Raw genomic sequence first — 72,089 nt, forward strand, 5'->3', positions numbered from 1 at the left:
CAGACTCACTTCAAGTAACTCAGAGCATAGCTCGGTGGTGGGGTGGGGAGGTACCAGTGAACAGACTGCAAAAGGGATGTGAAGTGTGGACTTTTTTTTTTTTAAAGAAAACCTTATTGTCCACCTCCCACCCTGAATTTCAAAATTATGCACTCTACCTGTACCTGTGCCTGTATCAGTGTGGTGTGGTGGTTAAAGTGTTGGACTACAACCTGGGAGACCAGGGTTCAAATCCCCACACAACCATGAAGCTCACTGGGTGACCTTGGGCCAGTCACTGCCTCTCAGCCTCAGAGGAAGGCAATGGTAAACCCCCTCTGAATACCGCTTACCATGAAAACCATATTCATAGGGTGTCCATAAGTCGGAATTGACTTGAAGGCAGTCCATTTCATTTTCACCTGCACTCTCAGTGCTGATTTCATTCCAGCTGAATTTCTGTTGTTATACTAAATAATCCGTCCCCCTGACAAAAAAAGAGCAGAGTAGCAGAGCAGGGAATTTGACTCTTCACTGGAGATGAGGAAGATTTAAGTCAATCTCCTTTTAATACATAATAATAATGATATAGTTTGGCCTGGTCTAGCTCAGTGTAACTATGCCAGTTCCTGCTTGCTAATGATAGAATCTGAAACAGCACTTCATTCAATATCTTATACACAAAGCTAAGGGACAAATTATAATTGCCTGTGAAATGAATGAATCCTGCTGAGGACCTCAAATAATGAGAGGCTGTCAATTAAATAATACATTCACTATATTCCATCCTTTCATATGACTTGGTGAACAGTATGCCACAAATGCCCCCTTTGCTTTGAAAAATCTCACTGTGCCGTATTATATCTTTGTAAGTTCTAGAGGCAATGCAGAATAAACACTATCTCAAAAAAGATATTTTCAGAGGTATCTGACTGGGTTTGAATTTAATGTACTATTACAGCTAAAGGTGTTAATCATATTAAAAGGAATGAGAAAATCTGTTTACAATATGAAGCTCATTTTTGTTTCATTTTCATTGTAATAAACTTAACAGACTATCACAACATGCATTATTCAAGTTTAATGAAATCAAATATACTAAGAAATCCAAGCTAGTAAAGCATCCCAGGTCTTTAATAGCCATTCTGTTATTGCTGGAGCCTCTTCTCTCCTTCCAGTTTTGTCTATTTGCCATTCTACTTGCAGGGAGCAGGTGAATATCCATTTGTCTACTCATTTTTAATTTTTTTCTATCGCTGCATCAAGAAGCTGTGGGATGGGAGTAAATTCCTGTGCAGGCAATATCTTGGATTCTAGGTGTGGGTGAGTGGAGGGGGGGGGCAGGCTAGAGATCCATGGGCATAGCAGTAGATTGCTGTTTCTGGTTGGGGGTCTTATTTGGCTAAGTAGGGCATAGTCTGAAGGCACATGAAGTTTGCTTGCTGATGCTAAGCAAGGCTGGGTCTGATCAGTCCCTGGATGGGCTACTGCCTGGAACCTTATGTACATCGCCTTGGGTTCCATGACAGAAGAAAGGTGAGATATAAATTTAAGAAATGGAAGGATGGCTAAATAGATAGATAGTCCTGCTCTGATGGCACTACCGGGACCTTCTTACGATATGAAGAGAGCCTACTCCGCCAATGGGTCCAAAAGGGCAGGAGGGGTGAACAAGTAAGCATCAGTCAGAAACAGCTATTTCTTCTCAATTCAGAAGCTTACTGAACAAACTTCTGTAACTGTCCAGGAATCTTTTTCTGGGTTCCAGTCCCTGTCAATTCATCCTGGCCCTCAGAACCAATTGCAAACCCCACCACCACCACCACCTGCTCTCCAGGTATAGCATCTCCTTCTCACATATGTTATTGCTGCTTTCACAACATCATCCTTTTAACCTGAGAACCAAGCAAACCTGAGAACAGATTTCACATCCTTCCAACAAGGTGAAATTCCCAGGCTCTCCAGTGAAAATGAACTCAGGTGTCAGGCCTGGGAAAGACAACCACTGTCACCCCTGCCCTGCCCTGCCCTGCCTGAGCCTGAGAACATGTTGCTGCCAGTCACAGTAGACAATACTGGGCTAGACCAATGGTCTGACTTGGTATAAGGCAGCTTTGTATGCTTGTAGCCCACGAGTCATGCATTGCAGAGCTCCAGGTGTATGACAACCCCCTCCCAGCTTTTGCAGCCTTACCCAAGCAGCAAGAGGATTGGAGCACTACTGCTGGCTCATTATATACGCCAGTGGATTGTGCAACTGTTAAGTTTTTTTGATGTTTTATATGTTTTTGCTTTGTACGTCGCTCAGAGTAGCTGGTTAATCCAGCCAGATGGGCGACCAATAAATCAATTAAATAAATAAATAAACTTGTGATAAGTCACCAGTTGCTTAAGTAGCCATCCTGCTCTGTTGCTGTTTGATCCTCTCTCCCAACTAACTGCTGAGACACAATATGATGCCTGTCCCTCCACAAGCATCTGTTCCTCCCCTTTCTCAAGGATAATGCCTTCTGTTCACCATTCACGCCATCATTTCAGTCCATCTTCCTGAACTCCCTCCTTGCAAGGAACCTATGAAATACCTGCACATTATTGCGATTTATGAACTGTGCACATTTAAAATGGCTCTTGGGATTCGAATGCAAGTGGCTCTAAGCACTTTGTAATGCTAAATGCGCTTTCCTGTTTGCTCAGACACCCATCCGGTCTCTTCAAAAGTCATTTATATGCATGGGATACGCAGGAGACATCTGCAGGGTAATTTGCTAATACTTTAAGGTTGCTAACGGCAGCTCCTGGTCATTTTATAATTAATAGTTGCACATACATTTCCCCTGGCTAATCAGTATTGATTAGAAAAATCAAAGAACATCCCAAATAATGATCTGTATTTATTTTTAAATAAATTGCTCCTCCTCGGGAGTCTTCCAGCACATGGAGTCTGAAATGCAGACTTACAAGCAAACTATTTTAGGGTGGAAACATATTTCTATTTCAGAGCTAGAAGGAACTATTTCTCTGAGTCTTACACTGGCAGAGAAAATCTGTGCAAGAAAGACTTTGGATAGAGACACACTGTTGTGCCAGTTCCAGGGTGTCTCTACCTCTTTTCTGAAAACAGGGGCACATGACCTAGTCAAACCCCACCACTTTTTACTGTAAAATCTGGTGGGATCAGCTTGAGTCACTTCAAAGAGATTTTGCAACTCATCAGCAGATCAACCTGTTTCCCCTCCAGGTGTGGCCAATGGAAATGCTTGCTGTAGGTGACTAGTGTGCTCACAGCCTTTAATTGTGTAGCAAATGTCATTCTGATTGCTTGCCTCTAAAAGAAGGAAAACCTGACTTTGATTCTGGATAAAAGATGGGGTTCTATTATTTGGTAACATGAGATGGGCAGACATAACATTTTTGGAACACAGAACACAGGAAGTTGCCTTATATCAAGTTAGCCTCTCCTGGATCTCAGACAGGAGACTTTCCCATCCCTACCTGCAGAAGTCAAGGACTGAAACCTGGGATCTTTTATATGCAAAGCATGTGTTCTGCCACTCAGCTATGGCCCTTCCCCTTTAAGACTTTAAGAGTGGCAGAGGAGTTTTGATAGTGCCTTTGCTGCATTCAAAACAAAATCACAATCCTGCAGTGAGCTCTGGAAAACAAAAAACCCTGGAGAGAAAAAATATGAAATGATGGTTATGCTTTTATCTCATCCTTCCTCCAAGGAATTCAGAGTGGCAAACATGGTTCCTTCCTCTAAATTTAACCTCACAACAACCTTGTGACTGAAATTTCTTAGGCTGAGAATGATTCACCCAATGTTATCCAATGACCCTTCATGGCTAAGTGGAAATTTGAAATTGATTCTGAGTGCTGGAAGAGCTGGTTCCTCTTTTGACATTCATTATGTCAAATGCAATGGGTACCTATTGGCTTGCAGTGATGACATCACCAACATATACAAACCTAAGTCCTGGAATATGCTTTTTTTATGTTTTGCAAGTGAAATATGCACACATGTGTGCTTCCAGTGTAAGACATAGCAGGGTTAATGGATTAATTTAGTACCATAGAAATTGAACTGATATAAGAGGAACAATACCACTTGTGTGCAAGCCTACTAGAGTAACAGTGGCATGTTCCCTGCTGGAGGGCTTACCAGTGGTAAAAGTAGCTCTTGGTGGGTTGTAAGGAGAGAGAGGAGGAGGAGTTAGACAGTGAGAGTGTTTTAGAGAGTGACAGTGAGTTACAGAGAAAGTGTGAGAGTGAATGTGTCAGCGAATACGGAGGTGTGCCAGCAAGTGAGAGAGCATTAGAGTGAGAAAGTTAGAATTTTAGAGTTGATGAAGAGCACTATCTTTAGTGTTAGCATTGCTTAGGGAGAAAGACAGAATTGACCAATCTCTAACAATGTAAGTAGCACTGATTCTGGGTGGTGGATTGATTCTTATTATGACAGTATCCATAATAGAATTGGGGGTAAGGAGAGAGGGTCTTCTGTCCCTAGCCATGCTCATCCTCCTTCAAAAAAGTGTTGTTCTCAAGACTGGTTTAAACGATTTTACCTTTTCCTATGAGGGTGTCTTCAGAACCAAATCAGCTCCAGGTTTCAGAGGCCCTTTGGATAGGATGTCCTCAGTTGGCCCAGCCCTTGCTGCTTTTGCCATTGCCTCAGTCCCTTTCCTTCCCCCTGCAAACTCAGTTTTTCATCTTCTCCCCACTCTGTTCAAGTTTGGAAAAATTCTGGAAGCTCATTTTTAAAAAGTGGGCATTTCTGCTGCAAATGCAGGATTTGCCTTCTGGATGGAGGTGAGGAGTTGCCAAGGGGCAGGCTCAAGAGGGTTGTTGGGAGGGCACCAAGAACCTGGCTAACAGTGTAAGATGAAGGCATGCCTGGAGCTCCAACTCTTTGGCTCCCAAAGACTTCAATGGAAAGGAGCAGCACCCCTTTTGAAGCAGGAAGGAGATACGAACTTCTCATGATGCAAATGGCAGTTGAGTTGCAAATGCTCCTGGATGAAACGGATGGTCTTGAACCATTCCAGGCAGGGTTCTGGCCCAGCTTTGGGACAGAATCAACCTACTAGCTACTCAGCCATATTCAATGATTTGTTGCTGACATTTAAGCACCTAAACAACTTGGAATCAGTTCACATAGCAGACAATCTCCCCTGGTACAGATCAAGCCAATCTTTAAGATTTTCCAAGGAGACCCTGCTGGTCTTTCCATGACCAGTGGACTGTGACTTGGTGACAACATGGAAATGGGGCTTTTTGGTGATAGCACCCACTCTCTGGAGTGCCCTCCCTTGGGTGAAGAAAGTAAAGATCTCTAAGAAATACTTCTTAAACGTTTAGTTTTATACACTGCTCAGCTGTAGTTGTGATATAAAGTTACATGTTCTTTTTACCTTGTTTTTAGATAATTTTTATTGAAGGTTTACATATGTAAACCTCTACGAGATTTTTTATTATATGAAATTACGTTAAGAATGCATTAAACATGTACATCTTTCCCCACTTTTTCATCAACAGGCAAACTAGGCAAATTGCCAGTGCTGCAAGCAGAAGGAAACCTCTCCCTAGACAAAAAGGGTATCACTCAGTTTATGAAGCATGTTAAAGAGGGGGGAAAGGGTACATCCATCCCTTTCTCAGATATCTCCAGAGGCACATGCACAGGTGCTTTTCCTACTCAGCCCAGGACAATTTCCATTCCTCGTTTGCCCAGAGTGTCCCCTTATGACATCATCATTTCCTGAGTTCCAGAATTGTCCTGTACCCCAACACAGGTCACCATGGAGCTCCTGCTCCTGACATGTCCCCCAAATAGCTTATAATGAGTTTGTGGAGTGTAGGGGACCTGTCTCAGGATGGTGTAGCTGTCTGAGCCAGACTGAAGAGCAGAAGAAGAGCCCCACTGGATCAGACCAAAGACCCATCTGGTCCAGCATTCTGGTCCCCCACAGCTGCCAACCAGATGCCAATTGGGAAGTCCACAAGCAGGACATGAGCACAATCGTACTCTCTCGCTCTCATTTCCCAGCATCTGGTATTCAAAGAGACATACTTCCTCTAATACTGGAGGTAAGATACCGTCATCATGACTAGTAGACATTGAAAGGCTTATTCTCTATGAGTTTGTCTAATCATGCAAGTTGAACGGCCATCACTACATCTCGTGGCAGTACCCCAGTTGTACTGTTATTTGTTGTATAGAGAGGCCCTTCTTTTTGTTTGTCCTAAATCTCCCATCATGCAACTTTGTTGGATGACCCCAGGTTCTGATATTATATGAGGAGAAAAACCTCTCTCTGTCCACTTGCTCTGCATCACACATAATTTTATACACCTCTATCATGCCTCCTCGCTTTCTTCTAAACTAAAAAGCCCCAAATGTCGACACAGTGCCTCATAGGGGAGTTGCTCTGTCCCCTTGACAATTTGGGTTGACCAGGCTGGACACAGCATTCCAGGTGTGGTTGCACCATTGATTGACATAAAGGCATTAGGATATTAGCAGTTCCCCTCGCTGGATTGTCACCTTGTAGTGGTGAGTGGGCTTGCGTGTTCCAATGAACCCTGTGAGCGATGACGTCGGGAGTCATGTACTCCCAGCAGGGTCACCCATGGCGGTAAGGTCGAGGGAGAGGAACCAGACAAAGAGTGATCCAAGAATGTCCTCAATGGCAGAACAGGCGGAGGATAACACTGTGTATGTTACAACGGCTGTGAAGGCGGATGAAGGCTGCAGCAGATAAAAGACTTCCAATCGTCGTGGTACCCATGCCATTGGATCAAAGTTTTTTTCTGTCAGGATTGCGTGTTGATCATCGTGCGCCGATCTCCCCACATAAAACAAATTCACGCACAGGCGTCGTCCAACCAAATTATCTTGGAAGACAATCTTACTTGCCTACGAGTGATCACCAACCATTAGCAGTTATATTTTTGGCCTTTCCCAAATGATCCCTAACATGGCGTTTGCATTGATTGGGGTTGCCATCTCTCCACAAGGATTAAACTGTCACATTGAAGTTTTTTTTAAAAAAAAACAGCTACACATGCCTTTTTCCAAAAACTGAATTACAGTTCAAAGGAACAGCTGCAGCACTAGGGGGACTGAAGAAGATCTGCCCTGGGAGTGAGTATCTGAGCTGGGTGCTTGTTGCTTGTTCCTTTGGGTTGCTGTCTTTTGAGACAGCTGAAGTCCCTGGTAAGTACTGCAAGGACTGGGTCCCCCTGCCTGCCCTAGCTCCAGAGAGAAGCTGCAGTTAATCTTGCAGCCCCTTGCATCAGCTCCTGGCTGGGTCAGGAAGCATAAAAGCCCATCAAAGGGGCTTTCCCCTTGGGGAGCCCCTTATGGAGTCCCCAGTGCGAGGATGCTACCCTCTTCTCTTTCTTTCTTTCTTTCTTTCTTTCTTTCTTTCTTTCTTTCTTTCTTTCTTTCTTTCTTTCTTTCTTTCTTTCTTTCTTTCTTTCTTTCTTTCTTTCTTTCTTTCTTTTCTAACCAATCTGGAGGAGATTGGGTAGTGGAGAGGGCCTATGGCTCATGTGTAGTTTCTGCGCAGGGTGGGAGCCTGTGCAGTGAACTGAATGATAGGAGAAACTTGCCATATGCCTTCAGAGTGAGAGACTGTAACTGGCAGAAGGCTGGCCGTCCCTGGATGCGAGACAGAGGGGGAGTAGATGTGCTATGGGGAGGTGGTGAATTACCATACAAGATGAGGGCAAGGCTATTTACGCCTTGTTCCTCACTCCCACTCTTCCCATGGACAGGTTCCTTGTTGCTCATCTGCTGTGCCCACTGGCCTGTGTATGTTGTTGTTTAACGCCAGATCAGTACACAATAAGACCACTCTCATCCATGATTTGATCGTGGATGAAGGTGCCGATTTGGTGTGCATTACCGAGACCTGGGTGGGTGAGCTGGAAGGAGTTGATCTGACTCAGCTTTGCCCACCTGGATACTCAGTGCAACACCAGCACAGGCTGCAGGGATGGGGGGGAGGAGTTGCTGTGGTCTACAGAATTTCCACCTCTGTCACCAGGAAACCACTCTGTCTTGGAGCTGGCTGTGAGGGCCTGCACCTGGTGTCAGGCCAAGGAGACAGTAAACTAGGGTTGCTGCTGGTATATCATCCACCCTGCTGCCTGGCAGCTTCTCTGACTGAGCTGGAGGAGGTCATCTCTGTTGTGGTATTGGAGGAGCGCAGAACGATAGTCTTGGGTGATGTCAATGTCCACTCTGAGGCTGCCTGTAGTGTTCCGGCTCAGGACTTCATGGCCTCCATGACTACCATGGGGCTGTCTCAAGTTGTCCCTGGCCCGATGCATAGGGCATTGCACACCCTTGACTTGGTTTTTGCTCCAGATGGAGGAAGGGGTGGTCTGGAGATAGAGGGGGTGGATGTCACCCCATTGTCATGGTCAGATCACTTCCTGGTGAAGTTTAGACTTATGGCTCCGATCCTTCCCTGCAGGGGGAGGGTGGACAGATTAGGATGGTCTACCCCTGGAGACTAATGGAATCTACTGGATTCCTGAACGTCCTGGGGGAGTTCTCAGTAGATAGAGCAGGCGACCCTGTTGAAGCCATTGTTAGACTGTGGAACAGCGAGGCGTGTCGGACTCTTAACACAGTTGCCCCTGGGCATCCTCTCTGGCATTGTGGAGCCCAGTTTGCACCTTGGTACACCAGTGAGCTAACGGCAATGAAAGAGGCTGGATGATGGCTAGATGGAGTTGGCAGAGGCAATACTGGTGAGTGAGATGCAGCACTTGGAAAGTAGAAGAGAAAGGGTGGATGAGGAAACCTGGATTTCAACACTGAGGAGCAAACAAGAGGACAAAAATCAGGAATGTGGTGCTTGTGGTCGTAGCAGAGAGAGAAAAAATGTGCAGCTATGATTGCAACAGGATGTCCAGATCTACCTATCCATTTAAAGGCAAACTGTGGGGTATGCATATGGATGAAAAAAGGTCACACAAATTGTATGGTGAGGTTGGGAAGTAAGTTTGGAGAAGTCCTCTGCAATTCCCTCTCAGGGTGTACTGGGAGTTGATGTGGCATTGATTCTCATCAATTGTATTTTACCTGTTGATCTGTCCCAAATGGTGATGGAGACATTGCCAATTGAGTCCATAGTATCATCAGTCCTATCCAGAGAAATGATCACATCTGCACTGGTCTCCTAGGGCATGTGTGTGAGTGAGAGGGGTGGAGGCAGACACAGACATTGTTATTCAGCACTATTTGCCATCTCTCTAGGTACATGCCCAGAAATGGGACTCCCTTGCACTTTGTGTTGTGTGGAGTTCCATAATTGCTTGCCTGTTTTTATCAACTACAAATAGGCCCAGAAATTATAGCTTAGTGTCAATACTTTCTTCTCTTCTTCACATCCTCTTTCAGGTTAAACTACATGTTATCTGAGAGTTTCATGAACTCCCAATGAATTTTTATCTTACAATATGCAGCCGGTGAGGAAGGATGTGGCAATCAAAATATGGATCATGGCACCTGGAAGGGAGTTCTGATCCTTTGCCCCTTGCCTCTGAACCAAACCAAATCCACTACCCTCAGAACTAGTATAGAAGGAGACAGGAAAGCTTACAGACCTAAGACTGAAACCCTACAATCCTAAACACATTTTACTACTCAGCAAGCTCTGCTGAATGTATCAGGCCTTACTTTTGAGTCAATGATCCTGATGGGTAACATCTATGGAAAGCCTTCCCACCAGACTCTTGGTGGGAAATCAAAGACTCAAAATATATTTGCTCTTGTTTCAGCCTGAATAACACTCCCTCCCTCACTATAACTTTTTGCATTACCCTCTGTCATATCAGCAAAATAAAGCATCCTCTAGATCAAGGCCTTCAGTCACAGATATTGAGGCTGACTCTTCACAGCACATTCTCCATGCAAACAGACTGCTCTGGGGCTATGTGGTGCCTGACTGCTTCATCAAAATTAAATTAAATTCTGGAGACACATTACAACCTCAGCGCAACAGTGGACAGATGTATATATGCTCCAGAGAAGGCAGGAAGGGGTGAGTGGCTGTTAGTTACAGGACACGGTCCTTTCTTGTCCGGCATCCATGAAAGAGTTTCCATCAGGAGAGTCTCACCGGGACAGGCTGAGCAATGTGGCTTTCTGTAGCCTGTTGTAATTCAGCTGTGTTGGCACTTGGCAGGGAGATTCATTCAGCTTCCACACTCTGACCTGCAGCTCTCGTTCCTTTCAGGTTTGCTATCAATCCAAGCACAAGCCATCTCCTCTTCTTATGGAAGGTGAATGGGCTAAAGAGAGGGAAACAGGAACAGCTGTACAAGGAAGCCAAGGAGAGAAAATCTGTTTTCATTGCCACCACCTTAGGGACACTTGATCAGCAGAATTGACCACTATGCAGCAATCATAAGAAAAGTAGCCTGATGGATGCCCTCAGCAAGTTGGCAACAGTAGAGCCCATTCAGATTTTTTCAGGATCCAGAAGCAGGGTTTATCTCTGCAGCATAAGAAGAGTGGACACACTTTTGTGTCCACACAGTCCTCAATAGCAGGTCTTAGGTGTGGCATGAAAACCCTCTGCAAATGTTGCAAGGATTGATCTGAGGTGCTGCTTCCTTCCACAGCACATTCACTTCTGGATTCAGCCCCAGTACTACATAGAGAAAGTGAGAGCTATGGAAAGTTACTTGGGCACACTCTTGACACTGGCAGAGTTGGTTGTGAGTACCCCCGCATACTGGCAGTGCTTTCAGCCCTGGATTAGGGTGAAAGAGAACCAGGGGAACTGAACCCCAATTGCCACTGGCCCTTCTCCTTGCTCCAGTGAGCACCCCCTCCCCTACCAGAAGGAGCCAATTCGTTAAAAAGTCTTGGTGTACCGTTAAGTCTGCATTCCTCACAGTGGTGTCAAAGGAAGTGGCTTCACTCTGCTTCATAGCAGAGCCAGCCTTCATTCTGAGAAGTGCTTCCCACTCTGGCTCAGGCAGCTAACCTTGGACTCTTAGATGTGAGAGTGGGCGAAAAGCCCCTTCGTGAAGGGGACAGGTTTTGCCTTTGCCTACAAGAGATCAGTATCAGATCTTCTTATCTTCTTAGTAGTATCTTGTGGAACGCCTCTCCCGCTATGAACCGACCCGGTCACTTCGCTCAGCGTCTAAGGCCCTCCTCCGGGTACCAACCCATTGGGAAGCCCGGAGGACAGTTACTCGATCTAGGGCCTTTTCTGTAGTGGCCCCCGAATTGTGGAACAGCCTCCCTGAAGAAGTACACCTGGCGCCGACGCTTCTATCTTTTCGGTGCCAGGTTAAGACCTGGCTATGCTCCCAGGCATTTTAATGTGTTTCATGTTACAATTTTAAATCTCTTTGTTTCAGTTTATTTATTGTGATATTTTGTATTTCTGTATTTTTAATCTTTTGTACACCGCCCAGAGAGCTATTCGCTATGGGCGGTTTAAAAATGAAATAAAATAAATAAATAAAATAAATAAATTAGTCCAACTCTCTCTTTCCGACTGAGTGGCATCTTCAACTGAAAAGCAGCCCTGTTCTGTAAGGTGTCCCTCCTGGCAATGTGCTTCTAGGCCCTATATTGATCCTCTCTGTAGAGCATCTCCTTTGGATCTGGCTCATTTATCCTTGATATTGAGAAGCTCTTCCTGAGGCCATTTTCTACTCTTGGATTTGCAGGACAGAGATCACCTGAAACAAAGGGTGACCTGAGAGAGAAATCTAGCTAGTAGAGCCCCATTTTCCCACTAGAAAGCCAGTAAATTCCCGGCTGCCATCAGAAATCAGGTGGCAGAATTTGCTTCATACATAATGTGTCCAAGGGAAGACGTGAGCCACCGGACAAGGAAGGCCATTTGCTGTCTTCAAAAGCAGCTGCTCTACTACAGGGGTATGTAAACTGAGAAGGATGAAACCTGTAGGCCTTTCTTGAGAAGTTGGGTCCTCTCTCAAATAGCTGATATATAAACCTCCATTAAAACTAGTCCCATACCTTTCAAAAATGGTTGGTTTTCAGGCACACTTGTATGCTTCCAAGTTCCTCACCAAAGCATCAGACTAATCTTGGCTTTCCCTTGCTTGTGAGGGTCCCAGTGGGGAAGAAATCCAACAGGGAAAAATGACCCCCCACTTCTTTATGGCTCATCATCTGTGCTAGCTCTGTTGGCAAGGAACCAGTAGGGTGCTCCATGTTGCATTTCATAGTATTATCTTCTCTCATCAGACCCACCCTACACATAAAAAGGAGACTAGGAAAGAAGCCCACAGACAGGCCCACAGCTTTATTTCTCAAGGTTTTCAACAAAATACAGCCAGAACTAGACATCTGCAAGTTCAGGCAAACCCTCTTGGAGACAAATTGGGCAGATCTCACGTCCTACTGTATCAACCACACTCATCATCCAAAGGGAACAGAAAAGACCTAGGCCATTATGTCAGCAAGACCCATGATGGAATGAGCAAGAAAGTTTTAGCTGCTGGTGCCTCCCTCTCACAGATGAGCATCCTGTGGTGCCGCACAGAAGAACACAGCCCACATATGTTGCCTTTTGTGGACACGTTAAGGGTTGCTGTGGTAAGGAGATCCCTCTGTGACAGCATTAAGGATGGTTGCATGATGATATTTCAGCCCAGAAGATGCGTCAGGATCATAGGTCTTCCTGAAATCTTGCCTCTTCTCTGATAGCCTAAAACAGTGCTACAAGGATCCTGCTTTGGACTGGCTGGAAGCCTAAACAGGACCAATTCCTAAAACATTTTGTTGGAGGTCCCTACTAGTTTAGTTCCCATTCTGAAAACAACACAAATCACTTAAGGCACTGAATCTTTGAAATGTGACCACTTGTTGACTTTAGGTGTTTTCGAAGATACTTACTGAAGACCAGAAAGAAGCTTATCTGAGATCATTCCTAGTACTGCATGAACTACAGAAGAGAAGACAGGCTGGCATCCTGCTGGTATATTCCCACCATGGAAAGTCCAGCAAACTCTTGGGGAAGGAGGTGAGCAGCTACCAAGCTAGGTTCAACAGAGGGGACATGGCAAGGCCTATTCATCATCGGGGTAGGAATGGGCAAGTCATAAGCACTCCTGACAATGGAGGGCACAAGGCCCTGGGAGGGGTGTGTGGCAGGGAGGGGAAGAAATAATTGAGAGCTAAAGCCCTCCAAAGGCTTTTGAAGGTGAGCAGGGCTATACAAAACATTAATAGGAGAGTGATTGTGGAAGTGCACTCCCTGCAAAAAATAAAAAAATAATTCACCAAGGGCTAAATATGTGAGCAGATAATATGTAAAGTGCTGGGGGGGATAAATAGCTTGTCAAAAACAAAGGAATGTGTGTGAAGACGACAGCATTGAATCCAGACAGTGCATGTGTCATTGCAAGATGGGGGGGGGGGAAGAAGAGCTCGCTTTGTGGTAGAGAAGCCCAGACACTCCCCTTCGAAGGTATTCTGAATATAGCCTGATTGGTTGTTTGTGTTTTCCACCTTTCCAGACAAAACAGATCTTGGGGACTAAAACTGCAAAGTAAAACAGACATATTTAAAGTGGCCATCTGAACTATATCAACTGTCTTAATAACGTTGCTTCCTCCCTGCTAAAACAAGATCAGCACAGCACATGTCTTCTTTCTATTATTCGGGCTGATTGCAGGTGTTGCCACCATTCACCATATGCTCAGAGGCACATGTTACCAAATTCTTGCAAGCTACACAGGAAGTGGATTGGACTGTGAAAGACCAATCCAAATTGTGTTTGCAATCTGACAAATTTGTAGGGCAGTCCAATATCTCACAGAGGACAGGTCTCCTGCTCCCCTGGTGCATTCATTATAGCTGCCCAATTTCCCTGCTTTTTGAAACTTGATATAAATATCTGATGGCTATAGGTATGTTCTTAAATTGTAAGGTTTTTTGCCTATTAGTGAATTTGTATTCGAGCCAGACAGAGCAATGAGGCAGGTTTGGCCTCAAAATCCTTTGCTGACAGCAACCTTCACATCTCCAGTGGGAACGGCCATGTTCTCCGTTGACGCCGGTCAGCCTGTTGGGGTGGCCCAGCAATGTTCATACTTGACAAAATAAACCTCACAGATAGTGTCATGTCTGGCTAGTTGGGTAGCTGGTACACCACTCTGCACCACCACCATTAACAGGGAGCAAGAGAAGAAGAAGATTACTCTTTGCCGCAGTAGGTATTATAGTGATTTTAAAAAATCATCATCATAAAAAGCACAGCCTTCCCTGACCCTAGGTTTGTAGTTCAGCGGCAGAGCACCTGCTTTGCATGCAAAAGGTCCCATGTTCAGTCCACAACAGGTCCAGGTAATGCTGAGAAAGAATCCTGCTGAATACCCGGAGAACCTGCCAGTCAGCATAAACCACACCCACTTAGGCAGACCAATAGTCTTGATGGTATAAGGTTCTTCTGGTCCCATAAATCTGCTTCTCTTATTTCAGGGAGGGAGATTCCTCCCCTGATTAGACAAGTTAATCTGGTTCATTCAATAGGCCTAATTATGATTTAAAACAGATCAATAATTCAGTCCTCCCTAAAGAATGCCCTTTTCTTAGTTAATTTACCTGTATCAAATAAAGCTGATATAATGAAGAATCTCTTCTTTTTTCTTCCATCCAGATGATATCATAATTGAACTTTTTTTGGGGGGGCGGGAGAAAATAATTTCAGCCATTTGAAGGGCAAAAAGAAGGGATAAATACAATAAAAATTAATTGGACATTTGGGAGGGGGATGCTTTAATTTTGTTTGTTATAGTGTTTTTCAAATAAATATTTTAAAAAGGGGGATGAATGAAGTACTTTTTAATGTATTGTTTCAAAATAATATTACTACAGCCAGTTTCATCCCTACAGACCTCGTGGATCCAACAATGAAAAGATCTAATCCACAGCCTTATCCCTTGCAGATAGGGAGCTGCTTGTAAAAGTGGGGGGGGGGAGGACAGCAGCACCTCCAAGCCACAGAAACAAAGGAGGCACTAAACAAAATGGGGAGTGTTATTCAGAAGCTGGAGCTCCCGTGCCTATTGTGCTTTGAGTACTGTACTCTTCACCAGAGGCAAGTGTTTCTGTCTGTCTCCTTATGGAGGAGTTCCTTCTTTTGTCTTTGAAATGCTAGTGATTCAAGGTATTCATCAAGTGTGAGACCAGCTGGTTTGTGACTTTGTGAGATCAGAGGAGGCCAGGTAGAGAGCAATACATTACTATAGAAAATAACAACACATTTAACAACAAATGGCTTCAAGGTAAAAGTCAGTTGCTTTGTTTGACCTTTACTGAACGTTTCTGATCACTCAGTGTTGTCTATTGTCAGAATGTATATAGCATACCAAGGTCTCATGAGGTAAGATGGAGATATATGCCCAACTGAGGATATGTAATATAGTCTTATGTGAAGTTCCAATCTGCGTCTGTCAAAGAAAGGTAAGGAAGCCGTCAGAGCAAGCCTTGACAGTGGTGATATGATCAATCGGTCAGGCTATGAGGCAGAACAACTCATTCATTTCCTGGCAGTGAAGAAGTAGGATCAGTGCCTCTGAGCATTTGCAGAGGATTTATACAACTGATGTATACAGAGCATACAGAAGAGAAACTATTGTTTGTTTCTTTGAGGAGGCAAGGTCAATTCAAGCTGTGTGGTGCTACTAACTAAACATTCTCAGGCAGTGGAGAAACGAAACAGTGCCTCTGAGCATCCTATACATGTCGACTCCGAAGAAAGTCCCATACCTCCACCTTCATGTTTCAGTCAGGAGAAAGGGTATAGCTCAATGGTAGAGCATCTGCTTTGCATGCAGAAAGTTTCAGGTTCAACCCCCAGCTTCTCTAGATAAGGCTACAAGTGTCCCCTGCCTGAAACCCTGGAGAGCCGCTGCCGGTCAGTGTAGACAATACTGAGCAAGATGGGCCAATGGTCTGACTCAGTTAAGGCAGCTTCCTCTGTTACCATGCCTGGCAGTTCCTTGTGGGTTGATGGTTTTCATTAGCCCTATTTCCTCACATTTAAAAAAAATATTTCAATTTTAAAAAAAGGAGCATATATTCTGCTGAGGAAGGGACAAGGGGTATTTTTTAGAGTTGCAGTCTCTCCTCAAACACATGAGTTGTATACGAATGGCAACTTAAAGTGCTTTGGATGCATCCCACGTATACATGTTTTTCATGTTGTCCACGTCATCTTGTCCTCATCCAAGTGGCAGCCTGCATTCCCCACCCCACTGAATTTGGATTTTCTCCATCAGTGGGTAATGCAGTAAAGAAAAACAATGCAACATAAATGGCATATTACCCAACTCTGTGGATGTACTGAAGTGCATTGTGTGGGTGGTTTTTTGTTTTGTTTTACATGTGTAATGACATTTTGCCATCATGTATCACCACACCCCCTATTTTCTTTGGCAAGGTGCACCTTGGTGGGCTGCTGGTGGGGCTGGTCATGACACACACCCTTTTTTAAGCCTGCTGTTTTGTGCAAGTCCGGTACATCAAAAAACTTGTATCTCAAAAATATATTTTTTAAATTGGCTAAGCTCACAGATTAAAAAATACCTGTGCACATGTCCGCAACAGACATCAGGTGTCTGGAACACAGAGAGGGTGGGGAAGTATCAATTATGGAGAGAGGACAACAGCACACAGTGCAAATACACGCCATCAAGTACCACCCACTCATGGTGGCTGGAAACATTGAAACAGTTCAACTGAAAGGGCTCATGTGTGGACGAATGTGCACAAAACTCCACATAGAAAAATCAGATCTGTTTGACCCATGTGGACCTTAAGACTCGGGGTACAACACAGGTTTCATCTTTTAAAATGCTTGAATGGTTATTATTTGCCCAGACAGCTATCAATGTCCTCCTCCTATAAAGAATTACCAGTGCGGAGATAGGGAACTGCTTTGCCTTTCCATGAAGACAAAATGCCCCCAAGCATAACTGTGAAAGGAATTGAGAACTGTGAACATATACAAGAAAATGTAAATGATAATAACCTTTGCTTTCTCTGGTAGTCAAAAAGCAAAATGATATTGGAGAATGGGTTTTGGTACACCCCTATTTTGATCTTTCCCTTCTGGTTTTACACACACACACACCTCTCTGTGAAGACTGTACTCCATATGTTGTATTTATTTGCCACTCTGATTGTGGGTTATACTAGATATGACATCATACAAGCAATTAGAAATTGAATGCGATTAGCAATGAACGTTTTTAAAGGATGTCTCCTTAGCTGGATTAGGACCCTAGTGTGGGGGTATGGTGGACTAAATGGGATCTTTTTTCTCCTATGGAAATAGGTGCTCAAGGCCTTATCTGTATTTGGACTGCAGTACAGGATCCCAATCTAGATCAAGCCTTCATGCCACTAATTTACTTATCAAAATTCATTCACACAATTGCCTGTCATGTGAACAACATATCTACTTGGACCCCTGAAGTCTAGTATGGTGTTCTGTTGGCTGAAGATATTGTCATACTTGAAACACAAAAATGTCCTACAACATGTTAGCAGCAACTCAGAATGAGCCCCACCAGCCTGTGAAATGGCAGACTGTCCACTGTAGTGGTGCCGTAGTAAACATGCACACATTTTAACATGCATGTGCTATAGTGACAAGTTGCCTCCAGTACCCACTTGGAGATTTAACTTCTAGAGATCCTGGGAAAGGAGCAAAATCCTAAAGACTGTCAACAAATATCCCACCCCAGCGCCACCCAATGCCAGAGCTGTCCCAGCACTGAGGTAAGTTGACAGGCAGATGGCTGGGGGAGGGCTTTGGAGATTGAGGAAGGTAGGCAGCTGCCTTATCTTGAGTCAGGCAATCACTTTTAGCATTTGTAGATAGGGTCTGGATCATTCATTTTGATTGCTGTGGGAAACAGGCAAACTGGCTGGAGGCTCTAGTCAGTGAAGAAATGGCCGTCAACTGTCAGTACGGAGACGGACTGTCAGTTGATGGGGAAGGTGTGAGGCAAAGACCAGAAAAGGCTGAAGTGCAGGTGGAGAAGTGGATATCAAGCTATTCTTACCCAGTGTGATAACCTTTGCTGGTGAAGATCAGAAGAATGGATCCAGTGGCTGTGTTAGGTTTAGAGATGTGAAGGCCCAGAAAAAAATGGAAAAATTTGGGGAAAAACCAATTTTCTCCAGTTTTTTCTAAAGCCTTTTTTTGTTTTTTTTCCAAAAAATTGGAAAAATTGAAAAAAATGAAGAAAAAATGGATTGTGGGATGTTTTATTTTAGCAGGATGAATAAAAGGTTTCACTGAATCTTGGTCAACTTTTTCTTGGTTCTTTTTATGGGAATGGATGCTTTAATTTGATTTGTAATAATTGTTTGAATAAAGTGTACTTTTAATATACCAAATGTGATAATTTTATGCCAAACCAACTTGTACATAATTACATATGATGTTCCTGAAGTAACAGAGTGACTTTCAACCTGTACAAAGTGCTAATATTGCATTTTTATTTTTTTTCTGAAAAATTCAGTTTCTAAATTTCCCTTCTAGTAGTTAATGCAGTTGTGACTTAAGCTGGGGCTGAGGAGGGGCCTGCCCATCACTAGTTGACCTAAAGCCCTCTTTTCATTATTGGAATATATGATGGCTTCAGGTCCACCATTTCCACCTACTTTTAGGAATGTTGCACCAGAAGCTAGACTGCCACAAACACCACAGGGCATTAAAGACCCTTCCATTGTCTAGTCAGATCTTTGCCTGACTTGCCAAGTCATAGACAAACTGATCTTTTTCTAACCACCACACATGATCCTTGTTTGTATCAGCAAGCTAGGTACCATCCATTATCAGCAATTTCAACACCTTGTGCTCTGTCTACCCCATTTTAATTACAATTTGCTCAACAGTGTAACACAAATGCTTCAGAAAGTCTTACCTCATCAGTCTGATCTGAGACACTACTTCACTTTAGACATAACACAGCCTTCTGAAAGTTGCAGAGAGATCAAAATAGGTACTACTTCTGCCCAAAACATTTACTTTCACCACTTGGTCGTTTTCTTCCTAAGTCAGACAACTGATGAGTCAAAGTCTCTCTTGGTCTGTTTCCAGCCTCTTTCATTAGCACTAGTGAGGATAATTGGTTTCTTTTGCCTGTAGTAGCAAAGGTCATCCTGTGGCCTGCACACTGTTTGATTGTCTACTTGTGACTTCTGCAAACAAATGGTTCAGGACAGGATAAACAAATGTATATTCAAGACCGACTGAAAACAAGCTCATCAACATTAATCAGATCTCCTCCTCCTACCTTTGGCCTTTTGCCACACCAGTGCCAATACATCACTGTACGCTCCCCCTTCCCTCCAATCACATGGTTTGAGCCAGTGATGTGTTTACTTCCCACCCCATCACATCTCTGTCTAATTCAGCCTTCCCCAATCTAGTGCCCTCCAGATGTTATTGGATTCAAGCTCCCATCATCCAGCATGACCTATGGCCAGGGAGTTGTAGTAGCCAAACAATATCTGCAGGGCATTGGGTTGGAAAAGGCTGATTTAACATTAAGGTGGAGGCCTGTAGCTCAGTGCTAGAGCATCTGTCTTGCATGTATAAGGTCCCCAGCATCTCAGTTAGGGGTGGGAAGGACTCCTGCCTGAAACCCTGGAGAGCCGCTGCAAGTCAGAGTAGGCAGGAGTGAGCTAGATGATCCAATGGGCCGGACTCAATATAAGACAGCTTCCTATGTTCTTATGATGCTAGCCTGAGAAGAAACCTTATCACCAGCCCCATCTGCATCATCAGGTTGCTAAACTATAATGGGAGCAGCATAATGTTTCCTATGCACTGCAGGTAATTCTGCACTGGTTCTATGACACCTTACAAACATTGTGGAAGCTTGGCATTTGTATCTTGTATGTAATGGGAATCTGTGAAGAATGTGGGACCTTAGACAGCTTCTGCTTGGGATGTAATTTGTTGAGGGTCTTTTAGGGGCATATCATAAAGATCAATTTGCTTCCAACTTTGGTGGTTCTAAGATGCTTGTGCATGGAATCTGGAAGGGCAGAACCCTTTTCCTAAGCTAAATATGTATCTTAAGACAAATTGTTTGAGATAAGGAAATAGATGGTTGCAGACCTAACATGAGGCTTTGACCTGAGAATAAATGTCATTTAAAGAGTGAGCCCCATGCAATAGATTAAGAGCAGGACGATCAAAATCAATCCAGATATCCTAGTACAGCCTTTCCCAACTAGTGGGCCACCAGGTGTTGCTGGACCACAACTCCCATCAGCCTCAGCCAGCATTGCCAATGGTCAGGAAATATGGGAATTGTGGTCCAACAACATCTGGTGGCCCACTAGTTGGGAAACGCTGTCCTAGTATAACAACTTCATGGGTTTGTTTACATAGTCAAATAGTTAACCAGAGGCTGATGTGAGTCAAATAAAATAAAAGTGCTCAAATCAGATGCAAATAGCCAAGAGGGATGTGCCACTGCCACCATCTTGCATGGTTCTGGTATGCATCAGCCTACAATAGCAGCCTGAATCTTGCTTGTCTCCTCTGATCCCTCAGAGGAAAACATGTGAACCACTATGTAGGACTCACATTAACAGAGGTTGAAAGGGTTCAAGTTGCAATTAGATTAACTATTTCGACTGAAGCTAATCACTTGGAATAATCTCATGGACATGGCTTTAGCTATCTCATAAGACAAAATGGGAAGATCCCAGGAGGAAGAGAGGAGTAGAATAACCTTTTCTAATAGTTTTGCTACAACTGGTTTGTAACACACACACACACACACACACACACACACACACACACACACACACTTCTAGAGCAGGAATGGGTGCAGACAACTAACAAAAGCAGGCCTTCACAACTTGTGGCCTTCCAACCAAATGCAGCCATCAGCCAGGGATTGTTCTCTGCAAAATGCCTGATAACTCCTTCCATTTTTTTTTGTCCCAGGGTGGCAGACTACCAAGGAGGGGGTAGCTCAGGGGTAGACTATCTGCCTTGTATGCAGAAGGTCCCAAGTCCAATCCCCATCATCTCCAGATAGGGCAGTGAGAGACTGTTGCCTGAAAACCCCAGAGAGCCACTGCCAATCAGGCTAGACAATACTGAGCTAGATGGGACCAATGGTCTGAGTCAGTATAAGGTAGCTTCCTATGTTCCTATATGCAATATTCTGAATAAATTGGTAAAATATTCCAAATCATCCCTCTTGGCTCCAAAACTCAGAGATTAGGTGGAATCAAAAGAAAATTCTAGAACTTCACTGTGGCTATTCACTTCCTCAAAGTGGAATTGGGTGTGTATGTTATTTCCATAGGGAAGCAACAGGATGAGCAGGCGCAACGGACTGGATGAGATGATAGCTTTAAGTAAGCCAAGTTAGAGCTCTTCCAGATGACCTATTTGTTTAGCATTCATATCAGCACAACTTGCAAAAATAATTTCTGTAATTTAGATAGAAATACAGGACAACTCACCCCAGTGGGGGAGACACTAAGTGACTTGTGTGCCTGCTCAGTCTACCAGCCAGATGCTGCTAACTACTGAGGGGCAACTTCAAGGCTTCTCCTTTCCCTTTTTATGGTTCCTTCTATTTAGGCCAGACTTGGACTGGATAGCCTCCACGCAGAGGACACCTCCAAACAGAGGACTGTCCTCTGTAAAGTAGGGCACAAGGCCACCCAGATGCATCACCATCCTTTTCATGAGCATAATCAAAGCCTCTTTGTTGATGACCTCCTGCCAGCTGGCCAATCCCTTTTTATTTGAACAGCTGTTTGGCTTGCTAGGCCAATTTTTCTCTGATGCTTTGTGCTTTAACCCGTATTTTAACTTGAATTCTATTTTAAGCCATTTTTAATTTGCTGTTATCTGATTTTATTATGATGATATTGTTTATTTGTTTTTTGTTGTTAGCTGCCTTAATCTCCACACAGATGCTCTGGTTTTATGGGAAACTCCTCTTGTTGTTTACAGAAACTGCATGATCTTTTGAAGATATGCAATATGATTTATGGCAAGAGAGACAATGGGGAACTTCCACACAGTACAAATACAGAGAGATACAGAGAATATTGGTACAAAATTTCATTCTGTGCTTGTCTAAAGCCTGGGTTAAATGGGTTAAAAAGCAGTTACCTGTTTTACATAGATGCATCATGTTTATGCTTATTACATTTCCTGTCCCTATGCATGCAGCAATTGCACATCAATGTGTTAGTGCTGACTGTCCATGTCCAGCAATAATGGTAAACTAAACACTTTTTAAATATGACAGTGGCTTTATGGAACACACATACCTGTGTTTTTTCTCAGCAGTGTCATATCTAAGTTGGACCGTAATAGCACTGAATCTAGTCCTATACTGACTTATTTATTTGTTATTTATTGTTACCTTTATATTGCACCAACACAGTGGTATTTATTTCTCTTTATTTCTGTTTGCATGCAAATTCTTTCCTAAACTTTTATTTGTCCTTCTTTCATAAATATACCAAACATGAAGAATATATTCCATAGGCTCCTCATTCATAATGCAGGAGATGGTAAAGACAAAATTGACTTTACCATGAATTTCTGCCTTGTTTGAACATATCTAGAGTACTTACATAATACAATTTCCATTGACATTGTCTAGAATTCAATTTCTGAATTCTTTAGGCACTTTCAAAATTTCCCCCGAGAATCTGGCTATGTGACAAAGTAATTTTGCCTCAAGCCTTTTATTTAAAGGATGAAAGTAAGTCAAATCACATCACAGTGACTGCAGTGACACATCAAATGGCTGACTGCCAGTTTTGTCCTTTCTTCCAAGTGAAGAGAAAAAGTTCAATGAAATAAAAATAGTGCCACAGCAGGAAACAGAGAAAGCTTTATTGTTGTAATTTCATTTAGATAGGGGTGGATGGGTGTTTAAAAGGAATATCAGGATTAAAATGTGGAAGTAGGCATTCTGAGTGGGTGCAAGGTACATATTTTTCAATTTTATTTTCTAGAAATGTACTAGTCCTGTTTCAGTCTAGGTTACTATCTCTTCCCAAGTAGAAATTATTTAACCACTACTCATCTGCATATACCAATCCATTTTAAATTATATAGAGGATTTCAAATATCCTGTTATATAGCACAAATCTTAGCTTTTATTAAGTGTTCAAGTGAGCTTTTTTAAAAATGGCCATGTGATAACTCTATGTTTCCTGTGGGGAAAAGTTATTTTAATCCTTTTGGTATTCAAGGATTTTTATCTGGAACGTGTCATGTTAATTTTGAAGGGTTTTTTTATGGTTTAAATGACTTTCCATGCCCTAAAAAATCCTTAGCATTTGGGGATGGGAGTATGATAATCTTAAAAATGAAGGCAAGTCACAGAGGTATGTTTAACACTTGTTCACCGTAGCATCAACAAGTGACTCACAGGTGTGCACAAAGCATCACAAGTTAATTACAAACACAATACTTTTTTTAAAAAAAAATCAATTACATTTTCTGAGAAGAACATAGGAAGCTGCCTTCGACCAAGTCAGATCATTGGTTCATGTAGCTCAGTATTGTCTACACTGACTGGCAGCAGCTTTCTGGGATTTCAGACAGGATTCTCTCCTAGCCCTATGTGAGGATGCCGGGGATTGAACCTGGGACCTTCTGCATTCGACAAATGCTCCACCACTGAGCTACAGCCCTTCCCCTAAAATAAGGACATAGTTAGGGATCTTAAACTTTGGAATTGAATTTTCAGATTAGTAACATAGGAAGCTGCCGTATATCAAGTCAGACCGTTGGTCCCTCCAGCTCAGTATTGTCAACACTGACTGGCAGGGCCTCTCCAGGGTTTCAGGCAGGAGTCTCTCCCAGCCATACCTGGGGATGCTGGAGATTGAACCTGGGCCCTTTTGCATGCAAGACAGATGCTCTGCCGCTTAGATATGACCCATCCCTATAACATGTACTCTTTAACTCAGCTATGGCCCTTCCCCAAATAGAAAGGAAATAGTACAAAACAAGTCAAATGTATCATTTCATACTTATATGTAACAGTGTTCTCACATCTTTCTCTTTCATATGTCCCCAAAGCCAATATTGTCAAATAAATGTTTTGGTTCAAGACCACAAACCAATTCCAATTCGCTTCTTTCTAGATCTCTCATCAGATGTGATTTCAACATAAGCAATGCCTTCCATATCCTGTCTAACCAATCAGTTACATTTGGTCTCTCGACTACTTGGCCATTTCTAAGGTCTTGCTGCTACCATTAAAGTAATGGTTCAGGGACATCTGTAGCTTCCTTTTATGAAGCCTAAAAGTCAGATTTGGTGGGATAATTATAGGCATACTATGTCTTAGTACTGATAAAACTTCCTTCTGAAATACTTTAACGTTCCCATGATCCCAAACAAACACAATATTCAGTTGTGCCAGTTTGATACGAAAGAGTGGGAGAGATCATACAACTGACTACTTATGTGCAATCACCATAGTAAGGCTGTCAAATCTGGATGAGTAAATACCTGTAGAAGTTTTCACACCAAGATCGAATTCCTACATGTTGCTTTATCCCTTGAAATGCTGGTTAGAACTTGCAGACCCAATTCCATCCCTTCAAATCACCTTTAAACAGTAAGCCCCAGGGCAAGTGGTGGGTCTCCCCAGACAACCAGTCACTCCCTGAGGCCACTTCTGTCACCCTCCCTAAGCTTGTCGTATCTTCTCTCCCTGCAGCTAGGCAGCTGGCATAAGTCCATCCTGAAATTGTGATGTCTGAACATTAAAGCTGAAAGATTCCCATCAGATCCTGCAGAAAGTAAACATAACAAAGAAGAAGAGATCCATTTTCTTCCTCACTGAATGCTGCCCACACAATTTTCTTTCCCCTCTGATGAGAAGTATGCCTTCAATGCTGGCCAACATTTAGTATGTGTTCAATATGTGCTTAATAGCAAATAGCGGTGACAGCCCCTTGTTGGTATGTGCGGAAGCACCTCTGTGTATTCTACTTCTACAAACTCAGAAAAGGACGTAACAAAATCTGCCTTCTTGGCCCAGAAGGAAAACCTGGAGGACAACTGTTTCTACCTCCACACTCAAAGCCTTCACTCCATGTTTGAGGCAACTATGGATTATATGGCATTTGCATCCCACTTGTATCTGGCAGTCATTAAGGTGCTTTCATTTCGGATACATTGTATTTTCCCAAATGTACAGAGGCATTATTGTAAAAATCAAGCAAGCCATGCTTAATTCCCTCTGCCATAAAAAAGTAATGCACAGTTACTAGGCAGCATTTCTGTGTCCCTTGTTAGACATATCATATCTAACTGGGGGGAAAGTGCACCATTCAAGCCCTTAATTTAAGCAAAGGTTCTAGTGATTTTGGTGCCAAAATACTTTCTGCTATGTTGGTTGCTTTTGTCCACCCACAAGATTTTATTTTTTGGGGGTGTGGGTGTTGCAATTTCAGAATCAGGCAGTATTCTTGGAAGCATGTTGTTTGCACAGTCTTGGCTTATGTAACTTAAATGGTGGGAAATACTGTGGCAAATCTTCCTCAGTTCAGCTATTGCCACCAGATTTTCTTGGGATGAGTCTCTTTTGATGACATTTATGGTGTTTTTTCTGCTATTTCTCTGCCTGTTTATGCTTTCTGCATGGCTTCTCATTGCTTTTTTCCCCTCATATTTAACTGAAAACCCTTGGCGACATAGAGGACATTCTGCTGTAACTGTGTTGACTTTGTAAGCCAATTTTTCAATGCATCTTCTTTGCAACATTCATCATTAAAACTATATTAATGCCTATCTTTTTTACTGTGCCACTGTCTGAATGTCCTTCGCCACCACCACCAGCATCATAGATTGATTAGTGCTTGTTTAAACTTTTAAAAGAAAAAAAATGTATGCCCAGCATGGGGCAGAGAGGCCAGCGAACTGCTCTTGGACTTGAGATCATTCTAGGCTGCCTCTCCACTCCTCCTCCTCACACTAGCTTAGAGTACCCCCCAACTTTGTTTGTATGGGAAATTGGTAGGAAGAGACCAGATTTAGGGTAGAGACACATTCAGGGTTCTGCTGGTTCCTGTGCGTATCCAACTCTCTTTTCTGAAAACAGGGGCACACAATGCTAGTCAAAACATGCCCTTTTTTACTGTAAAACCTGGTGGAATCAGCTAAAGTGTTGTTTTTTAAAATCACTTCAAAGACATTTTGCAACTAATCAGCAGATCAACCCATTGCCCCTCCAGGTGTGGCCAATGGAAATGCTTTGCTATAGGTGACTAGTGTGCTCACAACCTTATTGAGGGAATGAATGAATCCCCAAAGATAGGAATCTGAATGAACACTCAACTCCTTCTCTCTGTCTCTCCTTAGGCTGTGTCAGCATCTCTTCTAATCTCCTAATTCCATTTTGCGACATTTATCCAGGACTGGTTTCCATGATTTCCCCCTCTTTACTGACTAAGCTTCCCTTCTATCTCCTACACCTTTCTGCTCAGACCTCTTCACTCATATCTGCCTAACATGGAGTTGTTCAAGGTACAACACCTTTGTTGGGGCAAGGGGAGGGCAAGAAGGTGACCTTCTTGACATCTGATGTCATAAACAGATTTCATCTCCATGTTGCTTTGTTGCCCATAATCTGTTCTTGTGCTCATTTTCTACGAGTTAGATAATAGTTTCTATAAATACAGACTTGAGGATGCAATTATAAATAATGAGATATTATGGTTTTGAGTTTTGTGAGCTATGAAAGGGTAGGTAGGATCTAGTGGGAAGTCTGTAATTCCCCTGCCCTTTTGCTTGGTATTGATTGGTTAGCCAGCCATTTCAATAAGGCTTATATTATAGAGAGGGAGGTTTGCAAATCATTCCTGTGAACACTTTACATTGTGAAGATTTCTCAAGTTGCCTCAAGACAACTTGGGAGGAGGGAACTTTCACGTGTGAAGGTAAAATTTCTTTCTGTCTTCTGTAGTGGATATGCTTGAATTAAGGTGACTGTATTCCATCAAAGACAGATTTCTGTCTGAGAAAGAAAGGAGTCATGTAGTACAGCTTTTTCTGATTTTTTTTTGTTCTGCTTCAGGCAAGGGATGTGCAAAAATAACCCTGTGAAAAAATATGACAAAGCTCATGTCACAACAAATGTGCTAGGCCGCTTCCAGACTATCGCTGTTTTGTGAGTGGGATTTAGTTGCATGCTGGCAACTTTAGGTTGCATAATTAAAATGGAATTGGCGCTTTTGCACAACAAACCCTCTTTAAAAAATTGGAGATTTTATGGTAAAGAAAGTAAGGAGGAAATGCACTGGAAAGTGTGGGATAATAATTGCTTGAACAAACATTGCATAGACTTCTTGCAAAGAAATCAGCATGAAATCTCAATAAATAGCGGACATCCTGCCTGCCAACTTTGTACAAGCACATTAGGATGAATGCTCAATAAACAGGTCATCTGGAAGCGACTTTAGTCTTTAAAGTACCAGAAGAGTTTTATTCTGCAATGGGTCATCAAGGCTTCTTCCCTAGAATTCTCCTTGAGAAACCTTTTCACCTTCCTTTAAGTACCAAGGCAGATGATGTTGGTTTATTGCTGCTTTTTTTTTTTTACTCCCGAGGAGAAGCACTTGTCGAATTTTCTGCCTCAGGTACCAAAGCAACTTGACTGGCCTTGGATACAAAATGCTCCTTGACTTGTGTGTGTGTGTGGGCATAACAGACTGTGTGTAGGGGGGCATAACATTTACTACTTTGCCTCATATAGAAAAGTATCCTGGGCTGGTCCCGTTCCCCAAGCAAGAACCTCCACATTTCTCTGCAGTTCCACTGAAGGTGAATTACAGGGTAAGTGTATATAATCTGGAAGCCCTGACACTTTTGGAATACAGCCACCCTGTGTTGGGGAGCTTGCTTGGGATTGATTCATTAGCATTGGTTTTTTTTAAAAAAATATATCAGTGCACACACACCATGAGCCTAAAATTACTTCTGATGTGTTACACTATAAACATGTGATGGAAGCTACTCTTTAGTAGCATAGGCCGGTGTATCTTATGTAGAGGCGACTGTGATTGTTAGGTAAATCCTCATTATCTTGTAGACAGCCAAAATTTGTGAAGCCAGTTTCAGGTTTATTCTTATTGGAGATTAGTCTATCCCTAATCTCCTTATTGGAGATTGTTTGATAGGGATCTCCATGACTAGTGCTTAGAAAGTTGGAAGGCAAACCACAAGATTTGTCAATGGGATGTTGTATTGACTATGCCACTATTTCACTGATTGCTATATTTCATTTTCAGAACCAAGTCGTCCTTTGAAATTCTTTCCAGGCCCTTTTTGCTCCGACATCATCAAAGATATGAAAAAATGGATACTTATCTCAAGCCTATTAGGAATCTGCTCTGCTATGCCGGTAATCAATACAGTTTTCCCGCAAACTGCTAACTGGCAAGTTAGGGACAATCTACTTTTTGTTTGTTTATTTGTTACCAGTAACATAGAATGTTGTTTTGGAGATTTGACATGTACAGATTGTCAGAGTAGATGGTACTATGGTTCTTTCTCACAATTCTTAAGATTGCTTCAAAGGCATTTTACAAATGGGTTGAATTCTATGTTAAAGGCTCAGCACAGCTGTAACACTGCTGAGAGACTGAGAACAGATTATGGGGTCACTGGCTGTCTCTTCACCCTAACCGCTTTCCCTATTCAGAGAAATTCTCCCTCCCTTCTGCTTCCAGCATTAACTATAGTTTTGTTTCACATGAGCACCAGCACAAACCATGGATTAATGGAAACCATGGATTAAAACCAATGTCTGAAGTCTGCTTGGGATCAATGACTTTGAAATGTCCAAATTAACTGCATGGTTAAACTACTTATTTCAGAATAGTCTATTTCAGGTGAAACATCCCAGCTGTCATTTTCACAGTCTGTGAGAGACCTCATGTTTTCTATATCCTTTACCACATTCCTAATTGTTTTCATTAAAGAGGCAGTAAGAAGGTAGGAAAGCACCAGGTGTTTAAAGGATTACTTGGAAAGCTTTGGTCTCAATCCAGTTAAAGCAGGTCATGACTAAGGCCCTCTGAAATCAATAGAATAAGTTAGTGATGACTAACTGGAGTCCCATTACTTTCATTAGGCCTATGTCATGTTTAACCCTGCTGGATTAGATCCATTAATTTTTGTGTCATCACTGTGCGGTGACAAAGAGGTGAATCTGCAACCAGTTTTTAGATATCTAAACCATGATACAATATTAATTCCATGGAATAGGGCAAGTCATCATCAATAGCAAACTTGATTCTCCCCTCAATCCCCTTGCAAATACAAGTGATCAATAACATCTTCCCAAATGAAAGTGTTGAGAAAGAAATAATTGCAATAGATATTTTATTTGTTCACAGATACTTCCTCAACATGCCGGGATACCTGGAATGGGTAGTATAAGCCTTGAGGTATATATATTTTTTCCACCTGCACTTGCAAGTATTACAATATCTCTACGATATTTGGAAATCATCAATCTTCAAAGAGAGCTGGTCCAATTAGCACCCTCAAAGAGGCTTTTCCAAATGATGGCATTTACTGTTCTAATTAATTTACAGTAATTGATAATTAGCTGAGGATGCCAATACTACCTGCAAGGTTGGGAAGCAGCTTAAGTGCCATCCTCCAGCAGCCATCTACCACAGGCAGGCCTCTCCATACACACACAGAGAGCTCCACCAGTGTAGATGTTCCACTGGAAGTGGAGGTGGGAAAACCAAGGCATTCAGGAGGGGCGGCATGTCAGGGCAGCCACGGATCCATGGAGTGCAACATCCTTTCATCCCTCTGGCACACCCACAAAATTGCCCCAGGGCTGGTGTAGTTATTTCCCTTTTACTGAGGTCAGTTCTTTGTATCAAGGTCCACGCTGGCAAAACCAGAGTTTGGAAAAGTTACTTTTTTGAACTACAACTCCCATCAGCCCAATCCAGTGGCCATGCTGCCTGGGGCTGATGGGAGTTGTAGTTCAAAAAAGTAACTTTTCCAAGCTCTGGAAAACCAAAGCAAGGATTTAGCAGGATAGAACTGGGAGCTGTGGCATAATGCACTAGGCAACTTTAGAGCTGAGGTGGGTCCAGTCAAAATTAGGCACAAGAGCTGGAACTGCATACAAACAGGATCCAAGGCAGAAGATAGAGTAGGGATGCACAAAGGAAAGGCCTATTAGAAAGACTAAGGCTGTGTATAAGCCATACATTTGAAGCGCATGTCTTCTCCCAAAGAATCCTGGGAACTGTAGTTTGTTAAGGGTAATGGCAAATGTCACTGTGGGAGGAGTAAACTACATCTCTTGCTCCCTCTGGTGTTATAAATTAAACTAACTAAATAAATAAATAATCTGTGATTACAGCTCCCGGAGTTCCTTAAATATGCATAAAAGTACCAAAGAACAACTGTAACTTAAACAGTACATGCAGTGCCTCCAATTTGCATGCTGTAGGGCACTGTTGAACACACAGCACCTAATGTGCTTAAAATCTATTCATGCCATTTGCAGGCAGAGCAGGAGAGGAGCGGTGCAACTCCACCCAGCCCGCAACAGCTCTGCAGATTAACATCAGCATGGCAATGCTGCAGTTAGTGACTAATACATTTGTGAATAAGGAAGCAAGAAACTACACTGTTAAACATACGACCTCCTTTATCCAAATGGCATACTGTTGTTGTTGCAGTAGAGGGGCGAAATAAAACACAGACACATCAGCTTGGGTTGAACAAGGGCCACTTTATTAAAATTATATTTTAAAGTGACCTGCAGAGGGAAATCCTAGGTGCGGGAACTGTCTATAAGCAAGCAACTTGCCATATAGCTCTTGGGTGACCAGCCCCTCCTCGGGCGAGGGCAAGCCCATCTGCTTACCCCTTACTCTGGCCACACCCTGTAGGTGAGCAGGGGGGCCTTCCCACGTCATGCCCCCCTGGGGCCGTACAACCCTCGGGTGGATGAGATAAGTTGGCCCCAGAAGCAGCCCATATCCTGCCCTCGAGCCGTAAAGCCCTGACAGACAGGCCTCTGGAACCGCCAATCACCTCCAAAGGTGTCTAAGGGGCCCACCTAGCTGTCCTTACCTATTTCCCTTCCCGCACCTTCCCACACCAGTGCCATAAACTGCCCTTTCGGGCATTAACCTTTTAAATATGTCAAATAAGCCGAATCAGTCAAAACTACCTATTAGTCACAATGCCCCCTAACCCGATATTTAAATACTTGACATGTGAATGTTGACTGTATTGGGTTCTATTACAGCACGTGTAAAGACATTGTTCAGAACATTAGCCTACGCAACCTCTGAAAAGTTATTGTTGCTTTAAATGCAGATTCATCGTGTTACTTTTAATTTCCCCATGGTCACTACCCGTCATTGTTTTGCTCTCTCTCTCTTTCAGTGACATTTAGAAATCAGTTCTATTGCATATTGGCTTTTATTACTAATTCACCACATAAGACTGCTTCTGTCATTATTTTCTGTAAACATCTCCTATAACAAATCATGTTTTTAAGAGTTAACTCAATATAACATTTGGTCTGCAGCACACACCCGTTTGGCTACGAAGAAGCGCAATCCACCAGACTGGGATCTTTCTTTCATGTGCGTTTGTAAAGTAAAAACAAAAACAAACGCATTCTTGAATAATAATATGTACATACCTGCCTGGTCTGGAGAAATTGGATTGATTGCTGCCCCCTCCCCTGCCCAGTCACTAAAGCTTTGGGTTATCCCATGAAACTCTCTGGCAGTAGATTCTGTGCACAATGTATAAACAACCTATGGGATTCACTGGCTTTAAAAAGGGATTAGACTAATTTAATACAGGATGAGTCCATCATGAGCTACTCGCCATGATAGCAATAAGGTACCTCCACTTTCAGAGGCAATATATTTTTGAGTATCAATTGCTTTGGCAAACAGTAGGGAAGGGCTATTGTTTCATGCTATGTTTAAAGGCTTCCCAAAAGATTCTGTTTGGCCATATTGGGAAAGGGGATGCTGGACTAGACGAGAGGGACTTTGGATCTGATCCAGCAATGCTTTTCTTGTGTTCTTCTGACAGACATTTTACCTCCCATATACAACATCTGGTAGCTCCTTCCACAGAAGGCTTCCTGTTGTTTTCCGGGCCCAATTCAAGGTGTTGGTATTAACCTTTAAATCCCTATACGGTTTCGGCCCAGTTTATCTAAAGGAGCGCCTTCAACGCCACCAATTATGCTGCCCGACTCGATCAGCCACACAGGGCCTTCTCTCAATCCCGCCAACAAAAACAGCTAGATTGGCGGGAACTAGAGAGAGGGCTTTCTCAGTGGCGGCCCCCACCTTCTGGAACTCCCTCCCACAAGATCTACGGCACGCCTCTTCCCTAAATGTCTTCCGAAAAGCCTTAAAGACCTGGCTCTTTCAACAGGCCTTCAGGATTTCCGGGGAGGGCTAAATGCTATGATTAAATGCCTCATGCCTTGTATTATTATTGCTTTTGCTGTCGCACTGTTCTATTTTGTATTTTGTATTATTGTATTGTGTTTTAATTTTTCACATGTAAGTCGCCTAGAGTGGCCATTGGTCAGATAGGTGACGCATAAATTAAATTTATTATTATTATTATTATTATTATTATTATTATTATTATTATTATTATTATTAAGGCCTTCTGCATATGTTTAGAGCATTATGACTTGTGTTCCAGGCCTTATCTCTGACATCAAAAGAATACGGTCCTGTGGTTGTGTCCCTGGCCTGTGCTGGCTCAACATAGCATCAGAAATGGACCTTAGACAGCTAGAAGAAGAAGAATATTGTAAAAGTTAATTGGTTGATATTAACCTTGAGGCTTTTCATTGCTTTTCAGACAATGAGACAACTTGGGAGACCGAACATGCCAAATTTACTCCCACAGGTAACTGCTACTAACTCCAGATATCCTCTTTTCAAAAATGATATTTCTAAATGAATATAATTGGTATAGTAAATATATCATGCAATTCCCAGAATCTTATACTGTTATGCATCGTTCATATAATCTACAAAAATATGTATAGTTCCTTTAGAAATATAAAGGGTAAAATCCAATTGTGGGGTCCTGCTTGTGCAATGGGTGTCTGCTCGCACTAAGAGAACCCCTTCCTCTCTTCCCCACCTGCAGTTCACTGCACATCCCCAAAAAAGTCTCTGGAGGGTTGGAGGACAGAGGGCTCCAGGAGGAAGGAGAGGAAGGGGAATTCCCATCATGTCTACTGACATGATGCTGGATCTTGTCTTAGAATCAACAATCATGTTGAGTTCAACAAACATATAATCTGTGTATGTAACCTGTTTACACAAGTAGTTGAGCTGTGCATCATACCATAATTCACACATATTGCTCAATGAGTGCACAGTCTGTACACAGTAGCCGAGCTGTACAAATGAACAGATGTACCCAATGTTAGACAAACACTTTCCCATATGTAGAGATGGCTTGTACATGTGTTCATGTGTAATCAACCCTCAAGTATTTTGAAAGTAAATTAGAGACAAAAGAAGAAAGGCACAGCTTTATTTGACACATTCTGACTCAAGTTGGATATGTCTAAGGCTGCAATCCAATCCACAACTACTTTATGCCGGTTGAGTTCACTGGAACATGCGTCTTAGTACACATGTAAAAGATTTGTCTGCTCTCCATTGAAAACAATGGGATGTACTGTGCAATCCTATACATGTCTTCTCAGAAGTCAGTCCTGCTGAGTTCACTAAGGCTTACTCCCAGGTAAATGGATATAGGATTGAACCCTGACTTCTTGGATATGCAACCTAGTTTAATGCATGTTTACTCAAGAATGAGTAGTTATTTTCAAGCAAACCTGAATAGGATTGCAGCTGTAACCATAAATTAACTTTACTAGGGACAAAAAAACCACAGAGCTTTTTATTCCAGAAGGTGTTTTGGAGGTCTTAGTTGAATGCTTTTCTAAAAAAACCCATTGTGTTCTTATAAGACTGGTTTTATGTTTTATTAATTGATATGGGTTTATGCTGATTTTATTTCTTTATTCATTTGTAAGCCACCTTCAGGACTCCTTTGGGGCCCAAAAGCAGAATAATTGTAAATACGTATTTGTTCCTTCTTCCTCTTCTGCCTCTTTCTCTCTGGCTAAATTTATGGATGTATTATCAAGCAGAAAAGAACTGGGAATGTCAACATAACAGTATCAATAGGAAACCCCATTTCCAAATATATATTATTTATGAACTAGTTTTAGATGCCACATTCTAATTTGAGCTTTTGAGAATGTTAAAATCTGAACCACAGCTTCAGAATAAATGCACTGATTTTTGCCATTTCTTTAGTTTGCTCAGCCTTACAGCTATGCAGATCCTTTTCATTCAATGTGGATGCATAATTTCCTCCCATCACATTCATCATACTTTTGGATAAAGGGAAGACCTCAGCATCATGAGACTCAACAGGTAAACTGCTCATGCTATTATTACTCCAGAAACTGTACAGAATATACTAAGGATTACTAAAACAGACCTTTTTAATCTTGTTAGTTTCTGGATATTTCCAAAACTTGTGTCACATTTTCCAGTGATTTTGCACATTTTCAATAAAGTTAACCAGGTATCAAATTATGCACAGTAATATATTAAAATCTGAACATGTGTGGTGATCATCTTAAGTTTACAGAGACAACTTACCCCCACAAAAATGTAAGATTATTTGGACAAATCATGGTAGAGATAGTTTCTGATCTTTGGAAAGACAGACCATGCTATTGTTTACCACACATTGGGAATTGATGGGTGCTTCCACACTATTAGTATTCTGCAGGTGGGATACCAAGAACTTTAGGTTTGTACAATTAAAGTGGATTAAAGCACTCTGCCATACTAATGCAACATATCCACTTTTTTAAAAAACTGGACTTTATGCAGTTTGAAAAGTGATTGGGAAATGCATTGAAAAAGAGAGATGAGTGAATGATTAACAGGAAGATGTGTAAACACCCTGCAAGTTAATCAGAATGAATGCTCATTGTCATACAACCTCTCTGTAAATAAATCAGAATGAATGCTCAATAAATACAGGACATAGTCTATATATCACATTATTATTGTGCAAGCACATAATGATGAATGCTCAATATGCAGGTCATCTGCAGGAGCTGCATGTGTGTAATATCTTCCATATCTCTTAACATTTGACAGCCAAATAACCTCTGTTTCAGTGTGGAAGAGCTCTCCCCAAGGTATTTTCAGTGGCTCCACTTGGGCCAAACTTCGGTGTAGAAGTATGGAGGGGCCCTGAAGGCCAGGAGATCTACAAAGAATCATCCAGACAGAGCAGCAACATTTCCTCTTCTTTTCTTTTTAAAACATACTTTATTGCCAGTGCATATTTTCTAGGGAGTAAACCCCTTTGGACACAGAAGGGCTGAGTTAAACATACAGTACATAGGATTGTGCTACAGAGGCATTTAAAGAGACGTTCTTGATTTCAGCGGAGTTCAGTCACTAGCATTTTTTTTTTTTGCTGGATTGTGACTCCCACCTTCACAGCAGAAAAGTATATGGCATCTCTAATGAATGAACATGAGATTTCCTAGGCAAGAACCTAATTCATTGGATAGGGTTTTTAAATATATATATGCATAGACCAGCTTTGGTATGCCCCATCTTGGACAATCACTTTATTAATGACTTCATCTTTTTCCTTCTGGCTATTTGTTCTCTCACCTCTCTGCAGTATGAATACAGTATGCCCGTGCATCCTCCTCCACTGCCATCTCAGCAAACGCCCACTCTGTTTCAGCAGCCCGGGCTCCAAGAGCAACCTCACTACCAGTTCACGGATCTCATTCCAACAAAGCAAGTCCAACTCCAGCAGCACAATAAGCAGCCACCATTCCAGCCAAAGCAATTCCCGCTGCCAGAGGGAAAACAGCCAGTGGTTCAGCAGCTGCCACCGTTGGAGAGACAAACTCAGCAGGTCAGTTTTAGAAACGGGTGACATCTCAATCCCAAAGCTACTAGTTTAGGTCTCAAGAGACTCCAGAGCCTGAAGCAGGCAGCTCAGGGCTCGGGACACAGGCACAGAAGGGAATATGGGTATGCTGCAACATCAGCTTCTGCGATGATGATTGGCTGGCAGTATGACGCCTCTGTTTTTGGGGTGATATGTTTTTTAAAGTGGATCTGATTAGGGGAGAACAAAAAGGGATTCCCTCCCTGTAGTTTGTGGGAAGTTATGATGAAAATGGCATAAATCATTTTGTGCCACCCTGGGCTCCTTCTGGGAGGAAGGGCAGGATAGAAATTTAATAATAAATACTAAAGTAAATAAACTGTAGAGGTGTCACTAGGAAAGTAGCCTGCAAAATTTCAGAAGGATGGCTAGGGAGTTAATAAAGGGGGGGGGGACAGTTTCAGGCTTGTGTTATGCTCAGTTGGGAGCAAGAGTTATAGAAACTAAGGGCAAAGCTGATTTGATAGGAGTGGATGTGCGGGCATGTGGCAAAGGGGCAGAAGGACTTGAATGTCCAGCATTTTCCCAGCAAGGACTGCTGGGAGAACTAGCTAAATGCACATAATAGATAAGAACAAGGTGGTGTATTACTACAGCATCCCTTCAACAAAGCATTGTGACCGAAGAGCCCTGATAAAATAACTCCCTCTGATTAGAACAAGGTGGGAAACTGAATCTGGCCAGTGGGTTGGTTCCTGAGCAACCCCATCACCAATGAGCCATATTGACAGGCTGCCCACCTGTCAATCACTTGAAGTCATCCTGATTTTAAGTGAGGGGACCCAACTTATAAAGAATCGGGAGTTCACTCTAAGTGTGCTTCCTATTCTTTCCTTTTTTCCTTTGCACCCTGCCTGTCAAAAGCAGGGATTGGCTGCACTAGGGAATTCCTGATCAGGAACTCCCTAGTGCAACCAATCCTAGCAGGCTTACTAATCAGAGTTGACAGCAAGCCACACAGGGGCACTTCAGAGCCCCATTTTGGGCAGAGATTGAATGCACTAGTGAGTTCCTGACTGGGAACTCTGCAATGCAGGTGATCTCTGGAAGCTTGCTGTAAATTCTGATCAGCTTTCAGCACTTAAAACAACCTCTGCTTTGGGCAGAGATCAGCAGTGCTACAGAGGTCCTGACTGGTAGCCAATCCCTGTTGTGTTTGCTGTCAGCACTGATCAGCTGATCAGTGCCCACAGGAAGCCTCACTTGCCAAGGAACAATCAGGAGTATACTTAAAAGTTCCCAGTTAGTCCTTTGCAGCCATAACTTTACTGGGCCTATGCTTGACAGAACATGTGACGTTGAGGGGGAAGTGGATGTGGTATGGGGAAAATATGTCAAATTAGGAGCCCTCCTAGGCATGTGGGCTGGAGGTTCCCCACCAATGGATTAGAAGCTAGACCTGTTGGTCACAAAAGCACTTTCCCTACCCTGACAATGTCTTTATATGGCAAGCTTGGGGAGAAATGCTTCTGTTTTTGTAAGAACACTAGTTACAGATTTCCCCCCCTTCAATATCTCAGTCTTTGGAGGGATCCAAACTGCTGTGGAAGTCCCCACTTCAATTGAAAGAGTTCTGGAGAGATCTCCACTTTGATTTGGACAAGCCCCGAATCTCTCCAAAGTGGCTTGCTTCAGTTAGGGATTCAGGATTCATCCAAATTTGATGTGCATCCCTACCAGGAAACCGAAGCCCAGTGTTTCATTGCCTCCATGATGCATTAGTTTCAAGAACTGCTATTGCTGTCTCATTTTTGCTTTTGCTTCTGGAACTGCTCGGAACTGCTTCTGAAGACTGCTCGGAGACTGAAATTGGTACAAAGAGCTGCAGCCAGGATGTTAACTGGGGCGGGATATAGAGAACATACAACCCTGCTATTGTATCAGCTCCACTGGTCGCCCGTTTGTTTCCGGGCACAATTCAAGGTGCTGGTTTTGACCTATAAAGCCTTATACGGCTTAGGTCCAGGCTATCTGTCAGAGCGCCTCTCCCTCTATGAACCTGCTCGGACTTTAAGATCCTCCAGCGAGACTCTACTTATTACCCCTTCCTTCCTGCAAGTTCATCTTGCAGAGACACAGAATAGGGCTTTTTCGGTGGCCGCCCCTAGACTGTGGAACTCTCTCCCTATTAAGGTCCGGTTGGCTTCCTCATTATTGAATTTTCATGCACAGGTGAAGACTGTTCTATTTAGACGGGCTTTTAACCAATGTAGTTAGTTTTAACCTATGTTTATTTAATTCCATTTTAAATTGCTTAAACTGAATATCATGTTTATTAATTATTGCTGTTTTAATGTTTTAATGTAAGCCGCCCTGAGTTCCTCAGAAAAAGGGCGGGGTATAAATATTTTAAATAAATAAATAAATAAACTTCTGCTATGACAGTTCTTATTTGAAGGACAAAGGAAAAGTAATATGAAATAGCTCCCTGGTTTAAAAATGGATTTTCATACCCAAGACAGTTTACTGGGTTTTTGGAAGATACAGAAAAATCTTTCTTCCCTAGAATTGCAAATTTCCACCGAATCGTGGACAACTGAAACACCGCTTTAAAAGAATCCAGCCTTGACTGCAAGTTAGGATGAAGGCCTTTCTTTACTTATTCTTTATTTACTTTGTGTCTCCTAATCCTGTGGCTTTAAATATTTTCTTTTGATAAATGCAGTTACCAGCTGTACAAGAATACTTAGGAACATTAGGTCAGACAGTAAGTATATATTTTTATTTCATATATCCTTGAATAAGTAACTCCAGACTCTATGCACAAAGGTGTTTGTTTAAAAAAACCTGAAGGAGGATAAGTATAATTAAGGGGCTGATATATTATAGAGCAGCCTTTCCCAACCAGTGTGCCTCCAGATGTTGTTGGACCACAACTCCCATCAGCCTCAGCCATTGGCAATGCTGGCTGAGGCTGATGGGAGTTGTGGTCCAACAACATCTGGAGGCACACTGGTTGGGAATGGCTGATATAGAGGAAGCATGGGAAACCTATGGCCCTCCAGATGTTCTTGGACTCCAACTCCTATCAGCCTCAGCCAGCACATTGGGGATGATGGGAGTTGTAGTTCAACAATATCTGGAGGGCCGTAAGTATCCCATGCAGGTGAGCTGTGAGCCATGATGACCCAGGTTCAAACCTCCTATCAACAATGAAAGTTAGTTGGTCTTATGCAAGAACACTCTCAGTCTCACCTCTCCATCTACGGAAGGGAAGGGAAGATCTGTCATATTTCAGTTTTCTCTGCTTCTCATTTTTCCAATCTTAAATCCAGTTCTCCACATTTCTGCAACAATTTTCATTATGAAATGCTCCAGCATTTTAGTGTGAATTTATCTTAATACACATTTTTGCAAGCCATTTCTTGTCATATAATGCATTTCTGTATGTTATTTTCACTCATATATTCATTTTATGCACACTGTCCCCTAACACATGCATTTTTATTAAAATTGGTTGGTTGACAAACTGCATTTTAAAATTTGAATAAATGCAGTTCTCATATTGTTTTGGAAGGTGTGAATTTCATAGATTTGGCTTGAAATGCAACCTGAATTTAATTTCTTGACCATCCCTAAGACCAGTGGACGCACCAATCTCTGCAGTCATTTGGCTCAGGTATCTACCCGATCGCTTGAGCATCATCTTATGCAGCAGCAACTATGTAACTGCCCCCCATTTTGATTTTCCCACAATGTCCGGAGCACCCAACAAAACATCACTCTGGAACATTGCAGGGAAATTTAAAGGATGCATGATTTAAAGGATGCATGATTCCCAGTCTCGGCCACTAGGTAGGCCTGCAGCCAGGGGAGCAAGTAAATGAGCATCTGGCCAGGGGTGCAAATGGGGATGCCCCCCAGGTCACTTCACTAACGCCCCCATCTAACATGGAACCAGCTCCAAATATGGGAATAACACTTGCCAACTGTACAGAATTGTTTTAAAGATTACTGAGATAATGTATGTGAAGAGATCTGAGTACCCAGAAACACTATATAAATAAGTAAAAGCTCCTGTGCATAAATCATAGAGTTGGAAGGGGCCTATAAGGCCATTGGCTCCAACCCCCTGCTCAATGCAGGAATCCAGATTAAAACATACCTGACAGGTAGCTGTCCAGCTGCCTCTTGAAGGCATCCTGTGTTGGAGAGCCCACCAAATATTTACAAGCAAACCATTGCTTCCCTCCTGAATATGCAACACCTTAATTTCGATGACATTTTGTCTTATGTATGTATTGTAGTACCTGGTCTGCATATTTTTAATTTTTGCCTTGCATTTCACCAGATATTTCTCTACTTCTTTTTGCAAAGCTCTATCCAGGTTTACATGGAACACAACAAGATGCAGCCCAACAACCACAACAGCAATCTGTAAGTTGATTCTCAAAATAGAATCATGTTGCCAACATACCGATTCCTATAGCTGAACTCTCTTAACATGCAATCCCAGTGGAGCACTTAGGTACTTTGGGGCGTATGTCCAGGGCCTGACTCATCTGAATGAACAGCAGGGCCCTCAAACACAGGAGGGCTGGCTAACCACATTTTGAAGATAAAGAGGCCTCCCTCCCCTGTAAGGCCACTCAGTCCCAAGTCTAAAAGTACCTAAGTGCTCCACTGGGATTGCAGACTCAGATGGGCCCGTGGTCTTATCTAAAATGGCAGTTTCCTTTTGATTCTAAACTCTTCACTGTTTTGCATAAAATAACTATTGTCTCTTAAAACAAAAACTCCAGTTAATTCTTTCTTTCCTTTGTTTAGATTTATCCCAGTTTGTATTACATGTCTTATGTAGCAAACCAAGGAGTAAGTACCTTGCATTTATTTACAACTAGAGAAATCATTGTCATTATGATTTCGGGGAGAGAGTCTATACATTCAAAGGATCTCTGGGGTGCAATACATCTCTGTGTGATCTGTATATAATATGGTAAAGTGAGAACCACCACTATCACCACCACCCCAAACAGAAGTTGGACCACCCAGCATTAGGACTAAAGGGTGGGTGTTCTGAAGTGCAGCATTTTACTCTTTCCCCATAAGGAGGAATGGGGAAGGAACTCGGGGTGCCACTTCAGTGGGGTCAAAGCCTGCTCTTCTGCTTTGGCCAATTCCAGTGTTCCCTTTCCACTCACCCAATGTTTTCCTGGTCACAGCTTGATTGCTTTGTCTCATACAACTCAATGAGAGCTACTACGAACTAACCTGGCCCCTGTTTACATATCTCCTCTTATTCATCTGCATAATCTCATCCTTTTTGTAGATCACACTGAAATGTATACTTTTCCATTTACCGCTTGCAGAAATTTTTTAAACATCTAATGTAGCTATTCAAATGTCTGAGAGAGCACTTCCGGAAATGATTATAAATCTACCACTGGAAGCCATGGATTTCAGATTTTTAATTTTACAAGATGGCAAGCATTTTCAGTGGAGGAACTCAGAACACTCCAGAGCACATCAACTTGCCCATGATTCCCTGATGTTTCAAAAGGAAGGAGATAATATAAGTAGTAGCCTGCTTCACTAAGTACCATGATTTTATGCTTTAAAATGAAGGGTGTTTCTCCTGTGCTGTATATGTACTGGCCTGGAATGATTTGTTCCTGATATGTGGTTTGCTTATATGTTCCTTAGGGTGCTCCTGCCAGATTAGGAATAGTAAGCTCAGAGGAAATGCAGGTGGGTCATGGATGTGATATTAAGTTGAAATATGTCAATATATTGATTTACACTGTGAAGGAATAAGCACATTCTCCAAAGACATCTTATCTGGTGCCCTAATCTGGTGGCCTCCAGGTGTTCTACCTGTCCTGCTTCAAAGGACAGATCTGAATGTTACATTAAACATGCATTTGCCATAGAAAATGGCAGCTATATTTTTAATTCTCTTCTCCCATTCCATAACATCTAAAACCATGTCTTGGTGTTTCAACATTGATGTCATGGCCCCCATTAGTAACAGACAATTATGTGGAGCAGGAAAACATACATTGGCCCAGCTTGCAGGTCAACTTGCTCCAAGAACAAAACTTTGCTTCACATCATGGTTTGCTTGAAGCAAACCAAACCATGATCTCTAGTTTTGGTTGTAACACTAACCCAGGGATTGTGCAAGGGGAGGAGTGAAGTGAGAGCCATCTGCACATTCACAATAAACTATTAACTAGTTTCCCATTTAACTATGTGAAAGCTGTGCAAAATTATTTGTTTGTTTATTAAATGTATATCCTGCCCTTCTTCCCCAAAGGAGCCCAGGGTGGCAAACAAGAAGCAATAAAACAATAAGAACATCTTAAAAACAATGCCAATAGAGATGCAGACTTGGATAAAGTTCTCTACTTAAAAGGCTTGTTGAAATGGTACAGAAGGTGGGTGGATTAAAGACATGGTTTTCATTTCACCTGCATGTACTATTGCCCTGGAAGACCAACCAACCTCCTAATATTACAGTAATGCTGCACCAGTAGTGCAAATGGAAATACTAGTGCAAATATCTCTGTCAAGGTTCTAACTGTGACAAAAATCTCATTTTTCCTAGCAGGGTACAACATAGCAGAACACAGGGAATTTACGGCAATCATGGTAATGGGACATACTGCAATTTTTTTCAGGGTGGTGGACTTGGCGCGCCTGCCTATCAAGCACCTGGCCCCAATCTCTTTGCCATGGATGCTAGATTTGGAAACATGCAACCAAACTTAGGCCAGCCAGGTGATTACACCGTGGAAGACGAGCAACTTGGAATAACAGAGCAGCCTGAAGATAAAGGAGGAGCTAACCCTTCAGGCAAGGGGAACAATGTGATCCCCCTGGATGGCAACCAGGGTGGTGTCTTGCCAAATGCCAACAGCAATCTGCTAAACCCCGCAGCCCAGAGTAATGGGCTGTCAGGGGTACCCCAAGCTACGGTAGCCCCTCTAGCAACTCAAGGGCTCCCTGACAGCTTCATTCCTTTTAATGCTGACACTACCATGCCTTTGGATCCCACCATGTTCCCGGACACCACGTCCACAAACAATGCAGGAAATGAAGCTGGCTACCCACAAGTAGGTCAGGATATGTGGCATTTCCAAGAGCCTTGAGTGCCCTTAAGGAACACATGCCACAATATTCTTCAGGTATTTCCTGTGCTTGATGCATTGGCTTAGAAGGACTATGAATCTTCTATACAATGAGCACCAAAGCATTAAATGCGATAATCAATGTATGCAGCTTATGGCAGGGATGGTGTAATCTTTGTTTCATGTTTTACATTTCACGTCTGGAAAAGCAATGGAGGTACCAGATGATTAATGGCTAAAAAGTAAAATCTACTAGCAGTCACTGAGGTTCTCTTTCCTTTTGTTTATGCCACTTTAACTTTCATATGCTTTAGGCCCCCTTGCCTGATTGATAATTTAAATAATAATGATATTTATGAAACCTTTGGCATTAGAAATGAACTCAAGATTTATAAGCAGGTGTGCTAATCTGGAGCTTATGGTGGGTATGTATCTTTGATTCGGATTAGATGATTCAGCGTATTACATTGATTTATACAGGCAGCATGTAATAAACTTTAATGAACTATATTAATGTTTCTTGAAGCTTGCTTTTCTTAAAACATTACTTAAATGTGAGTTCACTATACAGAAGCTGTTTACATACATGAACAATTTTTAACTCTTAGTTCTGTCCTCCTTTCCCTCCCAAATGCTTTGCCCGCTACACGTTATATACAGGGGTAATCATCTTTAGTTTTGGAGAAACAAATTAAAAGCACCCCTGCTTCATCCTCTTACCTGCAGTTACTTGGGCTGAGGGCTAGTGGGCCAAAGTCATGTCCCCAACTCTGAACCCCTGAAGTGACCTGCTGGCAAATCCCAGTTTCACAAGTGCCATTCCCTTCACATCCCTCTTTAACATGTAGGTTTGCAGCTAGAAAGACCAGGTTCAGCCCCAAAGGCCACCAGTTGCTATCACAGCACAGCCCCTAAGCCAGCCTTTCCCAACCAGTGTGCCTCCAGATGTTGTTGGACCACAGTTCCCATCTTTCCTGACCATTGGCAATGCTGGCTGACGCTGATGGGAGTTGTGGTCCAACAACATCTGGAGGCACACTGGTTGGGAAAGGCTGCCCTAAGCTGCCAAACTGTCAGAGCCTACGGACATATGATGCAGGATCACAGCATGCTCCGTGAATTCTGTTTCCAGCACTGGCCAGCCCAGTTACCTCTGAAAAGCTCAGCAGCAGGGCAAATGCTGATAGCCGGTCCTCACCCCAGAAACTGATACTGAGACCCATGATGCCAGTCATGTGTTTAATAAAGTGTGGTTAACCTGGCTGCTTGCATTTTTAGAGAGAAACAGGAACAGGGCCCTGATATTAGAAAGTGTTCCCAGCCTGGATAGGGCTCCATGTTAGTTTCCTGATGAAAATACCCCCCCCCCCCAGTTTATTCAAAGAATCAACTTCAGGGAAAACCAGGCAGGGGAAAGTATGCAGCAGGAAAGCGGTGTGGGGCCTCAATCTATACAGGAAACATGTTACAGATTTCCCATTTTAAAATTTTGAACATGGCTGCTCTCATCCGGGAAATCAGAGCTTGAGTCACATTGGAGAAGAAAAAAACAGTGGCAGTTTGATTTTAAGGCAATGGAGGCTGGTCCATTAGGGTGAATGGTGCTGACCTACCAAACTCAGTCTGCCCTCAGCCAGCCCCCCATTTGCTTGTCTTCTTAGTAACATCCGTTAGAGGGGGTGGCTTCTTCCTCCTTAGAGGTAGTGTTGCCATGATAGAACTCAGTAGAGAGGAGGAGGGGGACTAAACTAAAATGAGTTGGCTTTGCTAGCCATTTGCTGTGACTCCATCTACTGTTGGCCTGTGTCTTCTGCCCTACCAGTCCCAAAGGGGATCAGCCACCGTTTTAAGAGCTGTTCTTCTTTCCACTCATCATCATCCAATATATGTCTGCAGCAGACTCATTCTCCAAGTGAATGGATGAATATAGACAAACGGCAACATCCAGACACAAGGCTGGGGGTGGGGAGGTTTGCAGAAGTACAAAACATCTTTGGGAAGGAACCTAAGTGGAGAATCCTGAAACAGCCCAAAGAGGACCGAGTGGCCATGGCATGCTGACTGGCTGCTGGGGAAGGGAGGGGCCCCCAGAAAACTGGAAAGGGGTGGAATCGAGTATCCGAGAAAAGGGCATGGCTGGCTGGCTGGCATCTTGACCAGAAGCTTCCATGCCACAACATTTTTTTGTGGGTCCCACTGTTTCCCTCAAATGCCAAACTTCAACAGTCCCATGCCTATAATTTTGGAAATAAAACAGGGCCACTGAAAAACAAGGTAGTCTTCTGCAAGCTTGGGGAAATTGGTTTGTAAATTAAAAGAGAGGGGGAAAGGGTTTAAGAAATCCAGAACAGCCTGACACCCACAGATGCTTTGTGACTTCTAGAACCTACATATTGCTGAGGGCAGTTCAGCTACAGAATGTTGAGGGTTAGTTGAAGATGGGACAGGGGAAGGGAGAAGGGATGAAACTGGCCTGCTTGAGCCCCTAGCTGCCTCGCATCCTGGATGGGAAATGAGGAAGGGAGATACAAGCAGTGGAGGTTGAAAAGATTGCTTCCCTGCAAAATCGGAGGATGTTTCAGGAGGGAGGAAAGGAAAAAGGGCACATTTTCTGTTTCCCATTGTCTAAAACTCCTTCCCCATCCACCTTCCACTGCTATATAGTGATAAAGTGAGCCCCTATTCTATGTTCCTACTATACAGCACAGTAGAGAAAATATTTCGGTGAGCACATTTTAACTGCTTTCCTCCCATTTAGCAGACGGGAGAGTTGAGCTATTCTAATAAGGGCCTTGGGGAAAGAATTAACACACACACACACATACACACACCACAGTCCCACTCTGCCTTCCCCCTTCCCAATGCCAGCAATTTGTAAACACAAAATATTGCTGAGTTGTTTTGGTACCTGCAACAGAAAACTCCACAAGGACCTCTCCCCCTCTTTTGACAGAAATTTGATGCCCTTTCATGACACCCAAAATCAGCTATCTGAGGCAGCTGTCTCACGCCACCCCATGGTGGGTCTGGCCCTGAAAGTGTCGAAATGTCCTTACCTTGGCCTGGTTTTATTTCTTTGGCTAAAAATGCACTTGCTCCCTCACTGCCAGTGTCACCAGCCTTCCCAGACATTGTTATACTGAAGGATTTTTCCAGTGACAAAATAAAATACTTTCTTCGCCATAAATGGTCCTTATAATCCAAAATGTGTAGCCTCAAGCATCCATGACAGAGAGAGTGTTTACTGTAGCTGAACGATGTAATGGCAAATGTGGATTCTTACCATCTTAGAAAGTTTTGAGCCAGACCTTTGGGACACCACCAACAATTTTTGCAAAACATGGACAACACGCGCATTTAAGTTCTTGGATATGTAAGGCCCCAGAAGCAAACTCAGAGCACATATTTTGGAGCTGTCCAGTAGTAGCTTTTTCCTGGAAAGATGTGTGGAGAATAATTAGTTATGTACTCAGAACTCCAGAAGAAATCCATACCTTCACAGCCATCTTGATAGGGTTACACAAATGCAGTTGCTGTTAGCAACCATGAATCTTGTCCTGGTGACCATCAGCTCAGTCTCAGATTGATGTGGAAGACTGCCCTCCCTCCCCCCCCCCCCGGGTCCTATCTGGGTCTCCAGGTGAGTCAGCTTAATTTCCGGACTCTCAGCTTTCATTTAAAAAGAAAAAAGTTTTTAGGTAGTCTGATTCTTGAGATATACACCAAAACATCAGTCCCCCCCCCTGCAACTAACGTGAAAAGATCTCTTTGCTAGCTGCTCTAACTCTGCCCATTTAGGTTTGAAGCCAGTGAGTGAAGTCAGGGTTGTGATTGACAAGGGATTTTTGGGCCACCAGGCAGTCCTTAGACTCCATTGCAAAGGTAGAAAACTATTTTTTTTCCTGTGTAAGTACCAAGTCTTTTTTTCTCTTGTGTTCACAAGTCAAACAAGTTTAAATTTTCCTGGGCTGCTGAAGCTGGCAGTGAATTCAATGAATTCAGTAAGATGTACTTTTCCGTAGACATGGTTAGGATTGTGCTGTAAATTAATGGGACTTAGAGTGAACATAGTAAAGAACTGTGTTTGTGTTGTAAATCTTTCTCACCCTCTCCAATCCTATTTTTAAAGCAATTAGGCAGTGTTTGCATAGATATCACTCCTTTTATTAGGTAGGAAACTAATACTGATTTTTTTTTCAAGCAATGTTCTGCAATGAACAACTCATTTGGACAATAAACTATTATATGGGGTTTATGTATTTTTACATCTCCAGTGTGTGTGTGTGTGTGTGTGTGTGTGTGTGTGTGTGTGTGTGTGTGTGTAGTCTTCCCAACAACCCTATGAGGTAGGATTGCTGATTGGAAACCAAGGCAGCTCACAACAAGAAATAAATCCCCTTAAAATCCAATAGCCATAAAAACAAGTATAAACACTTGCAAAACAGCTTAAAATGACATGATTCTGAATTTTGGGTTGGGTGAGTGTTCCTTAACACTTGAGACTGCAGTTCTGTGCACACTTCCCTGTTTGAGTACAGTCATGCTTATATAAATATTTCTTCATTTAAAGCACATTTCCTCTAAAGAATCCTGGGAAGTATAGTTTCCCCCTCACAGTTATAGTTCCCACCACCCTTAACAAACTACAGTTCCCATGATTCTGTGGTGAGATTCACGTGCTTCAAATGTGTGTTGAATGTGCTTTAAATGAATGGTGTGTATCTGCTCTAGGTATGATATGCATTCATTAGTGAATTGAAAATAACAATTTTAAAAGATACTTTTTAAAACAGGGCTGTAGCTCAGTGGTAGGGCATATGCTTTGCATGCAAAGGTCCAAAATTCAATTTCTGGAAAAGACAATTGCCTGGAATCCTGGAGAGTCAATGCTAGTCCATGTCATCACCAATGAACTAGATGGTATCAAATGGCCTGACTCGGTATAAGGTAGATTCCTTTGTTCCTAAAAGTGGAAAGAGACCCAAGGGCCACAGTGACTCCAAACCTTATTTATGTATTTTATTTACAACATTTATATACTGCTTTATTATAAAAAAAAACCCTAAAAGGGGTTTACGCAAGGAATTAAAACAATAAAATTATTGGCAAAAACAGTTAAAGAGAGGTATTTAAAAACATTCAAAATATATAAAAAACACAATAGTTTCTACATGCCGGGATAGGCTTGCCTAAACAAGAAAGTTTTTAGCAGGTGCTGAAAACAGTACAATGAAGGTGTCTGCCTAATGTAAATAGGCAGGGAGTTCCAAAGTGTAGGTGCTGCCACACTAAAGGACTGATTTCTTACAAGAGCAGAACAAGTACTATGTGGAACCGGTAGCATGGAAAGCACAGCTTGAACTTGGCTTGGTAGCAAATCTGCAACCAGTGCAGATTTTGAAGCAGAGGTATTATGTGCTGACAGGGTCTCACTCTTGTTCCACTCTTGTTGTCCCTGAGACTCTTGCACTCCCTGCCCCCTCAGCCATTAGTAATCTTTGACGAAACCCACGTCGTGGAACAGATAATTGCTTGGTCAAGTGACCTACACTCCTCCGTTTCACAATTTTTGGCCAGCAATACCCTGCAATCACTTCGGCAAGGAGTTGTGAACACCAACCTAGATGCCATTGAGGCCCTGCATTCTATCTCATCTCTCCTGAAGCTGCTGTTGGTTCAGGAAAAACAACTTAAGGCCAACAGGAACCTGGGCAAAAGGTGGTTTGACCAGGAGTGCAGAAAGGCCAGGAAAATAATGATGAACTACTCTAGACTGGCTATTAGAAACCCGGCGAACTATGTCCATGAGCAGTTAGTACACCTAAGATCTTCTTATAAGTCGCTCCTAAAGCGAAAGAAGGAAGCATATGCCAAATCCCAATGGCAGCAATTGGATTTAGCCATGACAGAAAGGAAGGAGAGTCAGTTCTGGAATCTTGTTGCTAGAGGTATGGGTTCAGCCAGTCTCTTTTCTGCTGACCAAATAACCCCATCAGTCTGGCATCCCCACTTTAGCAAGCTTTATCTGTCCCCGCTAGCAAATAACAAGTTCTGTCCTTTAACAGAGTCAATAATGCTGCCGTATTGGCCTCCGGTTACACCTTCACAAATCATATCTTTTATTTCTGCCCTTAGCCCGGGTAAAGCTCCAGGGGAGGATATGCTGCCCCCAGAAATTTACAAAAACTTTCCGGACTGGTGGGCCGCCATATTGGCAAAGGTGTTTAATTACATCAATAACACCGGAATCCTCCTGGAGGGTTGGAGGATGAGCATAGTCCTCCCTACTTATAAAAAGGGTGATAAGCAGGACCCAAACAATTATAGACCAATTAGTCTCTTAGACATTGGCTCTAAATTATATAGGAAATATCTTCAGAAAATTGAAGACTGGGAATCCGCTAACCAAGTCATCTGCCCAGAGCAGACTGGCTTTAGGCAGGGTCAAAGTGCTACTGATCATTGTATGACCCTGTATTTTCTTGCCAAACAGACTATTACTGGTCCCACTAAACACCTTTATGTGGCCTTTGTTGACCTAGCCACTGCATTTGATTCAATAGACAGAAATATGATGTGGGCTAAATTGACCAATACCAACATTGATAGGCGCCTGTTATTTCTAATCAGAGCCTTATACACTAATACTACAGCACGAGTAAGGGTGTATTAACAGATCCCATTATCACAAATAAAGGGGTCAAACAGGGGTGCCTTTTGGCCCCCATATTTTCAACCTTTATATAAACGATATAATCTCTGAATTAACCAACCCAGCCTTTTTCCCACCTTCAAATGGTAACAGGAAAATTTCAGTTTCTATTGTATGCAGATGACATGATATTGTTATCTATCACTCGTATTGGTCTAAGAAGGCTATTGTCAAGGCTTTATGATTATTGTGTAAAAGAAAAGCTACAGATTAACTACACTAAAACCAAGGTGTTGGTGTTTGGCAAAAGACATGTCAATTTTAATTGTACAATACATGGTCATCCAATCGAACAATGTCGGGAATTCAAATATCTGGGCATTTATTTCTTGGAAAACCTATCCTGGAAAACACACGCCCATATGACCAAACTAACAGCAGCAAGAACTAGCGGGGCTATTCTTAAATTTGCCAGTTCATCTGGTGGCAATTTAATTGAACCTGCCTTAAAAATCTTTCAAAGCAAAGTTGTCCCCCAGATTTTATATGGTGAGGCAGTTTGGGGCTGGGAAGATACTTATCTAGCAAGCCTAGAGGTGGTTCAAAACAGCTTTCTGAAAAGACTCCTGTTTTTACCCCCCAGAACTCCCGCCGCCCTGCTTTGTGCAGAAACTGGCTTGCCCTCAATTAGAGCGCGTGTTCATCTTGCTCTGATAAATTTTGGAAGAACTACAAAAGACACCCCATCCAAGATTATACTTAAATCATGTCTTGAACACCTACTAGGTGCCAAGTATGGGTTTCAAGAATAAACACCCTCTTACACTTGTACCATATCCCTCCGCAGGAACTTCCCTCCCTAAACACCAGAGGGAAACTACGGAATGCCATCTTCCGTCATAGTGCCTATTTAGATAGGCTGGCTATCATCAACTCGAAATTCTCCAAATGGTATAGACTATACATACATGACCACTGCAGAGCATCTTAGTTGGCCTGGCCTTTATCTTTAAAACTTCGGCAGGCCTTCACGGCACTCCAATTTCAAACAATGCCAAATGCTGTATTAGATGGACACTTGGTCCATCTCCTTGATCTCAGTGCTTTTGTATATGTGGAGCCTCGGAGGCCGAAGATTTGCCCCACTATCTGCTATCCTGCCCCTTGCATGCACATCCCCGTGCCAAATTCTTGGAAAGCCTGTTAGCTTGCTCGCTGTGGGACCATGATGACAATAGGATTGCTTACTTTATGCCTGACATGGACTTTTCTGTAACGTACAAGGTCTCCATCTTTGCACTGGCAGCACAAAAGATCCGTGCCAAATTCATTCCAGAGCATAGGGTTGACTGTCAGGGCGATTTAAGGTGATAACTCAACAGTGTTGGTTGTTGGCTAGACAGTTTTCCTGGATCTATAAGGCCATTTTATGGTTATTTCTCACAATAGATTAGCTAATGGATTTTAGACTCTTAACTGGAATTACACTGTAATTGCTCTGTTTTATATTCCCACTTTTTAAATGTATCGGTTTTATTGTCCAAATTTTATATGTGATGTTTGATATGTGATGGCCTACGGCTAAGCAATAAATCTATTACTTACTTACTTACTATTTAACTGATATGACGCTGAAGTTGGTTCCTAGTTCCCAGTTCCTTATTTGCTTGAAAGTTCAAAACACTAAAAAAGAAGAGTTGACAACTACAGCAACTTCAAACCAAACTTAACATGTCTCTGAACCCCAAAATATATGTTGGGGTACCCTGTATGATATATCACTGTGATTGGGGGACTCTCCCCGTCAAGAATAACAATACACTTATGCAGTCAAAATCATCAGGCTTCTGATATTATCATAAATACATAATGATGTCATAAAATCATAAAAAATAAGTAACTGGGGGTGCCCACCCCAAAATCTGCTCTGGGACAGCACAAATCATATGCCCCAGGAAAGGGGAGGGTGTCCTCTATGAGATGCCACTGCATCCCACCTGGTCCAGAGCTTCTGCTGGACACAGGGCACGGAGGAGGACATCTATGCAAAATCAAAGCAGAAAAAGACATACAGGAAAAGCAAGTAACTGGGGGTGCCCACCCCAAAATCTGCTCTGGGACAGGACAAATCATACACCCCATGAAAAGGGAGGGTGTCCTCTATGAGATGCCACTGCGTCCTGCCTGGCCCAGAGCTTCTGCTGGGCGCAGGGCACGGAGAAGAGCATCTATGCAAAATCAAAGCAGACCAAAACATACAGGAAAAAATAAGTAACTGGGGGTGCCCACCCCAAAATCTGCTCTGGGCCAGGACAAATCATATACCCCAGGAAAGGGGAGGGGGCCTCTATGAGATGCCACTGCATCCCACCTCGCCCAGAGCTTCTGCTGGGCGCAGGGCACGGAGGAAGACATCTATGCAAAATCAAAGCAGACCAAAACATACAGGAAAAAATAAGTAACTGGGGGTGCCCACCCCAAAATCTGCTCTGGGATAGGACAAATCATATACCCCAGGAAAGGGGAGGGTGTCCTCTACGAGATGCCAGTGCATCCCATCCGGCCCAGAGCTTCTGGTGGGCACCAGGCACGCACGGGTGCATCAATGCAAAATCAAAATGGACAAAAACACATAGGAAAAAATAAGGAACTGGGGGTGCCCACCCCAAAATCTGTTCTGGGACAGCACAAATCATATACCCCAGGAAAGGGGAAGGTGTCCTCTACAAGCTGCCACTGCATCCCGCCTGCCCCAGAGCTTCTGCTGGGCGCAGGGCACAGAAGGGGGCATCTATACAAAATCAAAGCAGAAAAAGACATATAGGAAAAATAAGTAATTGGGGGTGCCCACCTCAAAATCTGCTCTGGGCCAGGACAAATCATACACCCCATGAAAGGGGACGGTGTCCTCTATGAGATGCCACTGCATCCCACCTGGCCCAGAGCTTCTGCTGGGCGCAGGGGAAGGATGAGGGCATCTATGCAGACAGAAAGGGTAGAGAATCTTCTTACTCTTACTCATTTCTCAGACCTCTTTCTGAAGTGAAGGGTCAAATCTGTAAAGAAGTTTGGAGCAGCCACATTAAAAGATAAGGGCAGGGCATTCCAGGCAGGGGGTTGCCAACCCTGATTGGATATGGATGTCTTTGCAGAGGATCCCTAGTCAAGCTTTACCAACAGCACAATCCAAACTATATCTACTCAGAAGTAAGTCCTGTTGAGTTCTATGGAGGCTTAGTCCCTTAGTATGTGTGTTTAGAATTGCAGCCTTCAGGGGCATCCATCTTTACTCCCGAATGCTCCCATCTAACATCTCCACAACACTACGCTCCTTTCTTCCTACAGTGACCTTCTGGTGACTGGCCTGACCTGAAGGCACTTAAACCCTTCTTGCCGAAAGCAAGTAGGCTAGATTAAATGTTCCCTATCCAGGCTCCATCTTTTAGCTAAGATGTCTAGCTTAATTTCCAGTCAGTTTTTTTTAATTGTACGCTCCAAGCAACTGTGATTGATGCTTAATGTATCATGCTTAATGACATCACTTGAGCCCGCCCCTAAAATCTCAGGGTTTGGGATGCTTCTGACCTGGCAACCCTAGTTCCATGTGGTCAGCTCAACCCCCTTAAACCCACTGATAATGCACCTTGTTGGTTGCATGATGGTTTGTTTCTTACCCAATAGTGCAAAAGAGAATTCACATACTGGAAAGTGTGGCTGCAACTGTTGTTGTTCCCAAGCTGCTGCCTGTGAAGCTAGATCAAAGCATGTGTGTTTTCTCTCTGTCAGTTATTACTCACTGGAATTGGATTGGCTGTCAAAGTGAGTTTATAGCAGTCCACAAGGTAGACAGAAAAGGGTAGAGAATCTTCTTACTCTTATTCATATCTCAGACCTCTTTCAGAAGTGGTCAAATCTGTAAAGACGTTTGGAGCAGCCACATTAAAAGGTAGGGGCAGGGCATTGCAGGCAGGAGGTTGCCAACCCTGCTTGGATATGGATATCTTTGCAGAGGATCCCTAGTCAAGCTTTACCAACAGCACAATCCAAACCATATCTGCTATTGAGTTCTAAGTGGCTTAGTAAGTGTGTTTAGAATTGCAGTCTTCAGGGGTATCCATCTTTACTCCTGAGTGTTCCTAACATCTCCACAACACTAGGCTCTTTTCTTCCTACAATGGCCTTCTGGTGACTGGGCTGGCCTGAGGGCACTTAAACTCTTCTTGCCAGAATCAAGTAGGCTAGATTAAATGTTCCTGACCTAGGCTCTATCTTTGAGCTAATATTTCTATTTTAATTTCCAATCAGAGAAATGCTTTTGTTTGAATTGTATGCTCCAAGCAACTGTGGTTGATGCTTAATATATCATGCTTAGTGACATCACTTGGGCCCATGCCATGACATCACTATGACCTGCCCCCATGACATCACTAGGGCCCACCCCTGAAATCTCAGGCTTTGGGATGCTTCTGACCTGGCAACCCTGAAGAGGCCCCATCTGTATTGGCATTCTGCTGCTTTTGGATGATGCACCAGCTTACAGTTATCCCCTCTCAACCTGAGTCTCCTGTTTTAATTACTGTGTTGTTTTAATTGGATTATTTTATTGCATAGGTTAATTATGGATGTTTCTATTTTTAATGTTTGTGTAACTGGTTTTTATATTTTGTAAACCATTTAGAAACCTACTTTGGCATTAAGTGGTATATACATTTAAATAACAAAAACAACAACAATGCAACATAAGTGAATGACTTGCTTTGTGTTGTGCTTTGAAGTCACTCAAGGAACCAAGAGCGATTCTTGCTGCCACTGTGCATCTGCAAATCTCATCATATAGTAAAAGATTGACCCCTTGCATCCCTTAAAGATACCAGAATCCCCTAAAGATAACAGGGGATGGGAGGGGTCAAATACAAATAATGGCATGTCTGCCAGTCTTGTGGATCCCTAACATTCAACACTGTGAGCCCTAGACAAATATATACCACTGTGGCTTCACGAGCCCTCTTAACAGCTGGGATTGGCCCCATGTGCACTGAACAGCATGCTAGATAGAGGGCATATTATGAGCTGAAGAGTACTTGTTCTTGTTATGTGCCTTCAAGTCGATTATGACTTATGGCGACCTTACCACACTGGCTCTCTTATGAATCAGTGACCTCCAAAAGCATCTGTCATGAACCACCCTGTTCAGATCTTGTCCGTTTGGGTCTGTGGCTTCCTTTATGGAATCAATCCATCTCTTGCTTGGCCTTCCTCTTTTTCTTCTCCCTTCTGTTTTCCCCAGCATTATTGTCTTTTCTAGTGAATCAGGTCTTCTCATGATGTGTCCAAAGTATGATAATCTCAGTTTTATCATTTTAGCTTCTAGCGACAGTTCTGGTTTAATTTGTTCTAACACCCAATTATTTGTCTTTTTCACAGTCCATGGTATGCCCAAAGCTCTCCTCCAACACCACATTTCAAATGAGTTGATTGTTCTCTTATCTGCTGTTTTCACTGTCCAACTTTCACATCCATACATAGAGATCGGAAATACCATGGTCTGAGTAATCCTGACTTTAGTGTTCAGTGATACATCTTTGCATTTGAGGACCTTTTCTAGTTCTCTCACAGCTGCCCTCCGCAGTCCTAGCCTTCTTCTGATTTCTTGACTATTGTCTCCATTTTGGTTAATTACTGTGCCTGGGTATTAATAATCCTTGACAAGTTCAATGTCCTCATTGTCAGCTTTAAAGCTACATAAATCTTCTGTTGTCATTACTTTAGTCTTTTTGATGTTCAGCTGTAGTCCTGCTTGTGTGCGTTCCTCTTTAACTTTAAGTAGCTGAAGAGTACAGACAATATGGAATGATTTGGCCAAGATGTTTGGAAGATTTTGATGAAACCTATCATGGTCTTATGGATGTAAAATTTATATCCAGAGGGGGAAAAGAGGGCAGCACCAAATAGAGAACGAAGGAAGGAAGGAAGGAAGGAGGGAAGGAGGGAAGGAAGGAAGGAAGGAAGGAAGGAAGGAAGGAAGGAAGGAAGGAAGGAAGGAAGGAAGGAAGGAAGGAAGGAAGGAAGGAAGGAAGGAAGGAAGGAAGGAAGGAAGGAAGGAAGGAAGGAAAAGCCTTAAAAGAATAACTCAGCAAATTGGATTCTTGCATTCCCAGGGAAGATTTCCACTGAAATGCTCTGGGCAATTAACTATTGTTATACTTGCCCCATTTCTCTGACCAGTGTAACTGTAACTGTAACTTTATTATTACGGTCATAAGACCAGCCAGCAATTAGTTACAAACATTGTAAATAATCTAAGTTTACAGAAGCTAACAGCATATTTTCCCATTGAACTAAGTATAAATAATTTAACTTATAACTCCTAGTTAAAAGGTAAACTGACTTAATCCTAAACGCTGACCTTTAATTTCATAATTAGTCACTTCGAATAAAACTAAAAAACTCAAGTTATTAAAATTATTTACAATAACAAGTATAATCAATTCGAACCTGCTACATCAAGATCATAAATAAATTAAAATTATTAAAATAAGTAGAACATCCCTGCTCCGCACCTGGGACTTACCGGGTCGCGGGGCGTAGTTTGCGGCCCGGTGTGAATCCGAGCCTCCATTTTGTGGAAGGGGGCAAGCGTGCCGGATTGACGTGACGTCATCGTGGTGCGCTGCCTGAGGGGGTGGGGCAACCGAGCCTATTTAGGCTCACGCCAGCTGCCCCTTCTCCCTCTTCATAATTGTGGCTGCAGATTGCCTGCGCTCCTGGCATCGTGCTCGACACCATTTTGTAGAGTGCGAGGCAGCGGCGGCGGCGCCATTTTCCGGCGCACGAGGCTCAGGCGTCGGCCTTGTCCGGCTACCCAGCTTAGGTCCGAAGGGCCTTATTCAGCCGCGCTCGCACCGACAGTCGGCTCCGTGGCACGGTGGGCCTTCACCGCTGGAATCCATTGGCTTCGCAGTGGCAGCGGTGGCGACGGCGATAGCGGTGTGGCGGATCGTGCCCCTGCGGCAGCCGGAGAAGTCAGCAGGAGGCAGCAGCGCGGCGGTGCCCTGTCTCAGGCGCGCGGCGCCAGTTCAAGCATTGACCCCCCCTTCAAGGCTCTCTCGGGCCTGACACTGGGAGGGAGGAGGCACATACTTTTTCACTAGATTTCAGAGTAGGCCTCTCGGCCTTGCAAGGCTGGTGTTTGGGTCTGAATCTGGGAAGAAAGGGGCGGGCACGTTCCCCCCCAGTCCAAGGCACTTCCCTCAGGTGGGCGGGGCCCGGGCCCACGGAGGGAGGAGGTAGGAACTCATTCCTCCCAACTCTTCAAGGCCTTACTAGGGGTCATCTGGATAAACCCCTGATATATATAGGCTTGCACATAAGGTGTTTTTGGCTCTTCTGGTTGGGCCTGCAGGTTTTCAACCTCAATCTTGTCATGGCGCCAAAAAAGGGTCAGGGTGGGCCTAAAGGAAAAGGGAGGGCACCCAGATTGGGCCGGGGGTCTTTTCCTCCGGGGGCCTCTGGAGTGGGGGATGGCGAACTACCATGGGCGGCTGTCCTGGCTCGTCTTTCGGCCCTAGAGGAATCTTCCTCCCAACAATCCCAACCCGCCCAGCCAGCCGTTGCTGTGGCAGGCTTGCCCCAGGCGAAACGTACCAGAGGGCAGGCTCAAAGGGCGCCCAGTACAGTGCAGGCCTCATCCAGGGTCAGTCAGTCCTCATCCAGGGTCAGTCAGTCCAATGCGGCCATGAGTCTGCCTTCATCTGTTTCTAACCAGTCAACGTTGGAATTAATTTTAGCTCGTCTTGATGCTCTTGAGGCGGGTCCCAGCAGGTCAGTCGGAGACACTCTCACCCAGGACCGTTGCGCCACCACTATCGAACAGTCGTCTCTGGATTCTGCTTCAGAGGGGAAATCAGGTGAGTACACAGTGCCTGGCGTGACAGGGCCAGGCCCGGCATGGGGCTGGCCCCCATGGGGGTACCCATATTGGGGGCCGGGGCAGGTTTGGCCTTTTTCTCCTCCACATGGCACTGAGACTGATAACCACACAATACTTACAGCTGCTGAGACGGGTGACATACAGCTATTACACCCCTCATCGCTTGAGGCCTGTAACCATGTTTGGGCATCTTCCCAGCCCACTGCTTCAATGGTTCACCAGGGCGTTAGTGACCCCCTAGGGCACATTAAAGAGGGTGCCGTCCCCTTTGGAGAGACTTCCGCTCCTTTAGGTTTCCATTTACTTCCGGCAACTAAGGAGAAAATCTGGAATGGGGAATACATTGACTTGTTTTCCCTGTTGTACAGGGAGCCACTTAAGAGAGACAAACAAAAAGGGGATGACAGGGATGTTGAGAGGCCCAAGAGACGCCGGATTGAGCGCACTTGGGCTAACTGGCTCCCTGCTTACTTTACGTACGCAGGGGTGATCATGCAAAAACAGCCACAGTACGGTTTAGTCCTGATTAAGTACCTGGACATTATTTACAGGGGCTATACAGAGTTCATGGGGTCGGCGTGGCTCTCTTACGATGAGGCTTTTTGTATGAGAGCAGCCTATGACACCTCCTTGCCATGGGATAGGAAGGAGGCTGAATTGTGGTTACAGTTCATGTCTCATTCCAGGCCAGTGGCTGGGGACAGGACTGATAGTGGCCACCTCATGGCTAGGCAATTGGCACCAGCTCCCTCCCATGGGCCAGCGGGGCAGGGGGTTCAACCCCGCCTGCTCTGCTGGGAGTTTAGCTCCCGTGGCTTCTGTGGCAGGAACCCTTGCCGGTATCGGCATGAGTGCACACTCTGCGGTGGCCAACACGCACCTGCTGCCTGCCCTAGAAACCGGCCTTATCGAGGCGGCAATAGGGATTTCCACGGACAACGGAAGCAAGGACACCCAGGCGCCACTCAAGGAAAAGGGCCCCAGCCCAATTAAGATAATAGAATTGCAACGTTTATTGAGTTTTTATCCTCTAGTTCAGGAAGCTCGGTGCCTTTTAGAGGGTTTTTCAACTGGTTTTCGGATCCCTTATTCAGGCCCTCGGACTGCCTTCCGTTCTAGGAACCTTAGGTCCGTCTTGGGTATGGAACAAGTTGTGCTAGACAAGATCAATAAAGAAAGGGAAGTGGGCCGAGTTTTGGGCCCCTTTGCTTCCCCTCCCGTCCTGTCTCTTAGGGTTTCGCCACTGGGCATTGTGCCTAAGAAGACACCAGGAGAGTTCCGCCTCATTCACCACCTCTCCTATCCGCACGGGCAGTCAGTCAATGATTTTATTCCACCTCACTTATGTTCGGTACGCTACACCTCTTTTGACTGTGCAGTGAGCATGGTTAGGAGTTGCGGTGTGGGTGCCCTCATGGGGAAGTGCGACATAAAATCTGCATTCCGCCTCCTCCCCGTCCATCCTGGAGATTTTGACCTCTTAGGTTTCGCTTTTGCGGATCAATTTTACGTTGATCGTGCACTGCCCATGGGCTGCTCTATTTCGTGCGCAGTTTTTGAGCTTTTTAGCTCTTTCCTTGAGTGGGCAGTGAGGAGGCGGTCTGGCTCATGTTCTGTTGTCCACTATTTGGACGATTTTTTATTTGCTGGCCGGGCACACACGAGGGAGTGCAAGGATCTCATGGATCACTTTATGGAGCTGTCCAGGGAACTTGGAGTCCAACTGGCGGGGGAAAAAACAGAAGGCCCGTCCCCTATTATCACATTCCTGGGGATCGAAATAGATACGTTAGCCCAGTCCTGTAGGCTCCCACTTGCCAAGCTACAGTTGCTGCGAGAGAAGATAGCTCATATTCAGGTTTCCAGGAGGGTAACCCTTTGTACCCTTCAGGAGCTGGCGGGTTCACTGAACTTCGCCTGCAGAGTGGTTGCACCAGGGCGGGCTTTCTTGAGACGAGTCTATGATGCTATGTCAGGTTTGTCCTGTCCACATCATCACATTAGGCTTTCTGGTGCGCTCAAAGATGATCTGTCGGTCTGGGCTAAGTTCCTACAGGACTTTAATGGGATTTCTTTTTGGAGGCGGGACCGCCTCCTAGAGGCCGAACTCCAGGTGCACACCGACGCCTCGGGGGCATTTGGTTTCGGTGTCATTTTTAATGACTCTTGGAGCCATGGCAGCTGGCCACAGACCTGGGTTCAGGAAGGCTGGATTAGAGATTTGACTCTCCTGGAATTTTTTCCAATAGTGGCAGCAGTGCATCTTTGGCCGGACAGGCTGCGCGATTCCACAGTCCACTTTTGGTGTGACAACCTGTCCACAGTGCACGTTATTAACTCCTTGTCATCAAAGAACCCTCGAGTCATGCATCTAGTGCGGGCCTTTGTTTTACAATGTCTCCTGTTTAATATTCTGTTTCTGGCACACCACGTCCCGGGTATTGATAACAGTATCGCTGATGCTCTGTCACGGAACCAGATGGAGAGATTTTGCCACCTGGCGCCGTGGGCCAAGGCTCAGCCGGACGTGGTCCCACCAGATCTATGGGAGATTGGCAGCTTGAGGCGGAGAGAGCGATAAGCCTGTCCATTGCTCCCAGTACTATGGCCAGCTACCAGAGAGCAGGTAGGGAGCTATTGGCTTTCAGGGCAGAAAGGGGATACATGCAACAGTGGCCCATTCCAGTGGCGCACCTCATAGAGTTTTGTGTGGAGGGCAAGAGGAAGGGCCTTGCCGTCAAGACTATTAGAAGTAAGCTCTCTGGCCTTTCCTTTTTGGCCAAGTTACGCGGTTTGCAGGACTTTTCCGATGACTTCCGACTTCGTAAAATGGAAGGCTGGGCACGGGAATATCCCGCTAATCCAGATTCCCGCTCCCCTATGCACCCAGAACTTTTATTAGGGCTCCTGATGCAATTGGAGTGTTTATGTTCCTCATCTTTCGAGGTATTGCTTTTTCATGCGGCCGCACTTACAATATTCTTTGGAGCTTTTAGGATTAGTGAGGTGTTGGCGGGATCTAAGACTGACATCTCTTCCCGTGCCTTTTTACTGTCTGATTTTAGTTGGAAGGGGGGACAAGCTGCCTTACACTTGTGATGGTCAAAGACTGATCAGCACAGGAGGGGACATACGGTCCTGCTTTCCCCCTCACAGCTGCCCGAGATTTGCCCTGTAGCCGCATTAAAAACTTTCCTGGCAGTACGGGGACAACAGCCAGGCTATTTGTTTGCACAAAAGGATGGCCAACCCCTTTCTAGATTCCAGTTTGGGGCAATTACCAGGACGGCCCTTGGTAATATGGGATTGGATCCCAAACTTTTTGGGACACACTCCTTCTGCATTGGAGCAGCGTCTACGGCCGCCTGTTTGGGCTTCCCCCAAGAGAGGTTACAGTCCTTGGGCAGATGGTGTTCCACGGCCTATAGGTCTTATATTCGACCTTTTCGAGGGGTTCGAAAAGCCAGTCCGTGACTTGCTCTTTGTTACTGTTATGAGTTTCCATTGTTTATTTTGACAGGCCACTGGAAGGGAGACGAAAGAGTGCGCATCCTCATCTGCGGCCATAGTATGGTTTTTTGGGCGGCCTGCAGGGCGGCAAAGTCGCGTTTTGGCACGCAGCTTGGGCTTAGCCAGTGGGCTACTGTACAATGGTTGGGCTGTCGTGGGATGCGTTGGGACGGGCTCCTTCCTGTGCTTTTCCAGATGGCAGTGGTCCGGGATGCACCACGTTTTTTGGTCATTCACCTGGGGGGAAATGACCTGGGCATGCTGAAGGGCAGAGCACTTATTGAACAGGCGTCTGCTGACTTCCGGGCCATTAGGCAGAGGTGGCCGGGGGTGCACTTGATTTGGTCCGATATTTTACCCTGTAGACACTGGAACTGTATGGGTGACCCTAGGGGGATAAATAGGTCCCGAAAAAAAGTGAATAGGCAGCTCCGTCTTGCTCTATTGGACTCTGGTGGTTTTGTCATTCACCACCCGGAGATAAGACGCAGTAGGGTTGAACTATATCGGTCTGATGGAGTTCATATGTCCGATATAGGTAATGATATCCTTTTAGGAGACCTGCAGAGGGGTGTGAAGGACATCTTGTTTGGATGTGGGGTAAAGGGCGACTAAACAGAGGTTTGTCCCCTTTCTGTGGCGAGGAAGTGCGGGAAAGGTTAAAGGTGAAGGGCAGCTAGGTGACACCTTTAGGCACCTTTGGAGGTGATAGGCGGTTCCGGAGGCCTGCAGCTCCGGGTTATATGGCCCGAGGGCAGGATACGGGTCGCCTCTGGGGCCAACAAGTCTCATCCACTCGGAGTTTCAGGGCACCGGGGGGCGGTGACGCAGGTTGGCCTCCCTACACACAATTGGAGTGTGGTCGGGGCAAGGGGTTGACAGATTGGCACCCCCTTGCCCGGCAGGGGTTTGGGTCGCCCAATAGCTGCAAGCAGGCTTTGCCTGACTCATCAGTTGAATCCCGCACTTATGTTCCCCTTTGCAGGTTCATTATCATAATATGAATTTGGTTTAATAAAGTGGCCCGTTATTTAACCCATCATATTGTGTCTGCGTCTTATTTCACCCCTGGGTCGCAAAGTCAATATGATTACTAATGAGGAGTTTTTAGATTAAGTTTTCTGCAATTTAGTGCAGCAATAGTATACTTAGCGACTATTGCCGTTACCCGAGAAGAATAGACCAGTGAGATGTTCCAGGGGTGCAGTGCTTATTCAAGTTTGGAAGGAGGTCACTGAAGGCTTATTGGGATTTTGTCATTTTGTAGTGTCTGTAGTGGCTAGAGTGTTGGACTAGGACCTGGGAGACCAGGATTCGAACTCCCACTTAGCCATGAAGTTCACTGGTGTCTTTGGGCCAGTCACTTCTCTCAGCCTAACCTACATCGCAGGGTTGTTGTGGGGATTAAATGAGGAGGGGGAGAACCATGTATGCCACCTTGAGCTCCTTGGAGAAAGTGTGGAATATAAATGCAATAAATAAATAAATAGTATTTGCATTTATTTACGTATATGCACAAGTGGAGGCACACGATTGGCATACGTCCATTGAGCTGCCAAAGTCCACTGCTACTCCTCATATCAGATCTCCAAGAAGACACTGAGCATCCTATGATATTTATAAAGCCCAAACTCAGCTTTCTGTGTATCTCTCAAAACTACCATTTCTGTCCACATACAGAAACATACATCACATAGACTTCTAGCACTATTCCATAATTAGATCAGCCTACAGTTATGAAACTTCTGCTTTCAGGAAACACTATTTTGCACTGTCAAAGAATCAATAAGTGTGTACTCCTGAACGTCTGTTTATTGCAAAAGATTCTACAGCGCACACTCAGCTTATACAAGATTCTGCCCAGGCCTGTTGAGCTGTAAGACCACACCGCTAAGCCCACAGTTGGGATGAATCTATCAATTTCGGTGCCTCTCTGTTTCTCACTTTCCCCATCTTAAATTCAGTTTGCCACATTTCCACATCACTTTGTGTCTTTTTAAAAAGTCCACATGAAAATTTGTCAGCATGTTTATGTTCATTTATCCTAATATAGGCAGTTTGCATGCAATTTTGCCTAATATCCAGAATTTTGCAAGCAATTTCCTATAATAAATTGCATTTTTGTATGATTTTCTTTCACAAATACTTGCATCTTTATGCAAGCTTTCCCCTAACACACAATTTTTAACATATTTTGGGGTTGGAGAACTGCATCTCAAAATCCAAGTAGGTGAATTTTAAAGGATAGTTATGATTTGGCTTGTATCTGTTTTGTAAGTGAATTTGGTAAATTCACATTAAAATGTGAACTGAACCAAACCTCTCTCCCATTCTTAGTCCACCATCGTTGTCGTCAGCTTCCGCCGCTGTGGGCTTGGTTTGAACTCATCACAGCTCTGACTACATTCTACTTGCAAGTTCTATCTGCAAGCATTATCTGTGAACTGCTTCACCATTGCATATGAGTGTCATCTTCACTATTGCCACCGCTGACATTATTAGGATTGATTGTGGAAATGTGGGGTGTGTATGGATGTGTAGTTGTGTGGATGTGATGGAAATTGTACTGATTTTAATTTTAATTTTAATTTTAATTAATTTACAGTTACAGAGTGTGATAGAGGCGGGTCTCCGGTTCACTATTGTTTTAGGGTGGGTGGCCTGTCTGATTGGCGGATCGGGATAGGGGCATGTGCAAACAAGTGGGGGATGTGACAGGGAGGGTGAGGGGCCAAACTATAGAAAAAGTGGGTGGCAGGCGCTGGAATGGTACTGCTGGCAGACCAGGCCAGATTAGGGGAACAAGGGATAGATGCTTAATACCCATCCCATGTTCCGGGTCTGTCCAGAACCAGACGATAACTGGGGGATGCAGGATTCCTACCAACCTTCGACTGCTGTTGTGCAATGCAAGGTCTGTAGTACAAAAAACATCACACATCCATGATATTATCTTGTTTTTTTTATCATTAATTTTTATTCAAATTTTCAAAGACAAAAAACAAAACAAAACAAAAACAACTAAACAATAAAATAAAATGTCGACTTCCGATTTGTTGCAGATCAGTTATAGGTCTAGAATATATAACAATCCTATCTCTAAAATTATATTATAAAATCACTTTCCTCCAGTAGCCATCTTAATTAATCATCAAATCTCATAAACATTATTTTATTCTTTCCACAAAAAGTCAAAGAGAGGTTTCAATTCCTTGAAAGATATATCTTTCAATTTTTCTCCAAATAAACATATCGCTTAATCCATCTAATTCAAATCTGTTAGGCCCAATAATCTCAATAGCCATTCTTCCATCATCTATATTAACTCCATCTTCCATCTTCAATAATCCTGTTAAGTCCAGTAATTTCAGTAGCCATTATTCCGTTATCAATATCCCATAATAATCTTGTTGTCATAGCCATAGTCCAAGTAAACATATCAATTAATCCATCTCGTCAAATCTGTTAAGTCCAATAATTTCCATAACCATTCTTCCATTATCAATATTAATTCCATCTTCCATCTTCAATAGTCCTGTTAAATCCAGTGGTTTCAGTATCCATTCGTCCATTATCAGTATCCCATGATGATCTTGCTGTCGTAGCCATAGTCATATAACAAGAGTCTGATGGGAATTTCCCCCATCACAAATATGTCTTTGCCATCAATTCTGAATATGTTGTTGAAACATTGTTGTAAAGTCACATCTCTGCTCTGGGTGCATCTCTGCTCTGTCACATATTTGTAGTTAATTCCATAATTTTTTTCCATGTCAAGCCCCATCACATCATTCCAGTCAAGAATTCTGAATATGTTGCTGAAGTATTGCTGCAAAGTCATATCTCTGTTCTTCTTTTTTACAAAATGCACTGGCTCATCTCTTAAGAGTTTCTCCACTGTCACATATCTGTAGCCAACTCCATAGATTTTTTCTATGTCAAACTCCATCACATCATTCCAGTCCAGAAAATTATCCAAGACATTGATAACTTTACCACCAAAATCTTCATCAATTTCTTCAGAGACAACATTGAATTCCAAACAGTCAACTTTATTTCCAACACCCATAAAATCCAAATCTTTTTCAAATTTCACATTTGTTCCAATCTCCAGGTCTTGTAGCTTCCCTATCCCATCAAACTCCTCTCTCACAGAATCCACTATTTCTTTAAGCTCCTGTGTCATTTTGTTAAGTTCAATTTTCATCTCCAGTCTACCCTGTCTCAGCGTTTGTTTCGCCATCTCAATCTCACACATTATCTTCTGAAACATAATTTATTCCATGGTCTCATTCACTTTCCTGGTTGTCATTCTTAAAACCACAGAGACAAAAATTATTTCAGCCACAATTGGGTTAATATTTCAGGCTTGCTTGTATCAGTGTAGACAATACAGCCTGCCTTATCTCTATGTGTTCAGGAATACAAAACAAACTTAGTTCCCAACATCAAAACAATTCGTGGCATCGTGAACAAGCAGATTCGTCAAAATGAAATAGACCAAAAAAAAAAAATTTGTTTTTTTCCCCCCTCCTCGAAATAGAAATCCCTCTTCCGTTGATATCTTTAGAATGCACCTCCAGGACAGCTTTTTGCGATAAAAACAAAGATAAGCTTTTTCGATTTCTTTCCTCCTTAATTTCGTTAGTGAAAGAGAAAAGCCAAAACTCACCTAGAATTTCTTCACAGCTGATTCATTGACAAATCTCTTTTTTGCTGCACCAATTTAAGCCAAGTGGAAAAAGAAGATAGAAAGAAGGATGATTATCTGCCTGTTAGAGTCCGTTTTTTCTTTAAAGAAAAGATAAACGTGTCGCTGTAATCAGCTAGAGCTTGATGAAAGTCCATCCGGCATTGCAGTTTGAACTTTCTCTCATAAATAAATGAAATCCAGTCCTCCCCACAAAAACAGGCTTTGGGGTTGATCTCTACGTTTCTCCCTGCCCAGGAGAAAATCTTTATCAGTCAAAAAGAGCGTTCTGACCAATTTTAAAGCTGAAAAAGTTTCTTCTGAGACGAGAGCTCGCTCAGAGGCAGCACAGGCAAAGCAATCCTTCCCGGAAGTCTCCCCATCCATGATATTATCTTGGATGAGCAGGCAGACCTGGCATGTATTACGGAGACTTGGCTGGATGAGGCCTCAGCTCCCATTCTTGAGGCCATGTGCCCGCTGGGTTTCCATTACGCACAGCAGCCGAGAGTAGGAAGGCGGGGAGGGGGAGTGGCAGTCATCTATCGGGAGTCTTTAGTTTTCACCAGACCTCCTCTTCACAGGACTAAGTTTGTTGACTGCATGTACTGGAGGTTGGGCCCAAAGGGCAGTTTGGGGATCTTGCTTGTGTACCGCCCACCCCGCTGCACAGCAGACTCCCTAGCCGAGGTGCTGGAGGTGGTCTCGGCTGTACGGGCATTGTCCCCAGAATTATTAGTGCTGGGTGACTTCAACGTGCATGCCGAGACCACTCTCACTGGAGCCCCTCGGGATTTCCTGGAAACCATGGCTTCCTGGGAACTGCACCTTAGTAACATTGGGCCCACCCATGTAGCCGGTCATGCTCTTGACCTTATGTTTGTCCTGGGAGGGGAAGGAAGTGCTCTGAAATTGGGGGTGGTTTCTTCCACCCCTGTGTCATGGTCAGATCACTACCTGGTGAACATAGACTTCTCGATGCCACACACCCTCCGCAGGGGTAAAGGACCTATTAGAATGGTCCGCCCCAGGCGCCTGATGGATCCAGACAGATTCCTGACTGCGCTTGGGGAATTGGAACCTGCTGAAGGCCGCCCGGTCGATACCCTGGTGATTGAGTGGAATGAGGGAATCACCAGAGCAATGGACCGGGTGGCTCCGAAACTTCCTCTCCCCCTGAATAGAACTCAGTTAGCACCATGGTATACATCACGGTTGCGTAATCTGAGACGGGAGGTGAGATGACTAGAACGCCGGTGGCGGAAATCACGTTCCGAAGATGTCCGGACACAGGTTAGAGCAGCAGTAGCTGCCTATCAAGTGGCAGTGAAGGCAGAAAAGAAGAGGTTCTTTGCTGCCTCCATTGCATCTGCAGAGTGCTGTCCCAGGAGGTTGTTCCAAGTGGTCCGAAGCCTGGTCGGTCCAGTTGCTCAGGAACCCTTGGAACAGTCAAAAGCCTCCTGTGACAAATTAGCAAAGCACTTTGCTGACAAAATCGAACACTTACGGAGCCTGATCCCGTACGCCGTGGATACAGTGGATGAACCAGAGTTGACCAGCTGCAAGCCGGTCGAATGGGATCGGTTTCGGCCTCTCCCTTCTGAGGATGTGGACAAGGTGCTCTCAACTGTGAAGCCTACCACATGTCTAAATGACCCTTGCCCGTCGTGGCTCCAAAGAGAAATTGGGCGAGGGGATTAAGGCGGTGGTTAATGCATCCCTGGAGGAGGGTGTAATGCCATTAGCCCTCAAGGAGGCTATTATAAAGCCCATCTTAAAGAAGCCCTCCTTGGATCCCCAAGTTCTGAACAACTTTCGCCCAATCTCAAATTTACCATTCTTGGGCAAGGTCATTGAGCGAGTGGTGGCTAATCAGCTGTCGACACACTTGGATGAAACGGATTATTTGGATCCATACCAATCGGGTTTCAGGACTGGACATGGTACTGAAACAGCCTTGGTCGTTCTGGTGGATGATATGAGGAGGGCATTAGATAGGGGAGAATTCACCTTTCTTGTCCTCCTCGATCTCTCAGCGGCTTTTGATACTGTTGACCACAGTATCCTTTTACATCACCTGGAGGGGTTGGGAATAGGGGGCACTGTATTGCAGTGGTTCCGTTCCTTCCTCTCCGATAGGCATCAACAGGTAGCATTGGGGGAAGAGGTTTCAGACCCTTGGCCTCTCAATTGTGGTGTGCCACAGGGCTCTATCCTCTCTCCCATGCTATTTAATATCTATATGAAGCCGCTGGGGACAATCATTAGGAGATTTGGGCTACAGTGTCACCAATATGCGGATGACACTCAGCTCTATCTCTCGTTTAAATCCTCACCAGAGTTGGCTGTGGAGACCTTGTCCAAGTGCCTGGAATCTGTGAGTGGATGGATGGGAAGGCTGAAGCTGAATCCCGATAAGACCGAGGTGCTACTCGTGGGAGACAGAGGAAGGTTGGGAGATATTGACTTGATGTTCGACAGGGTGAGATTGCCCCTAAAGGACCAGGTCCGCAGCCTTGGGGTTGTTCTTGATTCCAAGCTGTCCATGGAGGCTCAGATCTCGGCAGTGAGTCGGGCAGCTTGCTATCAATTACACCTCATACGTAGACTGCAACCATACCTTCCTGTTCACCAGCTCCCATTGGTGGTACATGCCCTGGTCACCTCTCGTTTGGATTACTGTAATGCGCTCTATGTGGGGCTACCCTTGAAAACGGTCCGGAAATTACAATTTATACAAAATGCGGCGGCTCGACTACTTACAAACTGTCGCCGCCGGGAGCATATTACTCCAGTGCTGTTCGATCTGCACTGGCTCCCAGTTGTTTTCCGGGCCCAATTCAAGGTGTTGGTATTAACCTTTAAATTCCTATACGGTCTCGGCCCAGTTTATCTGATGGAGCGCCTCCAATGCCACCAATTATGCCGCCCCACAAGATCAGCCATACAGGGCCTTCTCTCAGTCCCGCCAACTAAAACAGCTAGGTTGGTGGGGACGAGAGAGAGGGCATTCTCAGTGGCGGCCCCCACTCTCTGGAACTCCCTCCCGTATGATCTTCGGCATGCCCCTTCCCTGAATGTATTCCGCCAGGCCTTGAAGACCTGGCTTTTCAGACAGGCCTTTGGGACTTCCGGGGAGGGTTAATCACTATGATAAATTGCCTAGTACTCTGAACTGTCATTGTTTATAGTTTTATAGTTTTATCGTTGTATTGTTTTATTATGATGTACATCTTTGTTTCAATAAAATACGTCGCCTAGAGTGGCCATTGGCCAGATAGGCGACACAGAAATTAAATTATTATTATTATTATTATTAGTCCACAGTTTACTGAACAGTCCCCCGCCTTGTCATATTTCAGGGGAACATTAACAGTGGTAAGCCAATCTCTTTCAGGGATGCTTGTTCACCATTATTGATCGTTACACTGAGAAACCCTATCCAAGCCAAGAATGCTATCTGAAAGTCCCCGGTCCAGTCTGCTGAATATTGCTGCTCAGATTTCCATTACCCTTTCTGTTTGTCCAAATTCCTGTAATTAGAATTTGCAGTGAATTGTGTTTTCTTTGCTTTCATAAAATATTTACTCCCCTCCATAAATGCCAGACAGCACATGATGGTGATTGCCCAGACCAGTGCTCCAAATCCTTTCCAGCAAAATGCAATTCAGCTAATCTTCTTGTTTTAAAAATGCCTGATGTTTGGTAGTAAACACATGTTGTGAAATCAGAAAGAAAGAAAACACAAGAGAAGAATTCAGACAGCGGTAAAACAGTGCCAAACCCTTGGAGCCTAAAAGGAATAATCAGGAAATATGACGTTTACACTAGTTCTGCTGATGGTTTCTGTATTCTCCTTTCATCTTTCATTACAGTTCAGCACCTTTCTACTTTGCTCTTAGATGGGTAATTACATACCAGGCAAAACAAGCTAGAATGAGTTTTTGCCAGGAAATGTGTGCAACATAAAGAGTTCAACACACTCAAGACCAAGGGAGGACTATTGTTTATGCAAGGATGGGGTTTTTAAACACATATAAACAGTGCAAAATGACATACTAGTAGCACAATATCTGTCTATGGCAGCCACTGCAATCATCACATTAAACCTGCATCTTTTTCTGTAAGCTCAGCGTATGAGGGCTCCATATGCTGGGTGCAACTGATGAGGCAGAGTGATGAATTTAGGATTCCTCTGAGGGAGAGCTGGAAAATGTTTGCTCCCATAAATGTTCCTAAAAACCATCCTCTGCAAAATTTTGATGGTGAATATTTGCTTGGTATTTTCTGATTATTTGCTCTATGCTTCTGACACCTAGTCATATTAGTATTTATCTGACAGTTGACTCTTTGAAAGCTAGCATACAATATTATTCAATATTTGGCAATTTCCAGAGGAGTATGTTCATTTGTTGCAGCAAACACAACAAAGAGTCTTGTGGCCCCTTAAAAAACAAAATATTTATTATGGCATACACCTTTGTGGACTCCGTAGCTCTAGTTTACAAAAACCTACTTATTTATTTAAGACATTTATATACAACTTAATCATTAGTGGTGTACACAAAAATAAACCATACATAAAATGGAACAATGAAGATTTATCATGAAACAGAAGATGCCTCCTGGAATAAAAAAGTCTTAGTCATGCACCTGAAGTTCAGAAAGGAAGGTTACCTGTCTAGTCTCCATTGGAAGGGAGTTCCACAGGCTTAGGTACATAATACTGAATTCATGGCTTCTAGTAGTTACGAGGCGTGCATCTGAGCCACGGAGGACCACAGCCATGATTCCCCCAAAGATCTGTGATCAGGCCAGGATAAAAGGGATCAGACAGTCCTTTATTATGCCACAATACATTTAGCAGTTATTAAAGTGCCACAAGACTCTTTGTAGTATTTGACATTATTGAGTGCTGATATACAATATGTATCATGGTGGTTTTCAGAGGATTCTGGGGGATATTGTAGGGTGCATGCACAGTGAACATGGAGGATTGCTGCACATCAGTAACAGGGCTATCACCTGATTTAAAAAACACTTAGGATACAATACTATCTCCCTGGAAATAGTCTCACTGAACCAAAGACAATTCTTTGAGACTAGGTATGGACAGTTTTGCACTGTATTTGATTCCAGTTTTCAGTTGATTAATCAATTAAACCTGCATGGAGTTTTGCACATGAGTTAAAAGCATATCTTTGTTTTTAGATGATGTAGACAAGTCCACAAAAAGAGACTTCTTCTTGAAAGAGCTATTTCTTCCTGCAGCACTGGATTAAGATGGTTGGGGACCCTGGTAAAGCTACCCAAAAGGGCCCCCAGAAAAGAATGCATGATTTTAAAAAAATCCCTCTCTGCCATGCTAGAGATAGCAAGTATCCTATTAACTGCCTACTTTTTAAAAGCACAATCAATTGTGGACAAATGGAGGGGAAAAAACAAAGAATCCAAATTTCAGTAGTATGGTTCTCCCTGTTTCCACCTGAAACATTGGAACCAGTGCCAAGCAGATGAGGCATAGCCCATACAGATAATGAAAGACACTTCATTTCCACATCTGTCATAGTCCTGCCACCCAAATTGCAGCTCTCAAATTAGAAAAGAAAGGCAGCGTGTCTTTCTAATCCGAGCTCTATGGAGCAAAGAGAGGCTGCAGCCCCTTCGCCCAACTACTTAATGGGATTTACTTCCGAGGAGACAGATGCTTCAAAACAAGTGGCTGGTCCTAATGCATCTTCTGGTGTGTGTGTGTCAAGGGGAGCGAAATAATCTTCTAATAGGGGGCTGTGCATTTGGAGGGTGGACTCCTCTGGGAGGGGGGAGGCCTGGGCAGCTGTGGGGCAGGGGTGAGTGGGAAAACTGTGGTGTGAAAAAAAAGAAAGATTTTACACCGAAGCATTTCAACTCGCCCTCTGCAGCTCTTTCACACCAAATGAACAGAAGTGTGAGTGTGCAGTTGATTTCAATAGATTTCAGCAGTAAAGGTACAATGACACCTGTGTCAGGAGGGGTCTCCACAGCTCTGCCCCACCACACCAGCTGCTGTTGTATGCCACTATACCAGCCTTTCCCAACCAGTGTGCCTCCAGATTTTGTTGGACCACAACTCCCATCAGCCTCAACCAGCATTGCCAATGACTGAGGCTGATGAGAGTTGTGGTCCAAC

General features: G+C 43.6%; 1 protein-coding gene across 1 annotated transcript; it reads left to right on the top strand.

The window, feature by feature from the left end:
- The first annotated feature begins 28,365 nt into the window (after nt 1-28,365).
- On the top strand, nt 28,366-43,159 carry AMBN (ameloblastin). Its single transcript, XM_061620460.1, has 10 exons — nt 28,366-28,422; nt 29,420-29,470; nt 32,910-32,957; nt 34,391-34,510; nt 35,790-36,032; nt 38,734-38,775; nt 40,386-40,445; nt 40,836-40,880; nt 41,712-41,756; nt 42,689-43,159. Exons 1-10 carry the CDS (start codon nt 28,369-28,371, stop codon nt 43,157-43,159), a joined length of 1,179 nt encoding a protein of 392 aa, XP_061476444.1. The 5' UTR covers nt 28,366-28,368.
- The last annotated feature ends 28,930 nt before the right edge of the window (nt 43,160-72,089 follow it).

This window comes from Rhineura floridana, chromosome 1 (assembly GCF_030035675.1).
Source record: "Rhineura floridana isolate rRhiFlo1 chromosome 1, rRhiFlo1.hap2, whole genome shotgun sequence".
NCBI lineage: Eukaryota > Metazoa > Chordata > Lepidosauria > Squamata > Rhineuridae > Rhineura > Rhineura floridana.

Coding starts and splice junctions, on each gene's coding strand:
- AMBN (XM_061620460.1), top strand. CDS start 28,369: ATGAAAAAATGGATACTTATCTCAAGCCTATTAGGAATCTGCTCTGCT. Junction 28,423..29,419: donor GAATCTGCTCTGCTATGCCG/GTAATCAATACA, acceptor ATTTGTTCACAG/ATACTTCCTCAACATGCCGG. Junction 41,757..42,688: donor TAAGCTCAGAGGAAATGCAG/GTGGGTCATGGA, acceptor AATTTTTTTCAG/GGTGGTGGACTTGGCGCGCC.